At 44.5% G+C, this 71,009-nt stretch overlaps 2 protein-coding genes across 2 annotated transcripts; one reads left to right on the forward strand and one right to left on the reverse strand.

Annotated features, from left to right (window-relative positions):
* Nucleotides 1-1,127: 1,127 nt before the first annotated feature.
* Nucleotides 1,128-7,180, reverse strand: CLRN2 (clarin 2). Its single transcript, XM_032800825.2, has 3 exons — nt 6,928-7,180; nt 2,748-2,927; nt 1,128-2,268 (listed from the first exon to the last, which is right to left on the reverse strand). Exons 1-3 carry the CDS (start codon nt 7,178-7,180, stop codon nt 2,003-2,005), a joined length of 699 nt encoding a protein of 232 aa, XP_032656716.1. The 3' UTR covers nt 1,128-2,002.
* A 1,867-nt stretch (nt 7,181-9,047) lies between these two features.
* QDPR (quinoid dihydropteridine reductase) lies at nt 9,048-23,865 on the forward strand. Its single transcript, XM_032800827.2, has 7 exons — nt 9,048-9,316; nt 9,777-9,869; nt 12,317-12,413; nt 15,387-15,527; nt 18,382-18,490; nt 19,943-20,026; nt 22,968-23,865. Exons 1-7 carry the CDS (start codon nt 9,221-9,223, stop codon nt 23,071-23,073), a joined length of 726 nt encoding a protein of 241 aa, XP_032656718.1. The 5' UTR covers nt 9,048-9,220; the 3' UTR covers nt 23,074-23,865.
* Nucleotides 23,866-71,009: the final 47,144 nt, after the last annotated feature.

The raw sequence follows: 71,009 nt of genomic DNA on the forward strand, positions 1-71,009 counted from the left end.
TCTGCCAGGGCAATCCAGGGAAAAAGGGCGTGAAATGATTGTCTGCTGTTGCTTTCATGGAGGAAGGATTGAGTGACAACATTTACCCAGAATCACCCGCGACAGTGTTTTTGCACCATCATGCATTGGGATCTCAACCCAGAATTCCAATGGGCAGGGGAGAGTGCGGTAACTATGGGATAGCTACAGGATAACTACCCACAGTGCAACTCCCCGGAAATTGATGCTAGCCTCGGTACTTGGACGCACATCGCCGAATTAATGTGCTTACTGTGGCCATGTGCAGTTGACTTTATACAATCTGTTTTAAAAAACTGGTTTCTGTAAAATCGGAATAATCCCGTAGTGTAGACATACTCATAGGTTAGGAAACAGCTCCTTTATTGACTCTAGATTCTCACTCATGCAAAGCTGATGGTAATAGCGCTCCAAAAGCATTGAAAATTCCCGCGGCTTTCCTTACCCTGCTATTTTATAATGTTTATGGGTGAATTTTTTGAATGCTTATGGAATGAGTTTCCAGCTGCTCTGTCTGGAATCAGATACAGAATTTTACCTAAATGTAAGTACCCAAGTTTGAAAGGGTTGACCTTCGCTTTTAAAATTATTTTTTCAGTGTAGAGGGATTTTCATATAAAAACGAAGGATTTTCTTAAAATATCCTGCAGCAGTATAAGAACAATTCAGATCTTTCTTCTAAAAGATTTTCATACCTCTTTTGATAGGGGTTTTGACTAAAACAAAGATTTGTATTTGCAATTTACAAAATATAGCAGTTTTCCATTAATCAGATGACTACAAATAAATATGTTCTAAGAATTAATTTGGGGTGGTAGCTTTACCAAAAGAGTTTTTCATGAATTCAAATAAATTCTTTACATCCAATTTTATGTAACTGTCATCTATTAATAGCTTAGGAATCTATTTTGTTTCACTATGATAGTTAAACTCAAGAAGTCTCATGTTCACTTTAAGGCTTGATAATTTTCAGTTTATGACACATCAGTTGTGACTCAGTTGATTAAATGCTTCTGGTAGTGCTGGTATTTCACACAAACAAAATTTTCCACACATCTAACCATTTTAGTATAACATTTTTTTTCATGTTAATACTGTTTTATCAGACAACATTTTGTACTTAATTTCAGATAAAAACAAGAATTGGCAGAGGCCCGAGGACCATAAGTCTGTCAGAATCTGAATCTTCAGGTTATCATAACAATCCTAATATTATTTAGAGTCTGTGTACAAACATTTTGCCCATCATTGGCTAGAGAGCTCTTCACTTTCCAGCTCTTCACTTTTCTTAGATGCTATTATTCTTCCCTAAGAATATTCTTATTATAATATTCCATATTCTTCTTCTTTCCCCTCCTCTAGAGTCTAGCTTTTCATATTTGTTTCTAAGTTTCTAAATCTTTCCACGAGTTCTTGGTTCTTTCCCTTACATTTCAGTCTTCCAGGTAATGGAGTTTACTTTTCCAGTTCTGTACTACATCAATAAACAAGGTGTACTTGGCCTTCTCAGATTTTCTAGAGAATTCTGAGGAAATAGCTTGCAACTCTGGATAAAACCTTAAATTCTGTGTCTGTTCTTCCTGCTTTGAAATAAAAATACGTTATAGTAAATTAAAGGCCGAAGTATTGTGATTTATGTATTCTCTTCCTTACCTATAGTTCACTTTTTGGTTTTGGTGAAAACTTACTTTAACTCCGATATGTAAAATATTTAAGATGAAAAATATTCTAGAAAATAACTTTATTGTTGTCCATATTGGTTAGTTTTTCAATCATGAGGTTTCTATAGTTTGTCTTCCATGCAGTGAATATTAATTGCTGGTACTGACAACTGGCCTCAAAAATACTGTATATTTCTGCAAGTGGCAGTTTTACTGTTCATGATAGCAACAATCTCCATCCAGTTCAAAAGTTGCAGAAACAAGGAGCTGTTCTTATCATGAGAGTTCACTTTGTAGAACTAATTTTATGTAGGTGAAGGTTATCAGTACATGATATCTTCTGCTGTAACAGTCGCCTCTTCTGTTTTAGTCCTGAATTCAGGGAAACGAACCCCACTTACAGCTATTAGCAACAAATTTACTACATGAGATGTAGCACTAGCCACACAAAGCCAAACGGAGCTTTCATACTGTTCTTCCAAAATTACAAACTGAAAGACATTTTCCTGGAAATTGGCAATTCTTTCTGTGAGGCGATGAAGTTTAACAGCAGCTATAAAGCTAGTGACTGCCAGTGCTGTAAAGCTTCCTGCAACGGAATGAAAAAAATAATTAATCATTTTCAAAACAAGTCAGACATTTTGGCTGTGATTCACAAAAACATGATTTAAGCACATGCTTAAAGTTAAACACATAATTAAATGCTATCCAGATTAAGGATAGATTTAAGGATGTACCTAAGTGCTTTCCTGAACTGGGGCCTTTATTAGTTAGGTGACCAAGCATTGCACCAATGTTATGTTTCTATTAAAGTTCTCTTGTATGTGATATTGAGGCTATATATGTGAACTCTCTGTTCATACAAAACAATCTACAATATGCTGAAGGCTGAAATGCCTTCTAATAGTTTAATTCTAATACAGAGGAATTCAGTGCTAACTCTATTTTTGCACACAAGCATATTAAGCCAAGGAGAAATATAGATATGGCAAGGGGAAGAAGTTTTCATTTTTTACCATTTTATTCAAGTGTGGTTGGTAGTAAAAAATTATTTTAAAATTATATTACCTGCAAGTAAATTCCATAGGCAAATACCTGCTGGACCTTTAATAGCTCGGTATGGAACTTTTATTGCATTGAGAATGCAGAATCCAAAACTGACCAGAGCAAAGGAAATGGCCCCACAAAGGAAGATTAAAATCATCACATGAAGGCCTGCATTCAGCTTTTTCATCAGATGAGGGAAGACTGGCAAGAAACAAATATTCAGTTATTCAGTGCATAAATCTTCCTGTGAAAATTACAAGATACACATTACACTGATGCTATAAACTGCTTTTCACTCAAATTAACAAGGCATTATTTACAGGTGGAATCAATCTGGGTAGGTACAGGTGTGTTCCTTCATGAGGGATGAATTTATCTGCTCACTACATCAGAGGAGCAGACTTTCGACCTTGTACCCCCCTGAATTTTGAGGAAATTCAGATACAGAATATGTCTATGCTATGAGCTGGGAGTGTGATCTCCCAATTCGAGTAGACATATTCACACTAGCGGTCACAGCCCAGCTGTGGCATGGGCTGTGGCAAGCAGCAACATGGGGTAGCCGCCCGGATTATGCACCCTTGTGGCCCAGGTGTGTTTGTACACAAGGCAGCTAGCCTATGTGACTGCTCACTGATCCCCATGCTACTTCGGCTACATTATTATTTTTAGCATGGTAGCTTGATTGGAGCTAGGGCAACTATGCCTATGTGAGCTGGGAATCATACACCTAGTTTCAAATGTAGACAGAAACCTGGTGCCATGAGCTCATTTCTAATAGTTATGTATCTGTATTGAACTTATACAACAACTAAATGTGATTAGGTGCCTTGCTGAATCAGGCTGTAAGCCTAGGAGACTTCACTACAGGCCAGGCTGCCTTAATCAGGCTAGATATGATACTGCAGTCACAATAGATAGGTCTAATGAACAAGTTACTTCTGTCTTGATACCACTACTGCCACAAAAAAAAATTTTTTAAATTAAAAAAAAAAAGAGAAAAAAGAACATTATTAAGGTTGCAAAGTCCAGTATGCAAAAGTTAGGAAATGTCACAGTCCAGGTTGCCTGTTCCCCATGTCTGTATGCATTATAATACAGCCTTTAATTACAGAGTCACGTACTATTTTTTCCACAGGACCCTCGCCTCATTCCTTGCTCCCGTGGGTCCGGACTATTCTGCCCATTCTCCTCAAGCATAATCCCTTCTATCCTGTTCCCTCCAACCTGTCCCAGTCCAGTCCCTTCTTTCCCCTACCCGGCTCGTCATTTCAGTCTCATTCTCCTCAATTAGCCAGTCCCATTCATTATTTCTCAGGCTTCTCACCCAGTCTCCCTGCCCATCACCCCCCCACCTCCAAACTGCCTTTCTCAGCCCCCCCCCAACTCCTTGCCCAGCTAATCCCAGTTCCCTGCCACTCCCAGCTGCTCATGCGATCTATCATCCCCACCAGGCATGCAGTCACAGCCCCCCTCCCGCCACAGATCCTATCCCCACTTGTTTGTAGTCCAAATCTTTCTCCATCCAGTCTCTGTGTCCTTGTTCCAGTTCCTTTCCCTGATCAGTACCAGTTCTCCCCCTGCTCCCTGGTTACTCAGTGATAAATCTTTCCTCTTCCCCTTTTCCCTCCTTACCCATGCCCCACTGGTCCTCAGTCTCTTTGCCTAGCCAGTCCTAGTCTCCCTCGACAGTTTATCCAATCTCAGTCTTCCCCACGTCCACTTGTTCCCAGTCCCTCCTACAACCCCAATTCCTTTTCTGGCTCCTAGTCCCAGTCTTCTTGCCCTGCCAGTTTATGTCCGCAGGTCCAACCTATAAAAAGCTCTTAATAATCTAGGCCCACGGTTTCCTCTGTGTTCCCTCCAATGTATCTGCAGTGAGATGAGTTTTCTCAGTCTCCTTTTTCAGGTTGACTCTGAATAAGGCAAGGGAACCATCATTCTGTGTTTAGGGACCCCATCTACAGAATCAAGAAGCTGTTCAGCAGAATCCTTCTGACCGTTTTTCAGGCATGGTCTAAGGTCTTTTTATTTGGGTCACTATATCATGACCATTTTAGCCTCCCCTTTCACCTTCTTTTTCTTTTCGGTGTTTGGCTCAGTTGTAGCTTAGGTAACAGCTAGCTTTGCTGGGCCACTGGCCAAGTTTTATTTACATTTTGTATAAAGTTTGCAGAGCATCCCAGTCTGGGCTGGCCTTAGGTTTTATGTGGATCTATGTGAAGTAACACATGCAAGATCCCTTGCAACTCTTCCACTTCTCTGAGGTGTCCATGCCTCCATAGACCCAAGTTGATTGGATTACTCTGAAAAACTCAGTGCTCTTCACGCATATGTATTTTTAAAGTTTATGCTTCTATTATTTAATGTTTGGGTTGTTAATTGGGTTAAAAAAACTAAAAAAGTAATCACCACACTGACAGGCTTTGCTATAAATTGGAACCTGAGGAAGAACAGGACCAGCAGAGGGAAGGAGAGTGGGGGAGGTAGGAGGATACCTCAGCAGTGTGGAGACAAACTAGTATCCTGTGTTATTAGAGAATAATTATCATGGTAGGGCCTTCTGTGGCACACACTGTCGGTGTGATACTGGGAACACTAATATGAAGCAGTTTATTAGGGGAGGGGGCATAAGGACAAAACATACAGGGCAAAATTTGCCTAAGCCTGCAGATTTGTACGTGGAGGGGGGAAAGAGGATGACGAGCGCTCCTGTGCGTCCTCCTCAAGGGCTGGGGAAAGATAACCCATCACACAGTTCTCTGAGGTCACTGGGTTTGGGGGTCTGCTCAATAACTTGTTTCTAACAGGGCCAGCCAGAGGGTGGGGGCGCAAGTGGAACAATTTGCCCCAGGCCCCACAGGGGCCCCTACGAGAGTTTTTTGGGGCCCCTGGAGCGGGGTCCTTCACTCGCTCCACGGCCCCCAGAAAACTCTCACAGGGCCCGGGCCCCCGGAGCTTTTTCCACTCCAGGTCTTCGATGGCAATTCAGCAGCGGGGGTCCTTCCGCCCCAGGACCTGCCGCCGAGGTGCCAAGTCTTTGGTGGTAATTCAGCGGTGAGGGCCCCCCACCGCCGAAGACCCCAGGCCCCCTGAATCTTCTGGGCTGCCCTGGTTTCTAAAGCAATGGAAAGAAGGGTCCTTATTAAGTGTGGTCCTCTAGGGCCTCCTGAGGTGTTCTACCTGTGTATGCTACGCACTGGCAAAATGGATCTGGAGTGCCTGCCTGGTTGCCACGCCCAACATATGCAATCTCTCGAGGGGAGGCCAGGTGTTAGCCCACAGCATCTAACTAAAGATCTCATAATTCTACATATTTAAAAAAAGGAAATCTGATACCGTATTCATTTACAGAACTCTGCCATCTGGTTGCAGTCCTAGCAAGGAAGAGTCCCACTGATTTCAACTGGAGTTTGGTTTGCATAAGCACTGTAGGATCAGACCCTTTTGGCATAATATCCATGCATTCCAGTCGTCCCTGTGCAATTATAGCACTCCCCTTCTGATGAGAAAGTCTGTATTTATTAAGGATTGAATTAGCCCTACATGATTGAGCCGGAGACTAAGGGGATATAAAGCTGCCCCTTCCTCCATTCCCCTGAGCAGGATCTACCCAGATACTGAGCTCAGGCATTGGCAGGTAAGTGAGCAGGGGCTGTATGCCAATATTCCCGCCCACAGACAGCTGGGCATGGTGGAAAAAGAAAGAGTCAAGGTGCAGGCAGAGCCATGGCTCCTCCCTCTATGTTACAGTTTTTGGAGTCAGCTGGACACAAGGGAAAGATAGTTGACCAATACAACATACTTCCCCCTCCCCCCACCCGTAAAATAGGAGCTCTAAGAGAATCCTAACTCGGAGGGGTGTCTCTGAGTCACAGTTCCTTCCCAGAACTCCTCCTAGGGTGGCACAGAGATACACAGGCCCTAGCACAGAATTTAAAGGAAACTCTCAGTCTATCCCATAATAATTAAGGAATATTTTTCTTCTCTGCTTATGCAGTGATACAAGGTTGTACCAAAGAACATGACTAAATGTTTGTTTTTTAAAATTCCCACTCATATTTCAGAACCATAAAAGCCACAAGGAAAACAAGCCATAGATATGAGTTCAATAAGTATTCCTATTCTACACGTACTACAAACAAAAGGACTTACAACTCTCTTAGAATTTATTTATATAGTCAACCAAAACTTTACTTACTTGTGAATTTGGAACGCCGCCCACCCAAACCACACTGTCGTATTTTGCCCCCCCGAAAGAGTCCGTAGTAAATATCTCCAATGAACTTGACTAGCTCTGGATCTGTGGCGTTGACCAAATCAGCTCCTGTTTTACAAAGGATTTTGCCAGTCATCCACTTTTGGGTCCCCATAGCAATGACAATCAAGATAAAAGACACAAAACTCAATGCAGCAGCCAAGGCAAAAAAGGTCTTTTTAAAGCAGTTGGGCATCCTAGTAGTTTCAAGAAATCATCTCCAAGGCCTCTCTGCAGTAATTAGGTGAGTTTCACATTTTGCTGCTGCTCAGAAATCCACGGGCAGTAAGATGCCAGTTATTCCACACACACCTTTTAAATCTCATTGTATTTTAAAACCAGAGGCACGGTTAAAAAGCAAGACCAAAGTGTAGATTTGCTAGAACAATATCCTGAAATGGTTGCAAAGAACTTCATTACACTGTAGTGCAGTGGTGCTTGTTTCTGCAGAAAGTAATTCTATATCTATTGCACGACTAATGTTTCATCAGAAGGTTTAATTGTTCCTTGTTTTAAGTACTCAAATGACACCAATTTCTTGACAATGATCACATGGGAAAAAATTAGATGCACAATTCAGTTGTATGGATTATAAAGAAAAGTTAAACAACTTGTGTGGAAGGGACGTAGCGTGAAAAAAAAAATTGGAAACAGAATTCTGCTGACACCAAAGCTGTATCAAATGTCTTTCCCTTGGTGCTTGCTGCAGTCCCCCTTTTTCTAAATGTCACTACTGTCACAGCCACTAGAACTGTTTGTAAACAACAAAATGATGACCCTCCATTCGCCAAGCCTGTTAACTGAAGTGTATAAATGATGTTTCAGGATGCCAAGACTTATTAATCTTCTACATAAAATAGGATGCAAAGCAATTTGTTGTAGCTTAGAAAGACACAATATAAACGTGCAGAAAGTCACAGCTGAAGATGCCAGAAGTACTATGAGAGAGCACTGAAAAAATAAAAGTTTGCATGTCTATAAGCACTTTTACTTACAGAGCTCAAAGCTCTTTACAATCATAAATTAATCAATCAATCCTCCCAGCATCCCTGTAAAGTAGGTAACATAATACTCCTCTGACTAGTGCCTAAACAAGTTGTGGAGGGGTAATAGTGCTGTCAAAGGTGCTGCTGTCTTTTGGGTAAAATATAAAACCAAAGTCTTGATCATTTATTGTCAGTGAAGGTCCCACATAGCACCATTTGCAAAAGTAAGGAGGGTAACCCTGAAGTCCTGGATACATTCCAACTCAGTTGATTACAGTGGACCTAAATTTCACCTGCAGATTCAGTCGGTTATTCAATATTCTTTTATCTAATCTATATGTACATATTCTTACCCCGAGCCCAGCATCAGAGAATAAGATCACGGGACAAATTTATTAAAAGGAACAAACAGTTCTTGTCCTAAGTTATTATGTAGCGTTCTGCTTAATAGCTGCTGTCATCAGAGGTAGCTGCATTTTGTTGGTAAATTAACATATAGGAACATAGGTTCATCGAATATGCGCTAACCATGTAAGTAGGATGTAATGTTTTGAGTTGCAGTTTGACCAAGAGGCCTTTATGTTTACATGAAGTGCAATGGTGGGCCCCTAGTGACCATGAGGATTGCTCTCAAACATGCTGCATGGGCACTGGCTTAGTACTGAATGTCTCCTACTGAATTTCCAGCACCATTTGCACCCTGGCTCTTCCTTGGATTGGCAGTATTGGGGCATTAACGTGTTGCTTGCTAGACCTTTTTATTTTTAACTAAAATACAGACGTTTAAGAAATTTTCTGCCGCCACTAGTCTACAATGACTCCTAAACCGCGTGGGAAATCTGTATAGGAGCGCAAAGGCAATCCACCGAAGGACGGAAAACGATCGGAAATGCACATACCGCCTGTGTTACAAAAGGATTTTGTTGCCTAGCGCTGTTTCACTGGCACTTGATAGATACATCCATGGTGTGCAACCAAGCGTCCTTATTTAAACCTCGAACTTACACAGTAGGCGCGCCACAGGGGCGCGTGCACTGATCCTAGTCCCGGGGGAAGTGGTGCGGACCCACCCGCAGCTGCTCAGCCAGCCTAGATGGCGGTGGAGAGCGCGGAAGCGGAAAGCGAAGTGGTCCCTCTGCCGCTGGGCGGCTCTGCGGGGAGGCGGAGCTGCTGGGCGGGGCGGGCTCCGAAGCCCCCGGCAGCGGCAGGCTGAGAAGGCTAGAGGGAGCCGGGCAGGCAGCACAGGGAGCATGGCAGCGGCAGCAGAGGCGCGCAGGGTGCTGGTGTATGGAGGCAGAGGGGCGCTGGGAGCCAAATGCGTGCAGTATTTCAGAGCCAAGCACTGGGTAACCACCGACAGAGCGGGCTGGGCAGCTAGTGTCACTGCTGCATGGCTCGGGGGTCTGTTTGGGAGCAGCTGCCTGGGGAGGAGGGGAAGCGCCCTGCTTCGGCCCAGCGGCCAGGCTCTCCCCTGTGCAGTGACCTGGGAACTGCAGAGCTCTGAGAACCGACGAGCGAGAGTGTAAATCTCGCCAAGACACAGCGCGAACTCCTCTCTCCTGCCAGAGGAAGAAATCCTCCCTTGCAGCAGCTAATCCCCAAAGAGGAGGGAGGCTTCCTCCCGGCAAACGAGTAAAGCTCTGCAGCTGGCCAATTGCTGCCTTCCTTGCAAATCATCAAGTGCATTGGTTTTTCACCCCAGCTGTGAAGTGGGCAAAGTACAGACTGTATGGCTCCTTAAATAATTATTTACTGATAAATGATCCATTAAAGTAAAACTCTCTTTTTGTTCTTGTTTGTTATCAGTGGGTTGCCAGCATTGACCTAGCAGAAAATGAAGAAGCTAATGCCAGTGTTGTTGTGAAAATGACCGACTCTTTCACTGAGCAAGCTGATCAGGTGACTGATTCATTTTCCTTTAAATGTTATAATAAAGCTTGTGGCATCAATCGCTGGGCCAGTTGCTTTGTGTTAGGAAGGTGCCTGGGCAGTTCTTTCAAGTGTTGAGAAAAGCACCAGGTGTCTAAATATCTTAAGGACTGAAGTATATAATCCTGTCTAGAACACTTTATAGAATAGACTGCTTTGCTTGTTTCTTATAAACTGTTTCCCTGTGGCCATACAGTTAGGTCATCTTCAGCCTGATACTTGGCTTCCCCACAGTTAAGGCTGTCATCAGTGTATTCATACTAAAAGAAGATGAGTTCTCATTCAGTCTCCTTTGTTCTTTCTCTTTGGGATTACATGGAGCCTATGCATATGTTGTTGTTGCATTCAGAGAGCCTAGGGACACCCTCCTTTTATTAAAACCATATTCATCTTTAAAATCTGTGTCTGGGTAACAACAAACTGTAGACCAGTTGTTCTCAAACTTTAGTACTGGTGACCCCTTTCACATACAAGCCTCTGAATGTGACCCCCTCTTATAAATACAAATCACTTTTTTAATATATATTTAACACCATTATAAATGCCGGAGGCAAAGCAGAGTTTGGGGTGGAGGCTGACAGCTTGCGACCCCCCCCGTGTAATAACCTCACAACTCCTGAGGGGTCCTGACCCCCAGTTTGAGAACCTCTGCTGTAGACAGAATCTGAAAGAATTCTACAAATCTGTTTTTTTATTGGTCACATTTGTTTACTTTTTGCCCTTCCTGCAGTGAAACTAGACTTGCCAGTTTCTAGTCAATTTCCTTGTTTCCTCTCAGAATTCTGCAAAATTATGAAAAGAAATAAATAAAGAGAAATAGTTTCATCAACACTCAGTCATCAGTGCAGCCAGCTCCTCACATGGGCATGCCTGTACACTCTTGCAGAGTACCACTGAAGTCAGTGGGGCTAACACGGACATATGGGGCTAACTGTGAAGAACAACTCACAGGATTGGTGCCCAAAACACTTCCAGGAAACTCAAAAAAACAAAACCAACACCCTCCCCCGCCGCCACACACACAACACAAAAATCACCCAATTCTGGAGCCTAAATTACCGAACACTGTCATTTTAAACATTCAGATTTTAAATGTACTACAGTTTTGCATTGCCTGTATCTCCTAATCTGATTTCCTTTCTTGACTGACTTGTTCTCACCACATTTGTAGTCAAGATGAATTAGGGTTTCTCATTTTGTTAATGTCATGGTTATTTAGACGCCCTTCATTGTGAGCCTCAGAAGCAGGCACAGCACTTTTCAGGAAAAGCCAATAGAGTTGGGTAGGATAATTGAACACAACTTATCTGCATGAAAATGTTTCTTGGAGACTTAGCTGTGACAATTTATTTAAGAACTTGGTCTCCTAACCTTCCACTTCTTTCTTGGGTCTCAATCCTGAAATGTATTGTGTGCAGATAGATTGCTGTGCCTATACAGAGCCTCTGAGAGCTTGACGGAGCTCCAGGCAGATGCAACAGTCTACCCCCATGCAAAAGTTGCAGAATTGTGGCCTACGTGTGGTTCTTACATTATTATCAACAAGTGAAGCCTTGTTCTTCACATATAAGCATGTTCCTCTAACTGATAAACTGAATCGTTAGGCACAAACTTACTTTTATGCATGTATAATTCAGAAGGCTTTTAAATGTGGTTGTGAAGTATTTCACACCTCAGATTTGTAATATTTCTGCTTTTTTAATGTTGGTCTTTTCTTAAAAACATGAAATGATTTGGTTATACCCCTGGTTTTTCACTTGGAAACTGATCTGTCGCTGAATATCTGGCAAACAACAAAAGGTGTTCTTGGTACAAGTTCCACAGAGATAAAATTCAGTGCTAATATATATATGAAGCCCTACACTTGGGAGAGGAAACAAAAATAGGGTAGGTTAAAAGTATAAACTCTCAAGCTTTAAGCTTATAAGCGAGGGTATAAACTATATGCTCCCAAGCTATAGGATATAAGCTTTAGAGTTAGGCAGAAACTTTACCAACAGCGAGGTTATTCCATTATTAGATTTTTCTTACACCTTCATTCTGTGTTTCTGAACAGTACAATACAAAGGGAAGGACTGTTACCTGGAAAGCAGTGTCCGAAGAGAAACTCAAAGTGCTAGTAGATAGTAAACTAAGGGCCTGATCCCTGAAACTAACTGATCCTGCAAGCCTTACTCACTCATTAGTTCTATTGACATCACCTAGCATATGGTGGTTGTTTAATCTGTTTCCAGTATTCAGCATTGTTGTTTTACTTCCAGTGAGTAAATTCATAAACTCTAATTTTAAATAACTGCTGACATCACCATGTGTGCAACATAATTAAAAAAAATTACAATTTAAAGGTTGAGTATTTATATCTTTTTCAGTGCAGTATTTTCAGAATGACTTTATAATTTCTTTGTTGTATATTTAAGGTGACAGCAGATGTTGAAAAACTTCTGGGTGAACAGAAGGTGGATGCTATCCTGTGTGTAGCTGGAGGATGGGCAGGTGGCAGTGCAAAAGCTAAATGTAAGCCCTTTGTTAGTAGTATTCTGACAAACACATTAATGCAATGGGAAGAAAAAATCATGGTAAGAGGTAGATCTCTCAGACTAAAATCTCTCTTTTACTGTGATCACAGAGTATCCCAATCAATGGGAGCTGGATCACCTCTAAGTATCTTTCATAGCCTTTTCTATTTGATGGTTACATGTGATTAATAATAATACCTTGCTCTAATGTAGCATTTTTCATCAGTACATCGCGAAGTGCTTTACAGATGAGGTCAGTATCATTAGCCCCATTTTACAGATGGGGAAACTGAGGGACAGAGAGATTAAAATGACTTGCCCAAGGTCACTGGCTGAGCCTGGAATAAACCAAGTCTCCTGAGTCCCAGTCTAGTGTGCTATCCACTAGGCAACACTACCTTCCAGAGTCTTCACTGCAGGTGTATTGTGGCACTATACTGTCTCATACTGACAGGTTTTTATACAGTCCCTAAAATAGCTCTTTTAAATGGATGCAGGTCTTTAAGTTTAACATTAAAATGGCTTGTTATTGAGCTCCTAAGATTTCATAATAGCCAGAATGGAATTTTTCTAACTTAGGTTAGGGTACCCAAAATTATTAGCCTAATTTCCTATCTGGAGTATATAAAGCAGCTGATGGACCCTCCCTTTGTCACCACATACAAGGCAAAGGTGTTTCTTATTTTTAAAGACAACAGAGGAAGATGACATTCACTACTGTTTCATAAAAAAATAAATATTTGTGTGTATCTGTTACAATCCAACACAATGCAGTCAAACAGTTTAATTACTGTAAATTAGATAACACAGAGTACACCTCTACCCTGATATGACGCGAATTCGGATATAATGAAGTAAAGCAGTGCTCCGGGGGGGCAGGGCTGCGCACTCCGGTGGATCAAAGCAAGTTCAGTATAACACGGTTTCATCTATAACACGGTAAGATTTTTTGGCTCCTGAGGACAACATTATATCGGGGTAGAGGTGTACTATCAGTTTAAGTTATTGACAATCAGGATGGCAAATGGGAATGTCTAGAGATGGGTCGTCATCCTATCTACTTCAGGCCATTAATATATGTAAGTGTCTGTCTGTCTGTGTGTGTGTTTGAGTTTAATGTAGTGTGTTTATGGAAATAAACGTCTTAAATGCTAAAGATAGAAGTATTCAATATTTTTTGCTTAATCTTAATTTTTTTCTCCTGTCCCCCAGTAATATGTTAACACTCACAATTGCTGAATTATTTTAAAATTCTGTTTTCATTTGAATTGTCTAGCTGTAATACTACAATTCTCTCTCTTTCTTTTTAATAAATTGAAACTACGTGCAGGCCAGTCGTTTAGAAGTCTTGAGATTCTGAACATGTCTAGGCAGCAGTCGTACAGTCCAGACCCCCTGTAGGCAGATGGAGCCCCTGTTTGAACAATAGTCTGATGAACAAAAGATGTTTTTCCCACCAATTCCTTTATGCCTTGGGGTTTTCCATCCACTAGGTCCAGTCCTGCATAGCTTATGAGATCTAACAAGACCAAAGCCACTGAGAAAAAATGGTTGTGGTCCAGCAGTTAGTGTTGTTTTCCATGACATTCCAGGAAGTAAGCAAGCAGCAGTTGAAATTAAAAACTAGGTTTTATGTAATACTACAGAGCACCACCTAAAGGTCACCACTGCAGACATAAAATATTTCAGAGCAGTCTTTGCGATCACAGAAAAGAAAAAGCATATAGAGCATTTGGTTTGCTCAGGTGGTCACCTATCCAAGAACTAAACAGACTTAAACCTATAGCTTATGCAAAACAATGCAACTTTATTTTATACAGCTTCTCTCATACAAACTCTAACTGGACTATAAAGTTAAATAATACAGTTACAAAGTTGAAAGAATAAAGAGTGAGAACTTAAGAAGAATAGGCAAGGATAAGAGTTGTTTTCCCTGCAGATGAAAAGGTCTTTCTAGAAGGTAAGGGCTGCAGAAGAGGAGGGTCTAACTATCACAGGTGAGACTATCTAAAGGGACAGAGAGAGGAAGCTGGTGCAAGATGAGCACAGGAGAAGGGTGCAAAGAAAGCGACGGGGTCTTTGACACTGATGAAAGCAAATCCATGGGAGTTTTAGAAATGAGGGGAGTTTTGAACAGGGTATAGAAATTAAAGGTGAGCCAACAGAACTGGCTGAGGATAGGGGATGTGGTCACACTTGTTGTAATGAGAAGTCAGTATCAATATTGGGCATGTGCTGTTGAGGAGGAACTTGAGGAAGCCAAAAAGAATGGAGCTACAATGGGCAAGGCAAGAGGTGCGGAAGGCATTGATGAGGATTTCAGCAGAAGTGGGGTATACGAAGTGGCGTAAGGCAGATTTGCATACTGTTGTTTTAGTCTGTATGGTGGGGCACAAGCTAGAACTAGAAGACTTTTGCGTTCTAGATGATTGACTCAACTCATCTGGAGTACTGTGTCCAGTTTTGGGCCCCACACTACAGGAAGAATGGGGAGAAACTGGAAAGAGTCCAGCGGAGGGCAACAAAAATGATTGGGGGGCTGGAGCACATGACTTTTGAGGAGAGACTGAGGGAACTGGGATTGTTTAGTCTGCAGAAGAAAAGAATGAGGGGGGATTTGATAGCTGCTATCAACTACCTGAAAGGGGGTTCCAAAGAGGATGGATCTAGACTGTTTGCAGTGGTATCAGATGACAGAACAAGGAGTAATGGTCTCAAGTTGCAATGGGGGAGGTTTAGATTGGATATTAGGAAAAACTTTTTCATGAGGAGGGTGGTGAAGCACTGGAATGGGCTACCTAGGGAGGTGGTGGAATCTCCTTCCTTAGAGGTTTTTAAGGTCCGGCTTGACAAAGCCCTGGCTGGGATGATTTAGTTGGGGATTGGTCCTGCTTTGGAGCAGGGGTTGGACTAGATGACCTCCTGAGGTCCCTTCCAACCCTGATATTCTATGAACTATTTTGTTTTTCAGCTTTATACAAAAATTCTGACCTGATGTGGAAACAGAGTGTTTGGACGTCAACTATTTCCAGTCACTTAGCCACAAAACATCTGAAAGAAGGAGGCTTGTTGACTCTGACTGGAGCAAAAGCTGCTTTGGCTGGAACTCCAGGTAATAAGCAAAATGTGTTTGCTTTGACACAAACAATAATTGTTTTAATTATTCTTATTTGAGAAACAACAGTTTTACTCCCTTACATTTCTTCCCGTATACATATAATAAATAGCTGTTTGAATCCCTTGAGGAAAGTTGTAACTTTGCAGTTGGCAATCCAAAACCCATGGCAACTATAGTGCAAGAAAAGAAAGAAAGAAAATCTGTTGCTTAAATACTATTTGTCTGGCTTTGGTGAAATCTTTTTTAGTATATCAAGCAGTCAGAAATGCTTGGGAAATAGTTAATAACAACAACACGGTAAAAATTTTAGGTACAACATTGTAAACCCTTGGAGAAGGTTAAACTCCATATTTGCTTTTCTGGAAGGCAGGGTTCTTAGGTAACTAATTTTTTTTTAAAGTTAGTGATGACTCAGTTGTTTTTATTGAACATGGCCATCCTGCTTATGTTCTGAATCCAGTTCACCTTGCCTCAGACACAGATAAGCTTGATGACCTTCAGCCGCTGTCTCTATTAGTTGTTTAGTATAGACTTTGTGAAATATACCTTGTGGTCTTTGATCTCATTCCAGTTTTTCTTGCTCTTTGTAGAGAAGAAAGTCTGAAAACAATTTAAAAAATACAGGCACTAGGGGACTGTGGGTGTGAAGGGTGAAGACAGAGAAGTTAACATCCCTTAAAGTCTGCAAGATTTATCTGAGATGCAAATGAAGTAACTTCCATTTCCATGTCTCTTATATTAGTGTTACTTTTCTCTCGTAGATATCTGCAACAATATTCTGATGTGACATAAGAAACTTTGAAAGTTAAAATGATGGAATAGGTTGTAAAGATAAAGGGTGCTTCTTCAAAGCTAGGTCTGAAAACAGAGCTGAAGGAATTAACTGTTACCATTATGTTCTAGGAAAGTATACCGTGTTTTTTAGTTAATGATTTGGCCTCTATATTCCCATGTTTAAAACTGCATCTAACATAGTCTGAAGATAAAATTGTTGTTGAGTGAAAAGGTGGTTTGTTTCCTTTTTGCAACAGACTGACCATGTATTGTTAAAAATGCAAATAGGTGAACCCTTTGGAGTTATTCCATGACATTTTGTTAGGGTAGAGAATCAACTTAATTTGCTTTCATGTTTTGAGCAGGATGGTTTCAATCATTGTGGATTTTTAGGACAGGCAGTTCTGTGGGAAAACACATGAACCTTATTAAATGAGAGGAGGAATTGAGAAAGAATTGTTGCTCAACTAGTGCAAATGTGTCTTCTGACATTCAGGCTTGTAATTATTCGTAATTATGGAAGTCTAGCTATTCTTTCCCCCCATTCTTATGGTATGTCCTCTTGTTTTTCAGTAGGCTCTGGAAACAATTTTCCTATTTAAGTACAGTAACTTTAAATGAATCGCCCACAGCTAACTGGAAAAAATAAATAAAAGTAAAAGGGGCTCAGGGATGGATGGCAAAGATTGAAAGATTGGGATTATTTGGTTTATGAAGGAGACAAATAAGAGGGGATATAAGGGATACAAACAATAAATAGTAAAGAGAAGGTAAATTGTCCACTTCTATTTAGGCTCTCTCTTAATACCCAAAAAACAAACATTCAGTGAAACTGTAGGGCAGCACATTTAAAACTTATCAAAGGAAATACATCTTTGCACAATGCATGACTAGCCCATGGAACTCATTGTCACAAGATATCACTGAGTGCAAGAATTCAGTAAAATTCCAAATAAAGTAACAGGCATTTGTATGGATGGTGAAAACATCCACAGTTACATTAGATTATATAAGACAGTTGTTTTTGGAGAGAGAAACTCGTGCCACAGAACCTAATTCAACTAGTAACTGATAAGGGTTAGGAAGAAACCTGCCCATAAGGGAAGTTATTTAACAACTTTCCACTGTGGGGTTTCTTGCAACTTCTGCCAAAGCGTCTGGTAAAGGTCTGTGTCAGACATGCCAGGACACAAGACTAGATGGACCACTGGGCTCATCTAATATGGCTGTATGTATTTATCCCTGATTCTGCAAACATCACTTGTTTAGTGAAACTATTCACATACTTAACAGTAAAGTCAGTGGGCTACTTGTCCTTAAAATAAAGTACATGCTTAAATGTTTCCAAGATTATGGCCATAGATAGTAGATATATCTAGAGTGGGGTAAAAGAAAATTTGGTGAAAAGGGCAGATATGATGATTTCTAAAATTTGTGTAGATTTCACTCGTGTTCATTTAGAAACAGAAAAAAAAAATTGAAAAAATTGAAACATTTCATTACAACATTTCCTAAACAGAATATCGATTTTTGGGGGGGTGAAGGGGGTGTTGAAAAGCTTTTTTCAAAATTCTCTTTCATTTTACGTTTTAAATATTCAAAAAGTTTTAAATGGTCAAAATTGAAACAAAATGTTTTGTTGAACTGGAGACAATTTTTTTCAACTTTTTAAAATTGCCAATGAACTGAAAAATCTGTTGTTCTCTCAGCTCAAGAGATATCTTCTCTGGGTGTCTTTTTTTAAAGACAAGTGCTTTAACACTCTGTTCAGATCTCATGGCACACAACTGGTGAGACCAACTAAGCGAATCATAATTTTTAAAAATATTTTTTAAAATTCTGTGTTGCTAGATAAATTGAGCTCTGTAATAGCATCACAACTCTTTTGTCATGGGTAAGTTGTTTTAAAAATGTGTATACGTTTTTGCAATGTGCTATAAGACTGATTCTGTTCCTAGATTGCTGCAGGTGAATATAAACCTTCCTTTCACCAAATAACATGGAAACTTTCACTGTCTCTTTATACAGCTCTTGTCAATGAGAACTTTTTTTAATCTGTTCTATTTCTAATTAGGGATGGTTGGATATGGCATGGCAAAAGGAGCAGTACATCAGCTTTGTCAGAGTCTAGCTGGTGCAAACAGTGGCTTGCCATCTGGGTCTGCTGCTCTTGCTATTCTGCCGTAAGTGGTTGCCTAGCTACCTGTACTATTGCATTGTTTAATTTTGAAGTGTGACTGTAACTGAGTGACACATGGATGTACTTCTTTTCTAAGGCCCCATCTATGCTACAGAAATAACAATTTAAACATGGTTGTGGTTTCTCAAAACAGGGACCATCGCTTGTCGGTAGTCTAGAACATGCCTAGCATGGTATAGGCCTTACCATAAACAATGAATAACATATTTTTTTCTTTCCTGTGCAGACAGAAGAAATCATTGTTATGATGTTAGAAAACCATGATTTAACCTTGACAGATGGTTAAACCATGTTTAAATGTGGTTACTTTGTAGTGTAAATAGGAGTCTAAAAGTGACAAATTAGACGTATGAAACTGTTTAAAACGTGCTTATAGTTCATGTGGAAAAAGAAAATACTGGAATGTTTTATTTAACCGAAAATGCTTTTGAATGTTTCCATTCACTGTTCCTTAATTTTGGTTGGGCAAAGTTAGCTGATGTCTATCAAACTTTACTTCTGAATGCGAAGTGGTGTTTTAGATGAGGAAAATATCCCTTGCCAAACTTTTTACCTTTTTGAGATTTTTTCCATAGAAATGTAGCTTCTGCTGTAGTACACAATATTATATATCCTCTTGGTAGAGTGACTGGGGCAGCTAAAGTAATTGTCCATTGAAGACTTGACTACAGAAGGTTTAGTTCCTCTTTTCCCTGCTACAAGCCTGCTAACACTATTATAAATTGGCTGCCTGCATTGGCAGAGGGGTGGATGAACTGGCTGGCCTAACAGACATGGTAAAGATCTAACTTCTGTGATTTCTTTTGATAACCTGGTTAAGGATTTGAGTATTTCTTTTCCAGGCCCGTGTGAAACACAGTCTTTGAAGATTGTCAGTGCTCAGAAGTACTGTAGAGGGGCTTAAAAATGCTGTCTGAACTCATTTAATTACATCTTCCCCTCTTCTTTACAAGCTTCTCCAACTGCATTTCTTTTGGGACAGGGAATGACAACATACAGGATATTTGAATAATTAACACCTGCCCCTGTGGAGTACCACCAACAATCAGATACCAATTCACACTGGTCTCTTGGCTACTGGCCATTCCAAACTTGCATAGATGCCTTGAAAGGTTTTGTTATTGTTTAAAGTTCGAAGAGAGTAACAGTTAAGGGTGGGGGTGAGGGGGATTTTCAGCAACATATGTGACTTAGGCATTTTTGAAGATCCTGCCTTACAAATATCATATTTAATTATATAGATTTAAAAACTTAAAACTGATGATTACATGCTGTTAGAGACATACAGCTTTCAAGAGAAATCCATCTAACATTGTTTGGATTTCAGTGCCCTGTTCTGAAAATTTAGCATATACTAGAGCAAAGAACGGAAGAGCAGACAGCTCTTATCAGAAGCATGATATACAAATGAAAGGCTTATCTCTCTCAATTGCAGGGTTACTTTGGATACACCAATGAACAGGAAATCAATGTCTGATGCAGATTTCAGCTCCTGGACACCCCTAGAATTCCTTGCTGAGTGAGTACATGCACAATGACTAAACAATTCCTAGCTCTCCTTTTTAAAACAGCTATTTTTTTGCATCTTCTCTTCTAAAAATAGGCAGTCTTGTTACCTGAATTTGGATGTTTCTGTGCACACCCTATTTTCTGTGCGTTGAAGTTAGCGTAAGCTTATATGGCCGAATCTTAGCTGGTGAAAATTGGCATAACTTCATTGACTTCAGTGGCCCTTCATTAATTTACACTAGCTGAGGCTCTAGCCCTGAGTGTTTTAAAGTCAGCAAGCCTGATAAAGCATGCGGCAAGATGAGCTGCAGATCTCTTTGCTCCACACTGAGGGGTAGAGGCTCAGCGTCCCCTCCTTCACTCAGCTGAGGGTAGGGAGCCCTGCAGCACATTGGTGCTGGCTTTGTGGCATTACCTTGCCGAAGATGGCATGGCATAGAGAAGGAAGTGAAGGCATGATGTAGGATTTTGTTTCTTTTTAAACAGCAATATTTTTTTTGTGGGGGAGGGGAAGGAAGAGTGGAAACAGATCCAACTTCATACATCATGAAGGGCACTGAAAAAAACCTCTCGGGTTCCCTAGTTCTGCCTTCAAGCCTGTGGAAGCCAGGGCTGCTGAGAGTGGGTTCGGGCCCTGGTGAAAAAAAATTTGCCCCCCCCCCGGCAAGGGCAGACTGGCTAAACAGGGCCAGGGAAGCTGGGCCCCGGGCCTCCTTCTGGACCCCAGTAATTTGTACCGGCTTCCCCCACCTTTAGTCGGCCCTGGTGGAAACCAGGGCACTTGGAAACGAGGCTGAAGCTGTGTACTTCCCACCGTTGTTCTTACAGCGTGTCTGTTTTGACTCTTGATTTCCTTGCCGTTCGGAGTGCTTTAGTTAGATCTTCCATTCAGGGATGGTTTTAGCCAGAGAAGGCCTAGACAGCTGTTTGAGTTGCCTTATTTAAAAGGTCACTGCCAATTTGACATCTAGTTAGTTTAAGGGGAAAAAAAAAAGTAAGTACTTTCAGTTATTTACCTGCACTCCTGAGACCATTTGGCCAGATGCTGTGGTTTTACAAACATGTTCCTAATTTTAAGGGTTGTTTTTAAACTGTTTTTCTCTTGTGAGAGGTGCTCACAAACATGGGAACTGATTCTATGTGTGAGACTGACTGACTGCATGGAGTGCTGCATAAAGTAAATAAACTGGAAGAAAAAAAAAAGACTAAACCATAATCTGTTCCACTAGAGTAATTTTAGCCACAGTGGGTAAAACAATCCCCTGCCCTCCCCCACCCACACTTTTTTAAGAGTTAAATCAGCACCATCAACCTAAAATCTCTATCTCTGAAATTGTTTTATGCTTCAATTATTATCACAGTCTGTAAGAAGCTCCGTCACACTTCCTTGTAAAACCAAAGACTATTTCCCTGTATTGTAAAGCCCAGGTATTCAAAAATCACGAGCCAGGCCCCCCAAAATCATAACATTATCTTGAAAATTGTGCTTCCTTTAGTTTGCCTCCTGGTTGCTGAGCATGTAGTTGTTAAAGATTTACTTCCTTAATGAAGCTTCTCACATAATAACATGCCTTCAGGAGCTGGGGCTTTAAGAAAAACACCAAGTATTGTGAGAGCTGGTGACAGTGTCTTCCTCTTGAGAATCCTCACAGGAATTCTCATGCCATCTGGTAACGACATTCTGGGGTTTAGTATGCCCCAGAATGCATTGTGTCAGATTGCATGACCATTCAAAATGGCTACTGAGTTGTGCAGAGCATGAGGATAGAGTATGGGCCCTGAAGAATGCTTTGCATTCTCTGGATGAAATTGCACTTCTCCCTTCCACCTTAGGCAGCTATTACAAGGCCTCTGCACCTCTTCCAATCTTCAAAATAGTGTTTAAATTTAGCATAGGCAATGTGGTGGCCCTCTGCTGAGGGGTGAATTCCTCCCTGTGAGACTTTGAAGTCCCACTGCTCCCCTCACAGCCCTGAAGAACCATTTCCACAATAGTGCAGTTCAGTGGAGTGATGGGAGAGAGCGTTTAAAGGAATAAGATGCCTAGGGAATGTAAAAAATGGGGGGGGGGGGGGAGAAAGAGCACTAGACAAGGGAAAGAGCATGAGACCAAGAAGAATAGGGATGGGATAGAAAGGAGGACATTGGAGGTGAAGGAAAGAGAGGAGGGAATTGGGAGACTCTCAGAGGATGGTAATAGGGAAAAAATAATGGACAGAGAAGGGAGAAGAGCGAGAAAAGAATAAGTGGAAAATGAGAGAGGAGGACAAAGCTGTGACTTTGCTTTCTCTTTCCCTTTCTCATATATTTGAAGTATATTAACTTTATTTTAGCCATAATCTTCAGTGAAAGGGTGACTCTGAGGAAAAGAACAGTTCTCTGCTCGGAGTCCCAACAAAATTTTTTGTTTTAGACCCCAATGCGCCTAGTTACCTCGATGACATCAGTTGCAGTATATTTCTGTAGGATTTACTTTTTATCTTTAAAATGTTATTTTCCTCAGAAATTGAAATATTTTGCAAACTTTAGGAGCAGAATTGGGGTACAGTTACCTTCCACCCAAAGTTAACGTTTATTATTTATTATGTATCTAAGACTGAATTTTCAGAGGTGCTGCACACTCTCTGAAAATCATGGTGATAGAGATCAACAGGACAATAGGTGCTTTGTAGACAGATGAGAGACAGTTCTTTGCCCTGAAGAACTTACATTCTAGGCCCCAGTCATGCCGTCAGATCTCCGTGGGTGGATGCCTGTGCAGAACATTATTGATTTTGTGGGGCTCCATGTGAGTGTAAGGGCCTCTCCTCGTGGAGACAATTATAAAGGATCCACAATAAAAAGACAGCATACAGAGAAAAAAGTGGATATGGCAGGCTGTCTTTTTTTTATTTTTTTTTTAAACACCCTTTGCCTATTCACACTTATTATTTTCTCACATTTTTTAACAGAACCTTTTATGATTGGATCACAGGGAAGAACAGACCAAGCTCAGGCAGCCTAATCCAGGTGGTAACCACAGGAGGGAAGACAGAACTAGCTGCTGCACATCTTTGAGACTGGTCCTTGTGATTGTGAAAACAAGGCAATTGAGAAGGTTGTAACATTCTAGTCAAGTTTGGGTGGTCTTCAGTATCCAGTGATTCTGTTATCTTGTTTGTGAAACAAGATGTTGACTAATGTTTCTCTGTTCTTAGATGCAAAAGCTACATTCCTTTACCAAAAGGTATCCGTTGTCTTCGATATATATATCAAGGCTATAGATTTTAAAATCTGCAAATGTCCTAATCTTGAGCATTCTCTATGGGGCTACCTCTGTTCTTTAAAATAAGGCAAACAGTGGTGGCTGTGTATCAGAAATTGTGCTTAATGATGTAATGTACCTACATATATAACTGTCGAGTTCTGTCCCAGTTGTCTTTTGGGCAACTGTTTTTTTTTTTGTCCATTTCAGCAATATCGTTGTCTTCTAATATCCTAATTCTAGGTTTTTTTGTTGGACATAGATATAAAATAAAACCACTGCAGCCCAATCCTGCTAGCCCTTTTCCGGTTAGTATGCTATACCGATTCATTGGAGCCAGTGGGACTGAATAAAGATTACTTGCATAAAATGGAGTTGCGAGATTAGAGCCCTTAAATTGCCTTAAAGCTTTCAAAGGGACTGTCAGCCCAACAATTGTTGTGTGTTTTCTGTCACAAATAACTGATTTATTATATTATAAATGTGTCTTGTGTAACTCCTGATGGCTCTTTACTATCTGAAGGAGAAAAAGTGCCCTAGGAAATAGAAATAGAACACCCAGGCTAATGTTAGAGGATTTTGTGTTAAATAAATATATATTGTTTATTGGCTTGGTTACTTTTATAATACAAATATGTGGTATAACATCTACACAGATTTCTACAGTGCTTCCAAAACAATTCTTAGCTCCCCACTTGAAATTATTGTGTACAGACAATAGGAATACTTTAAGGTCTCATGTTTTCTTTCTTATGGTGAGTTATAGAAATGTTATAAATAGTTTCTTACTACAGAGAAGTAAGGAGAACCCCTAGCATTTCTCTAGCTTGGACTTGCCTTATCTCCTTTGTATCTGTTGTCCACTATCCAAAAACACTCAGTTGGAAATGAGACTTGAGTCAATTAGAGGTCTCTGTGTTCATGTTCAGCACCCCCTGTCTGATACGGGACTGGGGCCGGACTTACCACACCACTCAAATTCATAGGTATGGGCTAAGGCATACTGACTGGGGTTCTCAAGAGTGAGAAGATTGCTGATATACTTTGGGACATTTTGCTTAGTACACACATTAAAGAAGGCAGTATTTCTCCTAGTAGTGGCACCATGACCTCCTCATTGTTCCATGGCATGAACCAAACCTCATGAGTTTGCTAGAGTTCTTACGAGAAAACACCTTTCTGTGGGGGTTTTATGGTATTTCTGGTCCTCCTGCTATTTAGAATCTGGACTGGAACAAATGTAAAATGACGAGGACAGAGAAGATGGGGGTCCAAACTGAACTCCTGATATGAACATCCCTGAACTTTTTGAAGTTCAGATGAGGGTCTGAACTTCAGAGCTAGCTTTACCTCTAAAATGAGCTAATCCAAAACTAGATCAGAATATCCCTCTGCTTCTACCACATGCAGATTTGGATCTGAAGAGCATGGTTGGGCCTAATTCTTCATATTTAAAACTAATTCAATTAAATTAGGCCAGAAAAAAGTTTCCAAAAAATGTCATATGAGGACAGATCACAAAGCGAAGTAGCAACAAAAATAACTGCAAAGGATTATGTTAGCTCCCCAGTTTATATTCTCTACATGAGGTGATGTACTGTACAGCCTGTAATATTTCCCTTGACTACCATGTAGAAAGCATTGTGCACAAAAAAAGGAAAATTGAAAAGGAAGCAACAGAACAGGGTTGATAAGAATATGAAGAGCTCTTAATATTGGAAGATAAGTAAGACTAAGAAAATCGTGGGCTGCGATTTTGTTGTGGAAATTTCAACTTTCAGCATTCACTGCAACATTTCCACAAATTTGGGTGAATTAACCAATGAAAAGTATCCATTTTTTAAAAAGTATGATATTTTGCACCTATAGAAAACTGATGCACTTAGTCATGGTAAATTTGATTTGAAGATAATTTTATATAATGGAATCACTGTCAAATATGATTATATCAATTTCTGAATCGTTTGTGAATTACAACTATTAGTCAAGCCAAAATTATGCAGTGAGATTTTTGTGGAAATAATCAAGTTGTGTTTAATAGGCTCAAGAAGTTATCGCAGAATAACAGGTGAAGGGAATATCCGTTATTACTCCCACCTCTTTCTCTTCTTGCCTGTGTCAGCTAGCCAGAATGCTGCAGGTAGAGACTGTCTGTGTGGGAGGGAGGTGTTTCATTCTAATCCTTGTGGTGTTTGACTGCTATCTGAAAACTGTTGCAGAAGTCAATAGAAATTTCACTCATGACTTGAATGCCTGTCAGACACACTCATTCCTAGAATTTGACACCTTATCCTAAGGATTTGCTCTGTAAACAGTTATTCAACAGGGCCAGTCTTTGAACACTGATGCGGTTTTTTGTCAGAGAATTACAGAATCTTACAGCAGAATTGTGAGCAATCTTCAAGAATGCCAGCAGAGGGCAGAAACTTGCAGTGCATGAGAAAGACCTCAGTTTTTACTCCCCTGGATATATGGGTGTCTTTGAAATGCTCTTTTTGGCATTGAGGAACCCTCAGCTATTTCAGCAAAGACTGTGGCATGCTTTCTTTTTTTTTTTTTTCTTCTCTTCTCCCCTCCTCTGCTTTGTTGTCCCTAGTTCAAGTTTTCTGGCCTTTCAGAGCCCTGTGCAAGACCAAGCTCCCACCACTTACCATTCTCGCAATGAGGCTCCTGCTACTGTTCTCTGTGAGGCTCCAAGACCCATCCCCCTTCAAGAGTTTCCCACTATTCTCACCCCTTCAATCTTCCTCTTGAAAACAAAACAAAGCAAAAAAAAAGATTGCTGCTACTCCCAGCCCCGGGGGGTCATGGCTGTGGAGGGGGCACTGCAGCGGTATGTGCCATTACAACAATGAGTTGTTGACAAGTTATCAACAGTTGCATTTTCAATGCACATTCAGTCATGCAGCTTCGTTCAAGACCCTAGATGTGTCTGGGATGGGAAGGGGAGCATTTAACTTTGACGTTGCTTGTAAGGAAGGCAAGAAGCTGCAGTGTGCCTGTGTCCAAGTCAGGGGAAACGGCTTATTTTCAGAAATCAAGAATTAACAAGAATGCAGAATTTGGGTAGAAGGCAGGTTTAGTGATGATATTTAAATTTGGAGGAACTGAAATCTGGTTTAATTCTTAAACAAGTGGCCCTAGGCAGTAGATAATACCACAACAATGTTACTTAGGGGTGGGAACACAAAGCAGCCAGCCACACAATTGCTAGTGATATAATTTGAAAATTGTTCTGAAAATATAAGCTACCCTAGGCAATGGTGGTTCTTTTCTTTGCATATTTCTTTTTAGACACCATTACCATTTTGTTTACGTTATTCATTGTTCAAGAACAACAGCATAATCAAATACATCTGTGCAGCCTATGCCCATAACTACTGTGTGGCCTAGTGGCTAGAGCACTGGACTAGGACTCAGGAGAACAAGGTTCTGTTGCTGATTCTTCCAGTGAGCTGCTGAGTGATTGTAGACAAGTAATTTCTTCTTTCTATACCTCAAGTTTTCCCCTCTGTAAAATGGGGTTAATGATTCCTCTTCTGTACAGCACATTGAGATCTACTGCTGGAAAGCTCTATATACAAACTAGGTATTATTTTTCCACAGATTCAGTGTGTATATAAAAAAATTCCCCTCTCACCCCTATGGGTGGTATGTGTCTTCCTCAACCTCGGGTCCTCTACCAGAGGCCTGGGAGTTTGAGGGTTCTGCGCAGTATCTTAGCTGTTCCTAGCACTGCACTCTTCTGGACAGAGAGCTCTGATGTTGTTCCTGGGATCTGTTGGAGCCACTCACCCAGCTTAGGAGTCACAGCCCCGAGGGCTCCTACCACCACTGGGACCACTTTGGCCTTCACTTTCCACATCCTCTCTAGTTCCTCTTTCAGGCCCTGGTACTTCTCCAGCTTCTCATATTCCTTCTTCCTGATGTTGCTGTCACTTGGCACTGCTATATCTATCACCACCGCTGTCTTCTGGTCCTTGTCTATTACCACGATGTCTGGTTGATTGGCCAGTACCTGCCTGTCCGTCTGGATCTGGAAGTCCCACAGAATCTTAGCCCTGCTATTCTCCACAACCTTCTGTGGAATCTCCCATCTGGTCTTGGGAGGGTCTAGCCCATACGCTGTGCAGATGTTCCTGTACACAATGCCAGCCACTTGGTTGTGCCGTTCAGTGTATGCTGTTCCTGCCTGCATCTTACATCCTGCCACTATGTGTTGGACTGTCTCTGAGGCCTCTCTGCACAGTCTGCACCTTGGGTCCTCTCTAGTGTGGTAGACCCCTGCTTCAATGGATCTGGTGCTCAGTGCCTGTTCCTGTGCTGCTATGATCAGTGCCTCAGTGCTGTCTTTTAGTCCAGCCCTTTCCAGCCACTGGTAGGATTTCCCAGTGTCAGCCACCTCAGCTATCTGTCGATGGTACATCCCATGCAGGGTCTTGTCTTGCCATGGCACTTCTTCTGCTTGGTCTTCCTCCCATGTCTGCTGCTGCCTCAGGCATTCTCTCAGCAGCTCATCTTTGGGGGCCATCTTACTGATGTACTCCTGGATGTTCCGGGTTTCATCCAGGACAGTGGCTTTGACGCTCACCAAGCCCCGCCCGCCTTCTTTCCGGCTGGTATACAGTCTCTGGGTGTTGGACTTGGGGTGGAAACCTCCGTGCATTGTGAGGAGCTTCCGGGTCTTCACATCGGCAGCCTCCATGTCCTCCTTTGGCCAGCTCACTATACCGGCAGGGTATCTGATGACCGGCAGGGCGTATCTGTTGATGGCGTGGATCTTGTTCTTCCCACTGAGCTGGCTCTTCAGGACCTGTCTTATCCTTTGGTGATACTTGGATGTTGCTGTCTTCCTTGCCTCCTCATCGTGGTTTCCATGTGACTGTGGGACGCCAAGGTACTTGTAGCTGGTCTGTATGTCTGCTATGTGGCCCGCTGGTAGTTCCACCCCATCAGTCTTGACTACCTTCCCTCTCTTCACTACCATCCGGCCACACTTCTCCAGTCCGAATGACATCCCGATATCCTCACTGTAGATCCGCGTCAGGTGGATTAGCGAGTCGATGTCTCGTTCATTCTTAGCATACAGCTTGATGTCATCCATGTAGAGGAGGTGGCTGATGGTAGTTCCACTCCTGAACCTGTACCCGTATCCAGTCCTTGTGATTATCTGGCTGAGGGGGTTTAAGCCTATGCAGAACAGCAGCGGGGACAGTGCATCACCTTGGTATATGCCGCACTTGATGGCCACTTGTGCAAGCTGCCTTGAGTTGACTTCCAGTGTTGTCTTCCATAGTCCCATTGAGTTCTTGAGGAAGGTCCTTAGTGTCCTGTTGACTTTGTATAGCGCCAGACATTCACAGATCCACGTGTGCGGCATTGAGTCATAGGCTTTCCTGTAGTCAATCCAGGCTGTGCTCAGATTGGTCTGTCTAGACCTTGAGTCTTGGGCGACTGCTCTATCTATGAGCAACTGGTGTTTTGAGCCTCTGGTGTTGTTCCCAATGCCCTATATATACACACACACACACAAACTTTTTAGTGAACCAGTTTCTTTCTGGGAAGGGAAATTAAAGGTGTGATTGATGGCCCCAAATTATATCACTTCAAGCATTTTTTCACTGACAGGTATGTACAGTAGTTGCAAATCGATGGTAATGATTTACCAACAGTTGCCACACAATGGTAATTGAGATACTACCATTATCTTGGGGCTTGTCTACATAGCCCCATAGTGTAGTATCTCAGTATTGTATAGTAAGTGTTAACCCTTTTTTCTTGTTACCACTAAAGTTTGTATCTAAACACTTTGTGGTTTTGGAAGGAATCATTACTCTCTCTACTGAGAAAGTGAGTCCCATCCCCATACCTTGCAGTGACAAAGCTATATTAGCAGCACATGTGGTCCATATTAGACCCCTGTGATTCAAATGAGCTAATACAAAAGTTGCCTCTTTCATGTGAGACCAGACACCTGCAACATATTAAAAATATGCTCTCACATTTAAAAGCCACACATCTTTATGACTGGGCTAGTCTTAAGAACATATTAAAGATACTTGATAGCCATGCAGAATGCAAATGTCCTTGAATTTCTGTCATTTCAAGATTCTTAAAATGCCAGGGACTTAGCTGTCCAAAATAATAAATGCTGTCCTAGCCAGCAGGGAGTAGTTATGTACAATTAAAATAAGTGCCTGTTTGTAGCCAGGTAGAGAAATGTCACATTTATAGTATCACTGGGTACTCTATGCACATGTCTGTTGCAACTATTCAAAGGGAGCAGTCCTCAATCCAGAAACTATCAATGACTCATTTTTCCATAATAGATGATAAATATCTTTAATGTGAGTAATTTAAGTAAATAGCAAGTTTTGTTTTTTTACAGCAATAAAATAAATGCTAATGATTTGCAAATTTAGGTCCAAATCCTGCTAACCTTTTTTCACCTAAGCAGTTGATATTCAGGTAAGTAATGCCATTAACCAAATGAGGCTACCTACCAGAGTAAGGATTACATATGTAATGCTAGGAGCCTTGGAACAAACAAGAAGAATTGAAATTGCCTATTTATGATTTTTATTTAGTTGATATTACTGAAACTTGGTGTGATGATTCTCATAATGTTAAAATCAATGGTTATAACTACGGCTGTCGATTAATCTCAGTTAATTCATGCGATTAACTCAAAAAATTAATTGTGATTAATCACAGTTTTAATCTTACTGTTAAACAATAGAATACCAACTGAAATTTATTAATTATTTTTGGATGATTTTCTACATTTTCAAATATATTGATTTAAATTACAACACAAAATACAAAGTATACAGTGCTCACTTTATATTATTTTTATTACAAATATTTGCACAGTAAAAATGATAAAATAAATAGTATTTTTCAATTCAATTCATACAAGTACCATCATGCAATCTCTTTATCATGAAAGTGCAACTTCACAAATGTAGATTTTTTTTTGTTTTCACATAACTGCTCTTGAAAATAAAACAGTATAGAACTTAGAGTCTGCAAGTCCACTCAGTCCTAGTTCTTGTTCAGCCAATTGGTAAGAGAAACAAGTTTGTTTACATTTATGGGAGATAATGCTGCCAGCTTCTTATTTACAATGTCTCCTCAAAGTGAGAACTGGTGTTCGGATGGCACTTCTGTTGCCGGCATTGCAAGATATTTACATGCCAGATATGCTAAACATTCATATACCCCTTCATATTGCTGTCATCATTCCAGAGGACATGCTTTCATGCTGATGACACTCATTAAAAAAATAATGCATTAATTAAATTTGTGACTTAACTCTCTGGGGGGAAATTGTATGTCCCCTGCTCTGTTTTACCTGCATTCTGCCATGTATTTGATATTATAGCAGTCGTGGATGATGACCCAACACATTGTTCATTTTAAGAACACTTTCGATGCAAATTAGACAAAACACAAAGAAGGTACCAATGTGAGATTTCTAAAGATAGCTACAACACTCAACTCAAGTTTTAAGAATCTGAAGTGTCTTCCAAAAGCTGAGAGAGACAATATGTGGCATATGCTTCCGATGCGGAAATTACAGAACCCGAACCATCAAAAAAGAAAATCAGCTTTCTGTTGGTGGCATCTGACTCAGATGATGAAAGTAAACCTGTGTCAGTCTGCACTGCTTTGGAGCATTATCAAGCAGAATCCGTCATTGCAAAAGGGCACATTTCACAAAGCTGAAAAGAATTCTGAACCAAATCAGCTGTGAGGAAGAATTTAATCAGAAAAATATGAATGATAATTGGGAATGTTACAAAACACTTTACGAGATGTTTATGACACACAGGTCCATTGGTGGTTCACTACTCTGTGTCAGCAATTCGTGCAAGGCCTGACATACTCACTACATCTAACATACTGTTGTCATAACATATACCCAGAAGGGGACATGTAATATATCACTGAAAAACTAATAACTCACTGGTCATTAATATTTTAGTGTGATAGAGGCATGGGTGTGTACATAGAGTTATGGATATGTGCTTGAATTATGTTCTTAAATGTGTTTGGCAAGCAATGCATAAGCCCACTCTCCCCTAGACAAGGGAATGGATATTTGCTTGTTGGACTGGTCTGGTTGTCAGGCAGAAACAATGAAGGTACATTTACATACAGGGTAAACAAAATCAAGCTAACGAGGGGAGGAGGTAATGACAACTATCACCAGCAAGGGACGAATCATCACAAAGTCTTCACCAGACCATATGATGTCTGTTACCAGCAGGAGAAAAATAACTTTATCTGAGAATACATTTCAAAGGTTTACTGCTCTATAAATGTAGGGGGTCTAAACTCAAAGAATAAGCTACTGAATCAACTGATTGTACAGAATATTAATGTACTATAAAAGTGTATCAAGTCTTTTATGAAAGCCCATGATACACTGATGATTACTATCATTGTGAAATGTATTAACACTATACAAGGATTTATGAATACTTACTATAATATTATGTTTTAAAGTCTGTGCCAAACAAAGGGAGAAACAAATTTTCTCTCACACAGGTGGAAGTGAGCATAGTGGAATCAAAACATTGGAAGCCCCATTTATATATGAATCAGCAGGGGCATGGGACTTCCTTAGGAAGGGAAGAACAACATGAAGTCATCCTGCCTCTTGAAGCAGGGTCAATGAACTCAGAGATATCAGGGGAAACAGCCATTTTGGCATCTTTCACCTACAAAGACAAAGGAAACCAACACCTGGTACTTTGGTGGAAGGCCCTGACTGAGGGGAAGTCAGCCATGGCTGGAAAGAAAAAAGAATGGTAAGAAATCTACCTTGAACCAAGACTGTAGCTTGTTGAGTTAAGTCTTAGCCACTGGAAAGTATATTTTACTTTTATTTGCTTTTAACCATTTAACCTGTGTCACGTTGTCTGGAGTGGCTCACAAGCGTGAGTGCCAGCCTTAGGGCAGACTGTCAAAAAGCAGAGCAGAAACCCCAAACTGATTGTATGTCCCATAATTAGATTTTGCCAACTCAGTAACAAGTGTGAACTCCTAAAGCACTATGACAGTCTTACCATGGAGTTACAGATAAACCCAGTATGGCCAGCCTAGTCTATCTTTCCAGACAGGACTATATGATAGATCAGGGGTAGGCAACCTATGGCACGTGTGCCGAAGGCAGCACATGAGCTGATTTTCAGTGGCATTCACACTGCCCGGGTCCTGGCCACCGGTCTAGGGGGCTCTGCATTTTAATTTAATTTTAAATGAAGCTTCTTAAACATTTTAAAAACCTTATTTACTTTACATACAACAATAGTTTAGTTATGTATGACAGACTTAGAGAGAGAGACCTTCTAAAAATGTTAAAATGTATTACTGGCACGTGAAATCTTAAATTAGAGTGAATAAATGAAGACTTGGCACACCTCTTCTGAAAGGTTGCTGACCCCTGTGATAGATGGTCCCTTTGCACCAAAAATCACAACAATATTCAGGTTACTCCCAGTCCCAAAGGACCAGTCACTTACCCTAGGTTAATTGCACCTCAGATCTCACACCAAAGACAACACTTGTAGCCAGTCCTACAATAAATTGACTAAAGATTTATTAACTAAGAAAAAGAAATGAGAATGATTTACAAGGTTAAAACAGGAAGCATACATAAACAAATGAAGTACAGTCTTAGAATTAAAAAGGTAATATAAGCTTATGTAATAAGCAGCTCTGTATGTCCTGTAGGGCTGACCCAGGCCAAGCAGCAGGGGATCTCTTGCTTTTGTTTAGGAATCTTTGCTCCTCAGATTCCAGAGAGCACAAAGATCCCGGTTTCTCCTTGTAAGGGTTTTTTATCATCTTCACCCCATTTCGGATATGTTCATGCATAGGCCTCCCCTTCTTGGAGAGAGTTACACATGCAAGCAATGAAGTCTCTGTCTAGTGTGGACTGGATTCTTAAATGAACTCCTAATTCCTAACCCTGACCGTCAAATCATTACTGTAGAATTTCAGACATGGAGCACTAAAGACTGAGTGATCCTACTCTTATTTTTCTGTCTACTAGGTAAGGGGATGGAAAATAGTTACAGTCAGTGCTGTCTTTTCTTCAGTCAAGGCTACTGTGCATATTGCTTCTGCCAGCGCCATTTCTCAGGACTCTAAAACATCACTAAATGTCGGCTCTCCAACTGGCAGACCTACAAAATGGTCTAGCCAATGGTCATCTGAAAATAAAATATTTGTAAAAGCTGGAAAAAATGAGTAGTACATTCCCATTGTATGATGCAGCCATTGCACTTAATAATCCTCAGGAAGGGGGCCAAACCTGAACAATTGCTGTAGATCCTGATGCATTGTGTAGCTTTCATGCGGAGGCTCTGAATGCAGCTAAACATATCATGATTAGAAAAATACTTAATGCTTCGGGTTCTCTCAATAAAAAGGCTACGAAAGGCTGTCGTTACGTGGTAATTTCATAGTTTGAAGCACAACAGACAAAAATGGGTATTGATCTCAAATAGTTCTGTTCCATTTGCTCAGTATTAGTTATTCCCCTCTCTGCCATTAAAATGTTTTTTTCCATTTGTTCAATGGAAATTATTTAAAACATTTATTTGAGGTTAAATGAGCCATGATTGTATTCTATGAGCCAGCTATTACTATTACAGGTTGTTGTTTTGTATTTTTTTTAAACTGGAGTACAATTGATAATGAGGAGAGAGGCGCTCTAGTGTATGGGAGCTCACACTAGAGGCTAATGAATATACTGGTATATTGTATCAGGGACTGCATGAAAGCGGCACTACAAACTGAGAGAGAACATTGATCGGACTGTGAAAGCAGCTGAGTAAAGCATGGTGTGAAGTAGAAAGGGCACCTAGGGATATAACTAAAAGGAATTTATCATGAAAATCTGAAGTTGAAAATATTGAATTTTGCTTAGAAAGCTAGTTTTCACTTTATTTTAAAGCACTAATTGAACTTTCCTAAGCAAATAGGGCTATAAAATTCCACCAGCCTTTGCAACCCAACCCCAGAATTATAAAGTAAGAGCTAGAACTTCACCTCTGGCTGCAACCTCTTATACTGAGCAGGGCAGAGCCAGTTTTTGGATGGAGGCCTCCAACTGCAAAACCCCATTGCTTCAGGATGTGTTTTTGGTGATATATACGGTGCCACCATTCCCTGAGTTTGTAAAAAATAAATGCTACAGCACTGTGCTAGCAGCAGGACCGGCGCTAGGGTTTTGAGCGCCCTAGGCAGACGGCAATTTCACCGCCCCAAGCGCTGGTCCCGCGGCTCTGGTGGAGCTGCCGCAGTGGTGCCTGCGGAGGATCCGGTGTGCCTGCGGACGGTCCACCGGAGCCGCGCGAGCAGCCGACCGTCCGCAGGCACAACTGCAGCAGCTCCATCCGAGCCACGGACCAGCGGACCGCCCGCAGGCACCACTGCGGCAGCTCCATGGGAGCTGCCTGCTGCCCCCTCCGGCGGCGCCCTGACCCAGGGTCAGAGCGCCTCCACGGCAGCCGGCAGCCTGGGGTTTCCCTGGGCCAGGGGACCCCTTGGGCTGCCGGCTGCCGCAGTGGCACCCTGACCCAGGGGACACCCTGGGCTGCTGGCTCCCGGCGGCAGCTCAGACTCCCTCTCTGTCCTAGCAGCAGGGCTGCTCAACCATTTAAAAAAAATTGGGAGGGGCACTTTTTGGTGCCCCCAAATCTCGGCACCCTAGGCAACTGCCTAGTTCACCTAAATGGTTGCACTGGCCCTGGCTAGCAGGCACTGTGTAGCTGCATATACTGCCATTTGGATAAAGTGTACAGCTCATGGCCTAAAACACTTTTGGTCACTAAGAGTGGGATCCCCAAAGGAACTTATATACAAAATCCACATTTGTGTTAGGTAGGGGGAGTCCCAGGTCCCAGCCACATATCTCTGCACAAGCGCCAGCCCTGTCTCCTAGGGGGCCAGAGTTAACTCCTGGAACAAGCACCACACACTACAAGAGAACCACACTCCTATCTAACCCAGGCAAAGCCAAGAGTAGCCCCAGGTCAGGATCTCTGGCAGGAGTTACCTACACAGTTTCCCCTGTCCCTGATACAGCACATAGTTCCCGCCCCTTCCTCTTCCATGCCTGGCTAGACACACAGACTCTTTGCCCCATGCCAACACAAACCCCTGCCTGGGTCAGTCCAACCTGTCCTTGTGCTCTGATGCTGGCAAGTGTTGTGTGCTCAAACTGGTGGGTGTTGCTGTGTGGTCTTATCTGTCCTGTCGGCTTCAGGTTGTATATCCATAAGAGACCCCTTTTACAAACACTAATGCAGTGGCTGGCTCTCCTCCAAGTAGCTTGTAGTTCAGGCTCTGCACCCCTGAACTCTTTATATCTCTCTGCCCCAGCTCAGCCCTGCTTCTTCTTCTCCAGTCCTCTTTCTTTGTTCTCTCTCCAAATCATCCTGCGGTTGTTTTCCATTCTTCACCCACATTGTCTCATTGGCTCAAACTCTCCCAGGTAGTCTGTAATTAATTGTGTGTCCGTGTTTTGGAACAGCACTCCCAACTCCCAGGCTAATCAGGTTTGCAAGGATGGGAGTGGGAGTGGCTTTATCCAGTCCCACACCTCGGCACAGTTTTAGCCTCCATTGCAAATCACAAAACTCCCGCTGAACCCTGAAGGCATCGAAACTTATTCGACGCTAACATTTTCAGGGTAAAATTCCCTAGCTGCCTAAGTTTCTGCCTCTGAGCATGTGCACTGCTGCCTCCCTCTAAGAATTTGGACAGTTATTTCCCACCACAGGTCAGAGCAATCCACATGCTAGTGGAAGATCGGTGGACAAATCAGTTGAGTATAAGCCAGCCTTTTAGCACAGTTTCACAGCTGCTATTATTTCACATTTCGCCTCTGGCTCTAACTGTTAGCCCCGGGGAAAGAGGTGTGTGTGTGTTCTCCACAATTTGCCCATCTTCCTTTTTAAGGGGTACAAGGAATAAAGTTCCCTCTCCCCACACTGCTCCCACCAGGACAGACCCTGTAAGGGAACTCAGTAGCTTGTTATCAACAGTGTAAAGTGTCACTTGTGGAGCTGTCCAAAATGCTTCAATTTTTAATCTGTGGTGAAACTGGTGCCTCTTGTGTATACCCCTGTGATAGACCCAGGCCAGTTGGGAACAGCAGAGTAGTCCTATTGGTATTGGGTGGGCAAAGTCCGCCCACTTCTAAAGGACGTCCCCCCAGCCTAAGGGGAGGATCCACAGGTCCGTGACACCAAGTAAGTACGGGGGACAACTAATGAAAACACAGGATCGGGAGTGAGGTCATAGGGCTAAACAAAGGGAAACTGATGGGGACACCGAGCAGAGAACCCCAGACAATGCCTACTGCTCCTCAAAAGCGTCAAGGGAGCCAGTGGATGCCACCCAGAGGAACTCCGCGTGGACGTGTGAACAGACGGAGGAGAAGAAATAGGCCTCACAGTCACAGGAAATCCCATCGGCCAATCTCCTCTCCCTGGTTTTGTAGATGGCTAGTTTGTCCAGGGCCAAGAGGAAGTTGACAAGGAGATCTCGCGTGTTTGTGGGGCTACAGATGGGGAGTGCATAGATAAACAGGTGAGGGGAAAAGTGCAACCCAAACGCAATACAAGGTTCAAGAGGAGCCGGAACAGGGGCTGCAATCTGGTGTACTCTAAATAAATGTGCGCCAGGGTCTCTTTCATGCCACAAAAAGGGCAGGTGTTGGGGACAGGGGTAAACCACGCCAAGTACACACCTGTGCTCACGGCCCTGTGAAGGAGCCGCCAACTGACATCCCCTGCACGCCTCGGGACCAGGGCAGAGTATAAGCTGGCCCACCAGGGCCTCTCACCCTCGGGAGGAGGCAGGAAGTCCCGCCATTTGGTATCAGGGCGGGATGTGAGGGTGAGGTAGTGGAGAGTGTAGAGCACAAGCGTGTACAGGTGTTTCTGTGGCGCGGCCTGGAACAGAACCGGTTGCAGATCGTGCAGCCGGCTGGCAGTGAAAGGGTGAGGGGGCTGATTGGGTCCACGGGGCAGGGGCCCGATAAAAATGTCCACGGGGCCTGGGGTGGAGGGTGGGCAGGGCATGCCCTCTTGCAGGACCCAGTCGAGGTAAGCCTGAGTAGCAAGCCAAGTAGATGGCCTTGCAAGCCTCCACCCGCACCAGGTCACCTGGGTCCTGGACCATGAGGAGCACATCGTCGGCGTATGCTGACGGGACCAGCTGCAGCTCCAGCTCTCGAAGCACCAACCCCATCAGCCTCCGAGGGAGGAGACAGAGGAAGGAAGGGCTTGATCGCCAGAGCGTACAGCTTACCCGAGAGGGGACACCTCTGCCACACTCCTCGCCCGAAGCTGACCGGCTTGGTCAGGGTCCGGTTGAACCTGACCAGACACTCCGCAGAAGCGTACAGCACCTGGACAAAACCCACAAACCGGGGTCTGAAGCCAAACGCTTGCAGAGTGCTCAGGAGATACCCTTGGTCCACCCTGTTGAACGCCTTCTCCTGATCCAGGGACGAGAAGGCGAACGACAGACCATCCCTACACCCTAATTCCAGAAGGTCCGAGACCAGATACAGGTTATCGAAGATCCTGCGGCCTGGGACGGTGTAGGTCTGGTCTGGGTGGATCATGTCCACCAGCAAGGACCCTAGCCACATCGAGATGGCCTTCGCAACAATTTTGTAGTCCGTGCTGAGGAGCGAGACAGGACACTAATTCTGTAAGTCGCGGAGGTCCCCCCTCTTCGGCAATAAGGCGAGCATGGCTCGCCTGCATGAGACAGGGAGGACCCCACCCTGCAAAGACTCTGCCCAGATGGTGACCAGTTCTGGGCCGAGGACGTCCCAGAACAAGCGGTAGTACTCCACGGTCAGCCCATCCATGCCTGGAGATTTATTGGTGGGCATGTGACGGAGGGCTTCCGAGAAGTCGGCCAGAGTGAGAGGCAGCTCTAGCTGGTCCCGGTCGCCCGTGCTGACCATCGGGAGACCGTCCCAGAGCACTCTGCAAGCATTAGGATCGGTCGGATCTGGGGAGAAAAGAGTCACGTAGAAAATGTCTGTTAGGGCCTGGTACACTGCTTTAGCTGTGGTGTTACCTAGAGCCATTGCTTTTGGCCATCGGGTAGCCAAGTCCACGAAAATCAGTACGTACTGCTTTTCCCCGGGTGTCTTTCTCGGAAAAGGACCCAGAATATCCCAAGCTAATTGCTGAAATGGGACCTCAATTATGGGGAGTGGCTGGAGAGGGGCCTTGACCAGATCTTGAGGCTTTCCCACTCTTTGGCACACCTCACAAGACTGGACATACTGGGCAGCTTCCTTGCCCATCCCCTCCCAGTAGAAGGATCTCCCCAACCTGTCTTTGGTTCTGTTCACCCCAGCATGCCACTGGGATGATCATGGGCTAAGCTCAAGAGCTTCCCCTGTATTTAGTTGGAACCACCAACCGTTTGTGCGGCTGCCCCCTTTCCTGGCGTCCACCAGAAAGAATTTCCCTGTATAAAAGTCCTTGGTCTATAACAAACCGGGATCGGTCAGAAGAGCTGAGAGGCGGTGGGTTGCTCCGTGCCGCCCACCCAAGCTTCCTGAAGGCTGTCATCTGCTTCCTGCTCAGTCTGGAACTGTTCCCTTGAAGCTGGGGACACCAGTTCTTCCTCAGACTGGGGACTTGGGCTTGGTCCCTCTGGAAGTGATGTAGATGAGGGGGTTGATGCTGGTTACCGCTGTCCGCTGGTGCACCTGGTGATTTCAGGCTCTGGCTGAGCCTCTTTGGTATGGTTGGTTGTTGCTTCTGCCAGTTCAGGCTCGTTGGTCCCTTCTGGCGTTGGGGTTGAAGAGGTGGTTGCACTTGCTTGTGCTGGTGCTGGTTGCTGTTCCAGTTCCGGGTCTGGGACTGGAGGTGTTGTGGCTGGTTCAGCCGTTGACATGGGATCCGGGTCCACTACCTCAGTCTGGGTCTCTGGTAACACAGACAGGTTCTTTGTGGACGGCTCAGGAATAGGAATGGGTCTGGAAGCTTGCCTGGTTTGGCTGCGTGTAACCATTCCCTCTCTCTTGGACTGCTTCACTTGGTTGGCCAAGTCTTCCCCAGTAGCATGGGGATGGAATAATTGTCATAGACTGCAAAAGTCCACATTCCTGACCAGCCTTTGTACTGGACAGGCAGTTCAGCTGTAGGCAAGTCCACAGCTTGTGACATGAAGGGGTAAATGGTCACTTTGGCCCTGGGTTGATGAGTTTGGGATCGACGAAGGATTGGTGGATAGCTGACACTTGTGCTCCCGTGTCTCTCCACGCGGTAACCTTTTTCCGCCCACTCTCAAATTTTCCCTTCGCTCCAAGGGGATTTGAGAGGTATCTGGGCCTGGGGTCTTAGGTCTGCTGGGGGTGCAATGACTTGCACCCGGGTGGGGTTATTCGGGCAGTTGGCCTTTGGGCAGTTGGCCTTGATATGTCCCGTTTCATTACAGTTATAGCATTTTCCAGATAACGGGTTACTGGATTGAAGGAAGTTACTGGAGACTGGTGAGGTGGGAAGGATAGGGTGTCTGTGGCTTTTCTTGGTTTGTAGGTGGGGTTTTGGGTTGCCCTCGGTTGTAGGGTTTATTTCGGTGTGGCTCCTGGGGTTTTCACTCCCCTTTACCGTAGCTTTCTTGCTCTCTGCCACTGCCATCCATTTATGGCCCATTGGATGGATCATGGGCTAGCATTAAGAGCTTCCCCCGTGTACTAGGTTGGAATCACCAAAACGTTATGCGCGCGCTGCCAGTTCTTTCCGGGCGGTCACCAGAATAATTTTCTTGTATCAAAGTCTTGTCTAACAAACCGGGATTCGTCAGAAAGAGCTGAGAGGCGGTGGTTGCTCCCGTGCCACCACCAAGCTCTGTAAGGCTGACATCTGCTTCCTCTCAGTCGAATGTTCCTTGAGGCTGGACACCAGGTTTTCTCCGACTGGGGACTTGGGCTGGTCTCTCGAAGTGAGTAATGATGGTGTTGTTTCTGTCGCTGTGCACGCTCTTGCTGTGACCTGTTGGTATTTCAGGCCTCTCCGAGCCTCTTCGGTATGTGTTGTCGTTGTTCTACCCATTCAGGTCGTTCGGTCCTTTCTGGCTGTTGGGATTGAAGGAGGCTTGCACTTTGCTGCTCGGTCTGGTTGCTGTGCCCAGTCGGGTTCCTGGACTGGAGGTGTTGTTGCTGGTTCAGCCTGTGAATGGGACCGGGTCCCAACCTTAGTCTGTGTGTCTGTAGCCAGAACGAGTTTCTTGTCTCTCACCGCTTTGTAGTTGGGGAAATTTTCTGATGAGATTTTGAACCACCAACTTGGTGTAGGAGGGTTAGTATTGCGGTCTGAATGCTTAGCCTCGTTTAATTTCCAGCGCTGGGTGGCCTCTCTCTGTAGTTCCATCTCTCGAGTTTGAAGGCTGGCCTCTTATTGGCGCTCCGTCTTGTTGTCACCTTCCATCTCCAGTTTGTGTTTTTGTATCCCCGTGGAAAGGCTGCTTTTTGGCTTCTTGTTCTCTTTACGGGTTGCTCCGGGCTTCTTGTCAGCTTTATTCGGTCATCTGTTTTGATTTCCTTTATCGTTGTCGTATACGCTTGTGTTGCAGCGCTATCCTTTCAGCGCATCTTGGCACTCATGTTTTCTGGTTCTTTTTTGGAGTGCCCTCTGGTGGTTTGTTGAATTTGCTGGTTCTGTGTTTGAGATTTGCCTAGCAACTGCTATGTGACTGTCTAGCTCTGTTTTGATAGGCATTGAAACAAAGTACATGTATTTTACCCGTGTGTGTTTGCCCCTGGCTGGGTACGTAAGTTGCTCAATTGTTTAAACAAAGATTGTAATGTTTTCTAATGACTTTGCTACAAAGCAGCTGCTAGAAGTACAGAAAAAATAATTTTCTCTCCTAGGCACTGTGAACACGAACTCCTTTTTCATCCCTCAACTGCTAATCCCTAGCAAAGAGAAAAAAATAATAAGGTAGCTACTGGTTTTTTGGATTTTTATAATCCACCTGCCTGCTCACATGGTGGTAATGCCTCCTTCTTCAGATCTGGATTTAGCGTCAAGACTGGGTGCTTACCTGAAAACTCCCCCACTAATACCACTTGGATATTCATCGCTGCCACAGATCAGTGAATTGATGGGTACTGATCCCCCTTTCCTCTCTTCTGGTGTCCCAACCCTCCCTTGTTGGGACACCCAGATTCCAAATCCCTTGGATGCTAAAAGCAGGGGAGAAAATCCCTTCCCCTCCTTTCCCAGGCTTGCCTCTTGGGTCTAGCTTGCGAGTATCAGAAACCGGTTTCTCTGCTTCCCAAGAGATAAGCGGTCTCTACCCTCAGACAATTGAGATGCAAAATGCCAACCAGCTTGGCTTTGCCTTTCCGTGCCTGCCTTCCCGTGGGGAGACAGGTACCTGATACAGGTGATTCTTTTTTCTCTTTCCCCGTTTAGCTGCTCTTTCCCTGAAAGCAATAGGATCAATAGCCCACAGACCTGGCTTTTCCTTTCCCCTTTGCCTCCTAGGAAAAGAAACTTCCACAAGTTTTAAAAGAAAAGTTTATATAAAAAAAAGGAAATTATAAAACAATATCTTGCATTAAGATACTCAATACGGCTCTTGCTTATAAAGGAAATATGAAGAAATAGTCTGATTTTTAAGATGTAGCCCGATTAAACCAGTCAACCAATTCCACTTACATTGTATACAACCCAAAGACTTCCTCATTAGCCGAATTGCTTTGGTGGTTTCCTTTTGTACTCACTAGATGTGTAGGAGAAAATTGGAGATAAGATGCAGTTAGGAGAAGCTTGTAACTCCCGCCGAGAAACAACAAAGACACACATCACATCTTTCGTACAACACAAAGCTCCTCTATCCGAATTGCTTTGTGGTTCCTTTTGTCTCACAGGACTTTTGGTATTAATATTTGAATAAAAGGAGTTATTAGGGGAAAAACCTGTTTACTAAGCGAGGAAACAAACAAAAGACCGAGTATACAAAAATTTTCCCGCCCTTACTTTTAAACAATCCAGTTCTCTGATTGGTCCTCTGGTCAGTTGTTTATTTTGGTTACACCTTTCAGTAAAGAAACTTTTAACCTTACCTCTACCTATCTTATTTTGACAAAGGCCTCTCACACATCTCCGCCGGATCCTGTTGAGGGGGGTGCCGTCCATCACAGAGGCAGGTTTGATGTGCTTTCATGGGCCCCTCCTTTTCTCCAGGGCATAGAAGTATGCAGGAGCTGCGATCCTCTCTCGAAGGAGGGGACGGTTTGGGATCGAACAAAGGCCCTCCGGGCTCGATGGTCTTCGGAGGCCGCGAGCTCCTCCTGCTTCTTCCCTGGCACTCTTTGCAGAGGGATGGATCCTCGGGGATGGCAGGCCAGACGCCTCTCCAGTCCAAGATCTCCCACTCAGCTGCTCTATCGCCGCATCCTTCCACCGGCTTGGGCCCCAGTGTAGTCACGGCAGAAGCGCCTGGCACGCACCTTCCCCAGATCCCACCACTGCGCGCGCGAGGAAGACGCACCTTTATCCTCGGGCAGGCCAGCCAGAAACTTCCCGGAAGGATGCCACGAAGTCCGCATCCTCCAGCAAACTATTATTAAAAGTGCCAATTAGGCCGGCCCCGGCCTCTTCGCGCACAGGAGCCATCACTTGGCAAGATGGTTTTATCGAAAGGTGGCCGCCGACTGTCTGGAGTGTGGCCTGTTGAAGGTGGAAATGTGGTAAATGCAGCAGGTATGCGTCAGCCGAGAGTGGCGCGACCGTGGGGCCTCCACCGGATTGAACGAAGGTGAACGTCAAGACATATCTCTCTCTTTTAAGGTTTTGGGGGGACCAGAGTGTACCAGGCACTGGAATTCCTGGTTGGTGGCAGCGCTACAGGTTCTAAGCTGGTAATTGAGCTTAGAGGAATTCATGCTGGTACCCCATCTTTTGAACGCTAAGGTTCAGAGTGGGGAATTGTACCATGACAGACCTGCTGGTAGGCCGCGGCGGCCTGCTTCCCGGTCCTCTTACCCTCCCCCATGAGGGCCCCCGTGGCCTGGAGGATCTGATGGAAATCCCCCCACTGCTGATGAAAAGTTGGACTTTGTTACGGGAGCCACGGACGTCCTCAAGGGACTCCTATAGCTTCTCCTTCAGCGCATGGGGGGGATGGGGTCACTGATCTACGACCGTCCCCCAGGGGGACCCCCGTCACACCCCCGTGGCCCACCGAGACGGGCAGGCAGGGGGCAGACCCCCGACTTGGCTTCCGATGGACTGACACCACGTGACCTGCCCCGCTCCCGGGTTCAACAGGGGATGGCGGAAGGAAAACAGCAGCCCCTGATGGGTCGGAACAGGGAAAAACGTCTAAAGCTGCTCCCTGGGGGGTATCCCCAGGGGCGGCAATGGCATCACGGGAGGTGGAGGGGACAAGGATGGGGCTGGCATCAGGGATAGGGCAGGGGACAGGAGTAGGGTGGGGATCAGGAAGAGAACCGGTGAGGGAGGCAGAAGTAGGATCCAGAGCCTCAATAGTCAGGCCGCTGGAAGGTGGCCCCTCCTGGTTAGGCTCAGGGATCTGGGGAGTGGGAAGGAGACCCCTAACGATGCTGGGCTCAGTCACCATAGCTCATGCGGCAGCCCCGGCATCCGGAGATAGATGGTCGTCAATGGGGTCCCTGCCTAGGAAGGAGGGCGGGTGCTCCATACTCAAGAAGGACACCCCCTGGGAACCAGGTCCCAGCAGCGGGGCACCGGCCGTTGCCACAATGGGCTCGGCGGCCATCAACAGGGTGCCACCTGCAGTCGGGCTAATGGAAGATTCCAGGGGACCTCAGAGGCGAGAGCAGAAGCAGTGGTTAGGGGAAGGGAACTCGGAGACAAGGGGACCAGAGTGAGGTCACCCAGATTGAGGCCCGCTGGCAGAGGGTTGTCCTCCCCCTGCGTGACCGGGGTCAGACCCAGGGCCTCAATCTCCTCGTAGATCACCGTCCACCACCCTAGGGCCCTCACTGCCAGCACCCAAGGCGATGCCTACCTCGGCACTTGCAGGGGCATCGGATGGGAAGGGGGCGAGAGAGGCTCCCTCGGGGGCTTCCACGGGAAGGGACCCTGGAGAAGGGGTGGTGTCACCTTCCGGTGCTGCCACGGTGTCCCCAGCTGGCACCACAGAACGGGAGTCATCAGGGGGCAAGGCAAAAAGCTCATCATTGGTGCCCCCCTTCCTGCTCTTCTGGGGGGATCTCCGAAGCTAAAGGATGTAACGGGGCCTGAGCCTTCCGCTTGCCCCGCTTCCCCTGCACTAAGGACCAATCCCCCATGGCATCATCTGGGGCTGGCTAACAGGGGTCGGGTCGGGGGGCAAGGGCAATGGCTCAGGGACTCGGGGAGGTAATGGTGGGGTAGCAGGAATGAGGGAGGATTCATCCTGGGGTGAGCCCTCTCCCATGCCTGGTGGTATCTCTGCCGCACCCTCCTCCACAGTGGTGGACTGAGAAGATGGAGGGGCAGCTTCGGGTGCCGGGCAGCCAGGGGTATCGGCGGTGACAGGGCCGGTGCCTTGCCAGGGCTCAGGGGTCCTGGACACTCCTCTGTGCCGGGCCAAGGGGCAGTCCCTCTGGACGTGCCCCATCGCCCGGCAGAGGTAGCACTGGGCCTCCCCTGTCAAATAATGCACCCGCTAGTGGGCTCCCTGGTAGAGGACCAGAAAGGACCCCTCGAGCGCCTCTCCTCCACGTGCTGCTGGAGGCAGTTGAAGCTGCACTTGCCAGCAGAATGAGAAGACGTGACGGAGGGCGGGGTCCTTGCAGCCCAACGAGAGAGGGCTGATGATGCAAATGGGGTGCCCCAGGGCAGAAAAGGCGGGCAGCAGGGAGGCACTGAGCAGGAAGGGAGGGACGGAGATCAGGATTAAGTGGACCCCCAGGTCTTCCAACGGCTCCAGGGGGATGAACACCCTCCCCACCGCCAGGCCCGTCTCTACCACCTCCTGGGCGGCAGCCTCCGATGCCAGGAAGAAGACCACCCTCTCATACATTTTGGAGGCCACCACGATGGTCGTGGGCCTCACCACCCTCGCTAACACCCACACGTAGGTCTCCACGTGGGGCGAGGTGGGCACGAGTAGGCAATGGATGCCGTGCTTCCTGGTCAAGGTGGGGAAGGGGCCCCGGCCACTATAGATGGGAGCAGAAGCGGTGGTCGGAGGAGCAGCGGCAGGCGGGGGGGGCCGCTGCCACCTGGGCGTACACCTTGGGGGCCGGGGGAGGGACACCCACAGAGCTGGTGGAGAGAGCAGTCGGGAGGGACACTGCGGCCGGTAGCAGGGCTGCGGCAGCGGGGGCAGTCTCTGCCATGGAAGGCTTGGCCTTTTTAGTGGGGCCCTTACCCTTCTTCCCACCCCGACCTTTCCCACCCTCTGGGTGGGCTCCCCCCAAATCGGAAGGGGCGAGGGACTTGGCAGCAGTGGAGGTCTCCCTGATACTCGCCGCCACCGGTGCCTCAGCAGGGACGGTGGCAGGTGGACCGGCTGAGGCGGTTGAGGTAGAGGCCTGGGGAATGGACACGGGGGCAGGTGAAGGAGGGGCAGTGGGAGCATCGCAGGGGTCTCCCCCGCTGCATCCCCCGCCATAATGAGAGCAGGGAGGGGAACAAACAGTGAGGGGAGGGAAGGGAGAGGAGGCGACCACCCCTTTCCGCTAGGCTGCAGGCAGGGGAGGAGGGTGCAAAAAAGGGAAGGTTAAACGGGTGTGGGGAGCAACCAAGGACCTAGGGGCGGGAGGGTGTCAGGTCATCGATTCAGAGTGGATTCCGGCTCCTCCAGTTGCACTAGGGGATATGGAGGGCCAATGGCATAGGGGAGTACAGTGAACAAGGGCAAACTCAAATGGGGGAAGGGCACAAGCACATGGGAGGGGGCATGGGTGCATGAAGGAAGGGCCCAATCAGGGCTGGGGGATCACAGGGTGGGGGGGGAAGGGCGAGCTGGGAATGGGATGGAGGGACCACGGGGCTAGCTGCAGGGCTGGCGCAGGACTATCAGGGCAGCAGAGGGAAACAGGTGGGGCGGACAAATGTGGCAAAGGAAAGGGGGGTGAGTCCAGGGGGCAGGGGGAGGTGGTGCGCCCACGAGCACTTGTGCAAAAGTCAGTGCTTGGCTGCTGCTGCTACAGGCCCAAATGATGGAAGCAGGCGTGGTGAGCCAGGCGAGCAGCTCAATCCCAGAGGCAGGAGTCCGAAGCAGAAGGAAAACAGTCAGTGGGGATGGTGGAGGGGGCAACAATGGTGGTGGGGCAAAGGATAACACGGATGGACCGGAGGCAAGCTCCACACCACACCCCCGATATCCCAACAGACACAGTCCAAACCCCCACCACAAGAGCACAGTTCGAAAAAGACTCAGTCCAGTAAAGCCCCCTCCACAGTGATGCTCACGTGGTCTTCCAGCAGTGAGTGGTCCTCTTCTCCTCCTCCTTCTCCTCCTTCTCCTCAGGGCTCCAACAGCTCCCCAGCAACAGCCACAGTAGTCCCAGCAGCTCCAGGTGTTGGTGGTCTGGTGTCCAGGCAGGAGGGACCCCGCTCAGATGGTGACCTCAGCAACAAGAGCTAGGGCCCCTCACTTCCCTTCTCTGGGAAGCAGGCCAACAGCCTTTCTGCCCCCCAGGGCTGTAGGTGGAGCAACAGCAGCAGTTGAGGGTGAGGGGTGGGGTGAGGGGATCAGCAGCCAGCCAACTAGAGGGTAGCAGAGAATGGGGGAGACAGGGATGGAAGTGGTGGTGTCTGGCCCAGCCAAGGGAGCAGCAGGAAGAACAGCAGCAGCAGCAGCAGCGAGGGCCCAGTGCTCAGTAGGAGCAGCAGCAGCAGCAGCAGCAGCCCTCTCCCTCCTTCCCTCTACAGCAGAGGAATCGAAGGGAGATCTACTGGCCACTGAAGAAGCAGGTTTCTGTTCCCTGAGTGACCAGAGCAAGGGCTGCTCCAGGCTAATGAGAACACCTGACTCCAATTAACCTGCTAAGTGTCAGGTGAGGCAGTTAAGCACCTGACTCTAATTAAGGCCCCTCTGATGCTATAAAAGGGCTCACTCCAGTCAGTCCAGAGGGAGTCAGAGGAGAGGAAGTGTGTGTGTGGAACGGGGAGCAAGAGGTGTGCAAGAAGCTGAGAGTGAGTAGGCATACTGCTGGAGGACTGAGAAGTACAAGCATTATCAGACATCAGGAGGAAGGTCTTGTGGTGAGGATAAAGAAGGTGTTGGGAGGAGGCCATGGGGAAGTAGCCCAGGGAATTGTAGCTGTCGTACAACTGTACCAGGAGGCACTCTAGACAGCTGCAGTCCACAGGCCCTGGGCTGGAACCCGGAGTAGAGGGTGGGCCTGCGTTCCCCCTAAACCTCACAACTCCTGATCAAACACAGCTGGAATTGATGTGGACTGTGGCTTCTACCAGAGGGGAAGGTCTCTGGGCTGTTTCCCGACCCACAGGGTGAATCTGTGAGGCGATCAAATCTGCCGATAAGCACAGGACCCACCAGGGTAGAGGAGGAACTTTGTCACACCCCACACTTGGAAACTGGAAGATAAAAAGCACGTTCCACTGCAAACAGACCCTGATGTGTATTTAAAAATGAAACTTTGAAATTTCTAAGCCTGCTGCTGACAACCGTTGTGCTACAAGTGAAATTAGTGACACTGGGAGCCCTGTTATGTGAGTGTTTTGAAACTCGATGTAATGACAACGTGGAGTCCTTGTGGCACCTTAGAGACTAATAAATTTATTTGGGCACAAACTTTCATGCGCTAAAACCCACTTCATCAATTTTCCTTCCCTTGATATTCACCCCTTCTTGTCAACGGTGGCAAACAGGCCACTTCCACCTTTATTGAATTGGTCTTGTTAGCACTGACCCCCCACTTGGTAAGGCAACTCCCATCTTTTCATGTGCTATAATACATATTCTGCTTACAGTATTTTTCACTCCATGCATCTGATGAGGAGGTTTTAGCCCACAAAAGCTTATGCCCAAATAAATTTGTTAGTCTCTAAGGTGCCACAAGGACTCCTTGTTGTTTTTGCTGATACAGACTAACATGGCTACCACTCTGAAACCTGTCACAATGTAATGAGGAAATTCTCTCAGTCATAAAAAGAACTTCAGTGTTTAAAAATGAAACACTTTTCTTGGACAATAACTAGAGCTGCTCTTGCAATTGTCAGATGACCTAACCAAGGATGGAGGAAACTGTTTTTCAGGCTCTGACAATGGGTTTCAGTAGTGTCACTGTCACATCTTTTTGTATCTCTTTAGCTATTCGGACTAGCTCAGATAAAAACCTTTTAAAAACATACTTCGGAGTATTCAGTGAGAGGTGCTTCTTAGCTGCTGGCCTAAAGCCAGGCACTGGTCTCCCCGTGACAGACAGTAGGAGAGTTCAAACATCCCAAGGCAGTTGCAACCTCCTTTCCATCGAGTGTTGGTCAAAAGCCAAAGCTGGCCAGGGAGGGAATGTGGCCAAAGGAAGCTGGGGTATGAGTGCTGACTCAATGACATCTATTGCATCTACTGCTGGCAGGGGTTGCTCAAAAGGGAATGGGGAGAGAAATACCACTTGCCTTCCCCAGGCTACAGCAGCCCTTCTTGTGCAAGAGGTGAGACTTGAGTCTCCGGCAACAGCGACTGTACCCAGGGCCGGCGCTAGGATTTCTGACGCCCTAGGCGCCGGGACATTTCACCGCCCCCTGCGCGGGTCTTGTGGCTCCGGCGGAGCTGCCGCAGGCATGTCTGCGGCAGGTCCACCGGAGCCGCGGCTCCCTGACCCCGGGGGGGGGCGCCCTGGGCTGCCGGACCGCCGCGGCGGCTCCCTGACCTGGGGGGCGCCCTGGGATGCCGGGCTGCTGCGGTGGCTCCTTGACCAGGGGCGCCCTGGGCTGCTGCGGCTGCGCGCTGACCCCGGGGGCACCCTAAGCTGCCGGGCTGCCGCGGCTGCGCACTGACCCCGGGGGCACCCTAAGATGCCGGGCTGCAGGCAGCTGCTGCCGCCGGCAGCTCAGACTATGCAGCGGCTGCTGCAACCATTTAAAAAATTTGGGGGGGGCACCGTTTTTTGGCGCCCCCAAATCTTGGCGCCCTAGGCAACCGCCTAGTTCACCTAAATGGTTGCACCGGCCCTGACTGTACCTCTGGTCCATATGTCTAACTGCCCACTCAGTGCCAGAAACTCTAATGGGCTCATTTTCAGAGCTATTGAGCACGCAGAAATTGAATTTATATCCATGGGAGCGGCAGGCACTCAGCACCTCTGAACATCAGGACCCAACAGCTTAAGAACAAGGATCAGACCAAGGCTGGCAGTTGAGATGGCAGCAATCTGCCCACTCACCCCAGGATAAACAAGCCAAACTCATTTGATGGAAGATGTCAAGAGTAATGTGAATTGCAGATTAAGACTCGTATGTAGAAAGCTGGATTTACATCTTTCTGATTTCCTTCCAAAACAATGTCACATTTACAAACCATCATCTAAATGCAGCACAGGAGCGAAGGATACAAGCAGAGCTCTGCATTAACAGTGACCTACATCCTGGGGCAAACCAGAGCCACAACAATGTCAGACAGGATCTTCGTATTGGCAATTTAACTGTCAGCCACATGATTTGTAGTTGGATGGAGTGAAGACTAAAAAGCCAATATTTCTGTTAAAATGAGCCTAATTTATTGCATATTATGAGGAGCAATAGAAGTTTGGCAGGATTGAAAGAGGCTTTATTCATGTTATTCACTTGAAAGACAGGGGTTTGGACAGACCAGGCTAACTTCTCAAAACTTGGTACAATTTTTGTGATAAACAAATCCCCTCATCTCTCCTCCCTCCTCCAAATAAAACCAAACCACCAGAAAATGCACACACATGCATGTGACTGGTAAGGGACAAGAATACATCCTTTGGCTGTAGACTAATCTTAGGTGGAGCAGACACTGTGTCTTGGCTGCAGTGGGAGAGGCAGTAGACTTGATCTAATCTCCTTTGAGCTTTGAAGATCAAGACTAGGCTTTAAACTAGATCTGCTATTTGAAGCACTTCTGCATCCCACCACTTAACTCAGCCTCCCTCCCCAGTTCTGCTCCAGTCTCTTCTTCAAATGACTTCTCATCTGGCCTTGTCTTCCTAGTTCTGCTCTATATCTGTCTGGACAAAAGCCTTGATTTAGGGTTGAGCTCACTGCAGACATAGAAGCTTGTAATCATGGCTGCTGGCTCCCTGTGTTGAGGGAGGGAAGTCTGCCCACTGTTCTGCTTCCACCTTGTCCTCACTGGAAAGTGGAAGAGACATGGGATCAGGCTGAGTCTTAGTCCCAGACTTTCTTTTCCAAATAAGGAGCTGAGGACTAGCTAGCTTCATGTGCTGAGGGAAGACAGGAGTGGCTGTATTTCACTGGGGAAATGGCTTACTTCAGCCATGGGAGCAAGAGAAGCTGTGGTGCTGCAGATCACCAGGGAAGTGCTCAAATCTCTAGAACCACTGAACCACTCAATTTGTGCGTAACAGTGACCCACTTGATTCAACGGATGGGAGAACTTGATGGGGCCGACAGTGAAAAGGGACAAGCCCAGTGGTAAAGGAGGGAGACACTGGCTGAAAGAGAACCAGGTAGTTCCTCCCCACTTTGGGAAGCTCTGGCACCCACGGGCTCACTTGAGAGAAGGCATGTTGATTCACCAGCATGCCCAGCTCCCAGGATTTAACTTGGAACAAGGACAGAGGCCACATGGAGCCTCTTTTGGCAGGAAGGGGGGCTTAGGTAGTGTCAAAGGAATGTGCAGATGAACTCTTGTGCCCTGTAAAAGCTTTACTAAAAATCTGGGCCCAACAGCCAAGTCCACTGTTCATACACAATGATGGCAGCTTTCTCCAATTTGCCACAGTACTGAGAAAAACCTTGCGCTGCTGTGGTCCCGACCCACTTAAACTTAGTATTTGTTCTTTCAGGACATGAGTGGCTGCAGGAGGTTTTGGCCTGTAGCCAGTGCAGGTGATAAGGCTCAGGAAATCAAGATGTTACAGGACTTACACTCGCACCAGGGGAAAAATGGCAGGGAATAGGAAGTGTAACAAGCCAGTGCACTTGACTGCATCAGAGGCTACCCAGAGCATACTTGGTATTTGGATTTGCAGGCACTCTATAGTGCATTGGGCCCACAAGAGGGCAGCCAGGACAACAGGCAGAGCTAAGTTGGGCTTCAGGGCCGAAGCTGTTTGCACCCAGTGGTTTGGCAGAAGAGGTAGGCAGTGGGATCAACTCATGCTGCTTCTGAACTCACTGACAAGCAATGCTGACTCACCTCATGTCCTGCTCACCTTGGAGAAAGCACTCTCAGAGGCTGTACAGGTGTCAACTTCAGGGACAGAATCAAGAGGCGTGTTAGCATGATCAAGCAGTTATGGCTGGAGGTGAGGTTAGTATTGCCAGAAATGCTCACAAGGTGGGTTCGGCGAGGAACCACACACAGCCCACACGGACAAGGCTAGGAAGAAAGTGAGTAGGGAGGTCACCAGGATATTCCTGGAGCCAACGGGTTCAGTGTTACAGCACAGGCACATCTGTTAGTCTTGACTTGAATTTCCTAGGGACGATGGCATGGCTATGGAATGTGAGGGAATGGACTGGCCAGGAGTTTGATTCCAGGCCTCATGGCTGGGTGGGTGCGACCAAGCTGGCACTCCTTTGTGACTAGTTTCCACAATGGTTAAAAGGATAAAATGAATGGTTCCTAGAGGCAAAAGACCTAGGATTTTGGTGACAGGCCTTGGGCTCATGGGATAGGGTCAACCCTCATGGGCTGAGGTCCCCACCCTTTTGTCCCCCTCACGGGATGAGTATGCTAAGACTCAGAAAGAACTGAGTGCTGGGGGGGGTAAACTGAGGAGAGCTCACTCTGAGTTACAGGTTATATGGTAGGACCTCTGTACCCCTACCCTGGAGCAATTAAATGCCTGGAATAGGCGAGTATAGGTGAAGAGGGGGGAGTGTCCCTCCTCTGTTTTGAAATTTAATAAAAGTTGCAGCCTGTTGCTTAAATCCATCCATGTGTCTGTCCTCATTTTGCCAGTGTCCGTATCAAAAGATGTGCATGAGTTGTTGCCACTGCATTGGTCATGCAGTATTAGACTGCAGTGCCGTGCCAAGTGAGGCCGCAGAGTAAGCAGTTACATCATATTTTTGTAGCATGGCTTGTGTTCTGTACTCTTGATTGTATTATATATTGGGGTTTTTAATTGCAGATAAAAGCGCAGCAACTATTTAAATACCCTAGTTTAACCAGATTTCACCCAGACACCCCTTTCCACATAATACATTAACTACAGCATGTCAGTCTACAGCTGACAGTTTAAAGTCATAAAACGACTATATTAGCATCAGATATTGAAATCTCAGCCAAGTATCAGAACCTTCCTTGTACCATAAACAGCCAGATTTTGTCCCTAGTGAGCCTCCTGTGCACAGTCCAGGAGCAGGATTTAACCTAGTTTAACCCTGTTTAACTTCTGTTGTCGAGCTCTTCAGCAGCCTGAGAGAGCAGCAACATTCCTCTGCCCTACTGCACACAGCCTTGTCAGCCCCAGCTAAATGGAAATTATAGGTTGTTCTAGAAGGTGGAAATGTTCTTCTCATGCAGCCCTCCAGCCTTCACTCCCCCCAGTAGAGATTCCTAAAGTATACGAATGGAAAATGTAGCCAAATAACTAAATGGCAGAAGTGACACAATCACCCTTTCCAAGTGGTATGGGAGCCTCTCTGTGCATTTACTTTCACAGTCTGCAATCCTGCCCTGCTTCACTGCAGGTAAATACAACAGAATGGCTGGCTCCGCCGAATGGGGTGGACAGGCAGGATGACTTTGGAGAGGCTGCGAAGAAGAAGCGTGGAGGTGGTGTGACCAGCTGTCTGTAACTTCGTGTATCCACTAGCCCAAACCTCTCCATACTGCAGCGAATGATAGTTAATGCTTGGCTGTTACACAGAGCTATTCATCTGTACATCTCCAAGTTCTTTACAAAGGTGGTAAGCATCATTATTGCCACTTGGAAAATGGGGAAAACAGACACAGGTAAATTGTGAGCTTTGCTGGCTGCTGCACTTGTACTCTGACTTTGGGGAGGACTCCATTTCCATTATGCCCCAGAAAGATCCTCTGTGCAAGGTCCATTTGCTCAGGCATCTGAAATTTGGCAAACTGTGAGCAGTCCCTCTTGCATGGAAAAGCTTTGTGCTGCTTTTATTTACCTTGTGCATCTTTCATACTTGTGTCACTTGACTAGAAATATGATGATGCTAACTTGATTTCACATCCATGTCTATATTTCCCTCCTTAAAGCTTGTTGCACACGCCTGTGCATTTTGCAGAGTTGGAGAGGGTAAAGAGGAGGTGGTGGCCTGTATTTTGCTGTTAAAGAGAGCAGCAAAAAGAAGAACACTGGGAAAATTGGGTGCATGTAATAAAGCTGCATATTAAAGGCAACTTTAACATCTGTGACCATTTCTTATGCATCAGATTATCACATAGGACTCTGGTATTTTAACATGGGTAAACTGATCTTAAACAATTTCTCTTGTACATAAAGCAACATCAGGGATGCAGATTCTCTTTCCACCTAGCTTATCTTCATGAAATTTATGATGGACAATATAAAAATATCCTTCTTTTATGGTTTGAGTTCCTACATCCCCCTCTTACAATCCCAGGGCAAAGTGGCACACTCCTGATGGTGGGTTTTGGGTCTGCAGAGAGAGGGGGAGGTGTTGCTTGATCCTTTCCAAAAAGGTGGATTGGCAAAGGGATGAGAGTGGGGATCTAGAGAAGGTTAAGCCTTCATCTTAGTGTAGGGCCTGCATAGATTCCCCAGTGCTCCCTTGTCCCATCTCTCATGTATTAGGAGAGTATAGGAGGCAATCTTCTCCATCAGTGGGGTGGTAGTATTTGCACCCAGTTTGGGTATATTACATTGATTGTATATCCTCCTAACTTCTTTGAGTCACACTAAATACAGTCCTGTTCACTGCCCACTTCTGGAGACTACCTCTGTGGAAGACTCAGTCGTCATATCCCTTCACCTTGTGTCATCATTCCACCTGTGCAAAGTGTGCATAAAACACTTCCATTCTGACTGGGTAGCATTGGCAATAGCAAATCAGGCCTGAAGTGTACATTGTGAACCCACTGCTAGTACTCTATTATTAGAGAATTTTCAAAATATAAAAGCTCAGCTATTAGAAGATTTCGATTAATGGTCATATCCATCTAACAAGTAATAAGTACCTGACCATGAGGTAACTTTTGAACATGATGATGATCATTGCTGTACAAGACAAAGTCAATGCACCCATCATGCACTCATGTAGCACTAAAAATATACAGGAATGGGAGACATATGCATGTTAGACTAGAGGATGTGTGGAAATTTAACTTTTATAGCCTCAGGGGAACACAATATTGTGTGTCTAAACAATAAGTCATGAAGGAGTGTACTTTGAGCAGTCTATACACTCAAACCTTGGATGAGCTAAGGCAAGCAGCCCAACTCCTAGTGTGTTATCCAAGTCCTAGCCTGAGAGATCAATGCTAGAATGTTTTTGACTACTGCTACCACTGGATTTTTTAGCAGTGAGCTGTGCTGCAGCAATGAAGATAGAACTACCTGGCATTATTTAAGATAAGTATTTGTCAGCTGGAACACTGCTGCTTGAAACAGCTTCGATGTGTTTTATAACAAATCCTTGGTTGCTACCACTGCAGAGCCACATGAATAAGGCCCTACCAAAGTCACAGCCATGAAAAACGCATCACAGACAGTGAAATCTCTGGTCTTCCCTTGTGAAATGTGGTCTTTTATGTGCTTTTACCCTATACTATGCAGATTTCACAGGAGAAACCAGTATTTCTCAATTTGTGGGTCTTGACCCAAAAGGGAGTTGTGGGGAGGGGGCTATCACAAGGTTATTTTAGTGGGGTCACAGTAATGCCATCCTTACTTCTATGTTGCCTTCAGAGCTGAGCAGCCAGCGAGCGGTGGCTGTTGGCCAGGCACCCAGTTCTGAAGGCAGCGCACCACCAGCAGCAGTGCAGAAGCAAGGGTGACAGTACCATACCATACCACCCTTCTGCGCTGCTGCTGGCTGTAGCTCTGCCTTCAGAGCTGGGCTCTTGGCCTGCAGACTCTGCTCTCCAGCTGCCCAGCTCTGAAGGCAGCGCCGCTGCCAGCAGCAGCGCAGAAGTAAGTGTAGCTGTATTGCACCCCCCCCATAATAACCTTGTGATCCCCTCACAACTAATTTTTGGGTCAGGATTTTTACAATGACAACACCATGACATTTCAGATTTAAATATCATAAATTTCGTGATTTTGGCTTTTTAAAATCCTCTGACTGTGAAATTGACCAAAATGGGCTGTGAATATGGTGGGGCCCTACACATGAATATCCAGGGGCGGCTCTATGTTTTTTGCCGCCCCAAGCATGGCAGGCAAGCATCTTTCAGCGGTGTGCCTGCGGGCGGTCTGCTGCTAACGCGGATTCGGTGGCACGCCTGTGGGAGGTCTGCCGGTGCCATGCCATCGGCGTCCCCACTGCCAAATTGCCACTGAAGCTGCAGGACCGTCGGACCTCCTGTAGGCGCACCACTGAAAGCCGCCCTTACAGCGACTGGCAGGCCGCCCCCCGTGGTTTGCCGCCCCAGGCACGCGCTTGCTGTGGTGGTGCCTGGAGCCGCCCCTGTGAATATCAGAAGACTCTGAACAGTAGAATTATGTCCATAGTGCAGTAACACCTGTGACTGGCCTGTATTTGTGGCTGGGCTGTGCGGCTATAAAAGTGCAGTGTAGATGCTTGGGCTTGGGCTGGAGGCTCCAGCCCAAACATCCACACTGTAGCTTTATAGCCACTGGGCCAGGTGTAGGTGTTTTACTGCAGCATAAGCATACCCTAGTTGTCCCCTCAGAGATGCATTGGTGCTTTAATTTCAGGCTTTACTTTGAGAACTTGTCTACTTAACCTGTAGGTGCAGGTGCATGAAGGAGCAGCAGTAGAAGTCTGCTTTGAACACAGCTCCTAGTTAATTATAAGCAAGTAACTGACAAGATTTACCACGCCAACCTCTCCTTTCCAAGGAATTACAGCATCAGCAATTTGAAAGAGAGGGAAGAAAAGGGGTGTGAGAGCTGAACTGAGTGAACCTGTGTGATGCTGGAATACCAGCTCTTGCCAAGGCCTTAGGTGTCAGCTGAGCACTGACAGATTCATAGTTGGAAACCAGACCTGCTCATTTGTTTGTTAGTATTGTTCAAGAGAGGAGTTAGATGTGTAAGGATGTGTTCAGTGTTTAGACTCTCTAAAATGTTTGTAAGCTGCTGCATGCATTAATCTTATTTGTAATGTTTGCAGCTGATGCTAAAAGATACTAGGTACGTTTTGCTTTAGAACTGTAAAAAAAAGCCTGCTCTGAACTTTTAGTAGTTCCCCTGCCCATCAAGAAGGACTGTCAGAACTACATGGGTCACTGTGGAACATCAAAATACAAAGACTGGATTAATGGCCTCCTCTCACCATTGAACTTTCCCTGTGCAAGAAAGCTCATCCACTCAGCTTGAATCCTGGGAGAAGGAAATAAAGATACCTGACATGAAATTTTTTCATCTCCTTGCTGTGTGGACTCACAGCGCTGGCGCTAGGAAATAAAAGCAATGATCCCCAAGTTCATTCTGGATTAGCCCTAGAATATATACAGTGCTGACAGATTACTACAACTGTCACTTAATGGAACTATAGACTAAACTCATTTGTGTATATATGTTGCCTGTTTTCACTGTGTAATAATCCATTCCTTTTTCCTAGTTAATAAATCCTGAATTTACTATAGGATTGGCTACACGCATTGTCTTTGTGAGATCTGAGGTACAAATTGACTGGGGTAAGCGACTAATCTCTTGGGACTGGGAGCAACTTAAGTATTTTGTGATTTTAGGTGTAAGTGACCATTAATCACTAAGTCCATCTTGGCTGGGTGGCAAGATAGACTGAGGTGCCCAAGGGGACTCTGACTCCATGGTAAGACCCTTAGGGCTTGGCTACACTTGCAAGTTAGAGAGCATTAAAGCAGCCCTGGGTGCCATAACTCCTGACCCGTCCACACTGGCAGGGCATGTAGAGCGCTCTGACTCCTCAGCTAGAGTGCTTCTGGTACTCCACCTCAATGAGTGGAATAATGTTTGCTGTGCCTTGGCCACAATGCCCGGGCGTCAGTGTGAATGAGGTGTTGCATCACTGTGCTCTGATCGGCCTCTGGAAAGGTCCCATAATCCCCTTAAGTCAAGTGGCCACTCTTGTCATTGTTTTTGAACCGCTGCAGGCATGCGGATATGCCCTTTCAAAGCTCTGTTTCTGACAGTCAGCATACTTATCTGCTCCAGGACAAAGCAACCATTACTGTAGAATGCTGAGTGTGAGAGAGAGAGGCAGGAGGGAGAAAGGGGGTCTGCTGCTGTCTTAACTTATAAGACAGCATGCTGACACGCTCTCAGCGCCTCAAAAATCCATTCTCTCCCCCCTTATATTCACTCAACACACTCCCTGTCTCACCCCCACACCCCCAATTTGAAAAGCACATTGCAGTCACTTGCATGCTGGGATAGCTGCCCATAATGCACCACTCCCAATGCCGCTGCAAGTGCTGCAAATGTGGTTATGCCAGTGCGCATGTGGTTGATAGTGTGGACAGACTGTGGCGCTTTCCCTACTGTGCTCTCTGAAGGCTGGTTTAACTCAAAGCACTCTACATCTGCAAATGTAGCCATGCCCTTATAGTGCTTAGGAGGAGTGCAGGAGTTCACATTTGTTAGTGAGGTGGTGAAATCCAATTTAGAACATGCCATCAATTTGGGGTGTCTGCCCTGAGGTTAGCACTCATATTTATGAGCCACTCTAGACAGCATGACAACCTGTAAGAAGAGTCTTGTTTAACGTAAACCATTTAGTACTTGTACTGGTCTCTGACTGGGATGATTCAAGGCTCATTCAGAAGGCCTTCTATCTCAGGTATTTTTGTACCATACTGTATAAACATTTTCAAGTCTCTTAAAAGGTAGGAACTAGACTATACTATTTTTTGCATCCTAACATGATCAGAGCTAGCATGGGTATGTCTCCTTTGAGCTAGGAGTGTAATTCCCCGTTCAAAGCTGGTGACACACTGTTCATTAATGTCATTGTGAAGTGTATGTATTGACACTATATAAGGAGTTGTGTCTATATACACAGTGAAATTATGTTTTAAAGTCTGTAAACTTTAGAGGCAAAGACAGATGAGTCCCAGATGGGGGCCAAAGACCTAGCATAGTAACCACTGAACTTCAGGTTTTCTGTTTGTACTTTTTTGTTCTCCTGGAGGGGGACTACACTGACAGGTGATGTGGACTGAGGAGCAGGGCACTGAAGAAGGAGACTGCTAAACATGCCACAGGTGCCAGAGCAGAAAATTCTCTGCAATGTGTCATTCTGGCCCATTTTACCAATTGGCATTGAGATGGTCTTAGGGTCACAGTGGCCTTGTGTATCATTTGCTGCACGTCATCCAAAGCATGTGTTGATTGCAGAATTATTAATGTCATCATGGGCTCTCCTCTGGTGCATTGCTACCTGCACATCCTATAATAAAATATAATAGTGTCATCTCATTTTGGCACCATGCATGAGGGCTGTATTTGGGAAAGATTCTCCTACTCTCACCCTTTCCTCTCCCAAATCAAGAAGGAGCCAGCCCAAGTAATCTAGCAAAGCTCACAGAACATCTGAGGGGGAAACCAAGCCCAAGTGTCCAGCAGATCCTGTGGGCATACTCAGATCTCAGTGAGGAGACAATTGCAAGGATCCCAGAGAGCATGCAAGATCATATTTGAACATATGAGTAGTGTCTTATTTTGGTGATTCACCTGGGTGAGCTTACTGCTCCCTCCCACACACCACCGTCGCTACCGCTGTGATCCTCCAATTCACCTCCTGGTATATTATTATTTACATAACACTTTCTAGTTGTCTTGGACATATCTAGTTATTGTACCACAACTGTAGTACCTATCTTGCATGACAAATTTTTCCTCTGACTGGCCTTATAGTCAAACAGTTTTTACAAAGCTGCATAATGGGCAATGCACAGACCTTTTAGCGTCATTGCAAGTGGACTGCAATTTATATCAAAATAATTTATACATATTTATCTTGTCATCCCAAAGGATATTGCACAGCACTTAATTACATACAAATCCAATACACAAAATTGGTGTCTTGGAATGCTACAAATTTTAATGCCGGGGTGAAAGTCTCTAATTTGAAAAAGTGTTTTCCTTGAAGCCATTAAGTAATATTGAACAATATTGATGAATAATAAAGGAAATATGGAAGGACACACAAAGGGCAGGAACACAGAGGATCATAATAAATATAAGTAAATATGTAATTTAAGTAATAGATTTTTTTCTCCAAACTTTTAATCAAATGATGATCTGTTTGTCTGAGTAACCTTTACTCAGTGGATAAAAAGTTGCCAGACACTTGTAGGTGGTAATAATAATAGCTCGCTCTTATATCATACTGTTCATCAGTAGATCTCCAAAGTACTTCATAATTCTTAATGTGTTTGCTCTTAGAACGCCTCTTTGAGGTAGGGAAGTATTAACCCTAATTTACAGATGGGGGTGGGGGTGGTGTCACTGTGCCTCAGTGGGTAACAACTGAGAATACCAATTTCAGGACAAACTGCTGAGAAATACGGCAGACACACTCTAAAACTGGTGGTTATTCTCCTACAAGATATACCAAACCAGCAACAAAAATAAACTTCTGTTTCATCACACTGGCTAACAAGAAGTCAGAAAAACAGTTTCATTAGACATTCCTGTCCTCGAATCACCACCAAAAACACTAGACTTAAAAATGAGTGGTTCTTTAAAACCAATTTAATCAAACAAAAGGTTCTTCTGATCCCAAAGGACCAGTCATACCCAGGTCAATATACAGCTTATATCTTACCCAATAATCATGCCAATCCTTTAGTATCTAAAATCAAAAGGTTTATTTATAAAAAGAAAGGAAGAAAGGTGAGAGTTAAAATTGGGTAAAAGAATCAAATACATACAGTAATTGCAAAGTTCTTGGTTCAGGCTTGTACCAGTGATGGAATAAACTACTGACTTCAATTAAGTTTCTGGCTGCTTCCAAATCATTGGAAGGATCTCAGTCCCTTGGTTAGAATGCTCCCATTAATAGAAGGCCACAGTCCAGAGACTTGAACAGGAAAGAGGCAAAATGGAGATATTTCCAGCACCTTTTATAGGTTCTGCCCTGTGGAGGGGAATGCATTGTTTCAAACAAAGCCTTCAGCACAGCTAGTGGAAAATTACAGGTAAAAGATGGAATTTGGAGTCACGTGGGCAAGTCACATGTCCATGCATCATTCTGCTTAGTTACAGCAGAGGCAATTACCTATACTTGAGATGGAACATTCACAGGAAAGTCCATTCAGTGTGGATGGGCATCTTCCATTGTGAGTTAAGTGTTCTTTTGACGGTTCACTTAATTTGAATAGTCCCTTCGAGATATTCAGGCTAAATACCTTGTGGGTGTTACCACAGGAACAAACATATCTGAAATACAGCTATAAAGCCAATGCTCATAACTTCAAATACAAAAATGATATTTGCATACAAATAGCATTATTATGTTCAGCAAATCATAACCTTACTTGACAACCTTTGTACAAGTTTTATTGCAATTATATAACAGTGGTAGCAACAATGATCTATATGGTCATATTTTATTAGATAACGACATAGGGGAAAAGTAAAGTACTGAGAGACTAAGTGACTTGCCCAAGGTCACCCAGACAGTCTGTGGTAGAACATAGAATTGAACCAAGGGACCCTACATCTTAAACTAGCACCCAACCCACTAGACTGGCCTTGGTGGCCAGCAGCCAGCATACCTCACCAAACCTGTGAGTCAGCACTAACAGTGCAGGTTGGATCTAGTACCTAGACAGAAGGGACAGTGCCAGACTTTGTTGTTTTCCAATTTTATCTCTTAGCCATTGAAGGGTATCTCTAAACTATGGTGACTTTTGTAAAAGGCTAGGACATCTAGGTACCAGCCAGCCATCAATAGGAATGGTCCATTGTCTCAGTAAAACAAACCTGGAATCCCTCTGGCTCCATCAGCCTTTGAGGGCAGGCCATAAGAATCATATTAGCCTGACTTCAAATCCTCGGTCATGCTGAAGTCCATGGCAAAATTCTACTTAAAGGCAATGGAGCCAGGATTTCACCCTCTGTCTCTGGCTCTCTTCTAAAGTTATGATCCAAAGCATGCTTATCTGTAGGAGCAGAAATTAAAACCACTTGGTATAATTCCGGAGACACCATAAGATTCTGAGCCAACAGATCATTGCCACCATAGTACTCAGACTCCTTAGTATTTAATATCTTCTGCACTGGTGATGTTAGATCCTGGGCTTTCAAAAGTGGTTGAAAAAATCTGGTAAGCTTACCTATGGCATTTCCATAATGTAATATTATATACTGTGTACCAAACGTTAATTACTCTAACACTCTAACTGAAGATTCCTGGGTTTTAAAAATTCCTTTGATCAGATGCCTCTTATAATGTGCCATAAGCCTTTTTCCCTTCAGATGCCTATAAGCTCTTTTTCTTATAGTACCGCAAATCTTAATTTTTTCTTACACAAACACTAATGAAAAATCTCTCAATGAAATAGTAAAACTAGTTCAACCAAGAATTCCTGCTGTGTCTAAACTGCTTGGACTGTGCTCTTGTGATCTGACATCAACAGAAATTCAAGAATGAATTGTTGTCTTACCATCACTGGGGGCCCATATTGTATCTATAACAATTTGAATGAAGGCAGAATTACCCTTATTTAAGCCCACCTCTGCTTTCTATTTTACATATGGCTGGCAATTCACCAGGCAGAAAAATTGCAGTAAAAAAGCTTGGCAGTTAGTGTTGCAAAAAGAAGGAAGGGAATAAGCATACACAAACTTTAATTATTGCAGTCTGAAGAATCAAAATTTACTTGACATTTCTAAAACCCAAAGAAATGTCTGGCAAAAGTTACTTCTGGAATATTGTGGCAATGAGTTTTGGAAAAGGAATCAATGAACAGAGGCTTAATATAGTGGATTTATGTATTCTGTCAGTTTATAGGCAATATAACTATTGTCAGATTTTTGTCTCTAGCTACTTTTTCTAGCTTCTGGGAACAACTACAGAATGTGTTCAGTTATGTGACGTGCTTTTTTTTTCTTTGCAAAACTAACCACTGGTGGATTTTATAGTTTAAAGCACTCAAACACTCTTGCCTGAGATTTTTTTAAAAATATCACATGACAAAGATTCATTTTGCAATATTGCAGCTGAAATGGTTTTCCATATCACGTAGACAGCTGAGAAATCAATGTCAGGCTTACATCCAGGCAAGCACATAGGCTTAAATAAACTGGAAGTCAAAAGATGCAATACCTCAGCTTTATAAAAATCTGCAAAGTGACCACATGATAGATGGTTTTGATTCATGAATGCACTGTGCTGGCTAAGCAATCCCCTCAGAGAATTATTTACAGGAGGTTAACGTCTTTCTCCCTCTTTTTCCCCCCCATCTTTATTCTTCTTTCTTTTCAGCTGCCAGTTTATTGTCCTCTCTTGTCACTACTACTCCAATATAATGCCAGATCCTGCAGCTTGAATGGCTACCTGACACTGCATGTCCTTATGTCAAATTCTGGGAGCTGGTATGGTCAGTGCATGGTAACCTCCGTCAGTTAATAGTTGTTCAATGTTTAACCCCTTGGAAGATGGACTTTCTGAACTACAGTCCTGGCCTTCATCATGAAGATTCAGCTACTGACTCTAATTTTAAAAAAACACTACCTAGGTATAACTGTTTTATGGTCCTTTCATGTTAAGGATAAGTGGGGATTGGTATTTCTTTGTGATCTTGAGTTGCTATTAGAAGTGTAAGCAGAGTCAGGATGAGCTCTACCCTGACATCTGGTGGTGAATTGTGGCAAGTTGTGGAAAAGAATTTCAGAGGCTGGTCTTGTTTGCTAGGCACACCCACCCCACCTAGCATGAGCCCACAGCTGCCCAAATGGTCACTTTGGCTGCTGTGGGATCCCCAGTTTCTCTGTTATTGGGGCAGGAAGAATAAAGTGTTGTTACCCTGATTATGTGAATCAAGGCCAGAGGAACTGTTTTATGACAGAGGGACTCACCATCAACTAAGTAGCACTCGCTAGACAAGAGACATGGGTTCCAAAACCCAGTGATTAGAGAGAGATGCTGGGGACAGGTATGTGTACCTGATAGTATGGGCCCCCTTTGAGGGCCTGAAACACCAATTGCACTGCTTCCTCTCTCCACTGTTGAATAGCAGAGCTAATTTTGATTCCATTAAGAGTCTAATTACAACCTCTGTGTTGAATTCACTTTGGGCCAATGGTGTACCAACACTGTGGCTCCCCTACTTCAAGATGAAATCACTAAAGAGCTGAAATTACTAAGAGCTGAGATCACTGAGTGCTGTGTTAACGAGTGGGTGAGCCTGAAGTTGTGTTGCTAAGCAGCTGGCAAAGTTTTACCCCCCCATTTCCACCCAGGTTTTGAGGGGGGGTAAAACTCTGCAGATAAATTTTTGAACTCTGGGGCTGCACTGACCAGGGACAGAGATTTTGGGGTGTTGGACTTTTGAGACTTTGGGGTGATCTTTTGGGTTGTTGGACTTAAGATCCTGAGGGGAAAAGGACACTGCCAAACTTACTTGGGGGTGGGTCTTTTGCTCATGGTTTGTGTTATGAATTCTGTTTGTGGTGTTTCCCCAACATAATGCTGCATTGTTTCCTTCCTTTATTAAAAGGATTTTGCTACACTCAGACTTCGTGCTTGCGAGAGGGGAAGTATTGCCTCTTAGAGGTGCCCGGGGGTGGTATGTAATTGTCCCAGGTCACTGGGTGGGGGCTTGAGCCAGTTTTGCACTGTGTTATTGAAACAGAACCCCTAGATACTGAACTTGGCCCTTGTTGCTCTCAACTCAGATGGGCAGAAGGGTTACATAAGCAATCTGTTTTAGTCCACAGAATAGTAGCTAAATACATTAAAGGAAGTATGTTAAAGTCTTAAACCTAAATGTATAAATAACTTTAATTGTTGTTATTATACATTATAACTATAGTTATATTTTCCTTTATACTACTTTTATATGGACATGAACTTTGGAACAAAAATACCCCAATGGAAATAGTGTTTGTAACTGATAGCTTTTGTAAGATTTGGGAATAATAGTCCGGTGCTACTGCTTTGTTAATTTCTATGAGGAAGGGAAAGCTCTATTCTTTTGCAATACAGAGATCAATGATCAGGAAGGGATGAGAAAGATCTATAATATCTGAGATGATATATACTAATTTTCTTTAGCTGCTGGCTATAGAATTAATGATCTGCCTTGTTGATAGGTGAAAGAGCCAGTAGGAAAAACCACTCCTGTGGAATACAGCAAGAAAAAATAAAATATTTGACAATAAAAGTTTTCATTGACAGATTTTCCTATTGATTTGCATACATGTTTCTTGACATACAAGAGCATGATTAGACCTCCTTCTTCTCCTTTAGAGTAGGAGCACTGCTTTCATTTTTAAGTAAATAATGTTTATAAACTAGGCTATGTGATTAATCATAGAATCATAGGATTGGAAGAGACCTCGAGAGGTTATCTAGTTCAGTATCCTGCACTCATGGCAGGTCTAAGTATTATCTAGACTATTCCTGACAGGTGTTTATCTAACTTGATCTTAAAAATCTCCAATGATGGAGATTCCACAACCTTCCTAGGCAATTTATTCCAGTGCTTAACCATCTTGATAGGAAGTTTTCCCTAAGGTCCAACCTAAACCTCCCTTGCTACAATTTAAGCCCATTGCTTCTTGTCCTATCCTCAGAGGTTAACAAGAACAATTTTTCTCCCTTCTCCTTGCACAACCTTTTATGTATTTGAAAATGGTTATCACGTCCGCAGAGTAGAGTGGAAGAATTACTTCTTGTGTCTTGCTTACAATACTCCTGCTAATACAACCCAGAATGATATTCACTTTTTTTGTGGTGATATTACATTATTTGACTCATTTAGTTTGTGATTCACTATAACCCCAAGATCCTTTTCTGCAATACTTCCTCCTAGACAGCCATTTTCCATTTTGTATTTGTGCAACTGATTGTTCCTTCCTAAGTGGAGTACTTTGCATTTGTTCTTATGGGATTTCATCCTATTTACTTTAGACCATTTCTCCAATTTGGTCCCAATCATTTTGAATTTTAATCCCATCCTCCAAAGCATTTGCAACCCCTCCCAAATTGGTATCATCTGCAAACCTTATAAGTGTACTGTCTATACCATTATCTAAATCATTGATGAAGATATTGAACAGAAACCGTCCCATAACTGATCCCTGCGGGACCTGTGAATTACTGATAACTACTCTCTGGGAATGGTTTTCCAACCAGTTTTGCACTCACCTTATAGTAGATCCATGTAGGTTGGATTTCCCTAGTTTGTTTATGAGAAGGTTATGCGAGACAGTATCAAAAGCTTTACTAAAGTCAAGATATACCACGTCTACCACTTCCCCCCCCCCTTCCATAAGGCTTGTTATCTTGTTAAAGAAAGCTATCAGGCTGACACAATTTGTTCTTGACAAATCCATGCTGACTGTTAGTTATCACCTTATTATCTTCTAGATGTTTGCAAACTGATTGCTTAATTATTTGCTCCATTATCTTTCTGGGTACAGAAATTAAGCTCACTGTTCTGTAATTTCCCGGGCTATCCCTATTTCTCTTTTTATAAATTAGCACTATATTTCCCTTTTCCAGTCTTCTGGAATCTCTCCAATCTTCCATGATTTTTCAAAGATAATCGCTAATGGCTCAAATATCTCCTCGAACAGCTCTTTGAGTATTCTAGGATGCATTTCATCAGGTCCTGATCTCTTGAAGACATCTGACTTGTCTAAGTAATTTTTAACTTGGTCTTTTCCTATTTTAGCCTCTGATCGTATTTCATTTTCACTGACATTTACTATGTTTAGAAGTCCAGTTGCCACCAACCTTCTTGGTGAAAACCGAAACAAATAAGTCATTAAGCATCTCTGCTATTTCCCCTTTTTCTATTATTCTTTTTTTCCCCCTCATTGAGTAATGGGCCTACCCTGTTCTTGGTCTTCCTCTTGCTTCTAATATATTTGTAGAATGTTTGATTTTTACCCTTTATGTCTCTAGGTAGTTTGATCTCATTTTGTGCCTTGACTATTCTAATTTTGTCTCTACATACTTGTGTTATTTGTTATATGCATCCTTTGTATTGCCCTAGTTTCCACTTTTTGTAGGACTCTTTTTTGATTTTTAGATCATTGAAGATCTCCTGGTTAAGCCATATGGTCTCTTGCCATACTTCCTATCTTTCCTACAGAGTGAGATAGTTTGCTATTGTGCCCTTAATAATGTCTCTTTGAAAAACTGCAAACTGTCTTCAGTTGTTTTTCCCCTTAGACTTGTTTCCCATGAGATCTTACCTACCAACTCCCTGAGTTTGCTAAAGTCTGCCTTCTTGAAATCTATTGTCTTTATTGTGCTGTTCTCCCTCCTACCTTCCTTTGAATCATGAACTCTACCATTTCATGATAACTTTCATCCAAGTTGCCTTCCACTTTAAAATTCTCAACCAGTTCCTCTGTATTTGTCAAAATCAAAGCCTCTCCGCTATTCACTTTCTTCACCTTCTGAAAATAAAAAATTGTCTCCAATATATTCCTAGAACTTGTTGGATAATCTGTGCCCTGCTGCGTTATTTTCTCAACAGAGGTCTGAGTAGTTGAAGTCCCCCATCACCACCAAATCCTGTGCTTTGGATGATTTTGTTAGTTGTTTAAAAAAAGCCTCATCCACCTCTTCTTCCTGGTTAGGTGGTCAGTTGTAGCCCCCTACCATGACATCATCATTATTTTTTACCCCTTTTATCCTTACCCAGAGACTTTCAAAAGTCTGTTTCCTATTTTCATCTTAACCTCAGTCCAAGTGTGTACATTTTTAATATATAAGGCAACACCTCATCCCCTTTTTCCTTACCTGTCCTTCCTGAGTAAGCTGTACCCTTTTATACCAATATTCCAGTCTTGCGTATTAACCCACTATACTTCTCACATTAGTGTGCAGACATCTAAAATACTGATTTGATTCCACCCCACAGTTCTGTCTTGTCTCTCCTTCACCCCTGCTATAACAGCCCATGCTTTCCCCAAATTCCGAACCTTCTCCCAGGTCTCCATGTTTTTGTCTTACCTGTGGGTTTTGGTCACCTGCCCCCTTTCAACCTACTTTAAAGCCTTCCTCATGAGGTTAGCCAGTCTGTATCCAAATATGCTCTTCCCCTTCCTCGATAGGTGGACCCCATCTCTTCTTAGCCATCCTTCTTCTTGGAACAGCATCCCATGGTCAAGGAAGCCAAAGCCCACCAGGAGACACCAACTTTGCAGCCAGGCATTCACCTCCAGGGTGCATCTGTCTCTGCCTGGGCCCTACTCTTGAACGGAAGGATTGAAGAGAGCACACCTACACCCCCAACTCCTTCATCCTTACTCCCAGAGCCCTGTAGTCACTTCTGATCTGCTGAGGATCATACCTCGCAGTATCATTAGTGCTCAAATGGATGAGTAGCATGGGGTAGTAGTCAGAGAGCTGGATGATCCTTGACAATCCCTCTGTAACATCTCAGATATGGGCCCCTGGCAGGCAGCATACCTCCTGGGATGCCATGTCAGGGTGACAGATGGGTGCCTCCGTCTGCCTCAGAGGAGAGTCACCAACCACCACTACCCAGCGTTTCCTCCTGGGAGTGGTGGCTGCGATCCTCCCAGCCTTGGTGGTACATGGCTTCTCCTACTCCACCTTTGAGGGTGATTCCTCACTGCTTGTTGCCAGGGCAGCATCCATCACCATGGTGGGTGGGTTGGGAGTAGGGGTGGAGCAATGCCTGCTGCCAGAAGTAACCAGCAGCCAGTGTCCTTCCTGTGTCAGAGCCATATCCACCTCCCCCGGTGGTTTTACAGCACTCCTCTGTAGCTGGATACCTTCCTCAGCCTTAGATGTCTCCATATGAATACTCTTGAGGAATTCCTCTTGGGCACAGATGCTCCTCAGCCACCTCCTCCTGTAGCTCTGCCACCTGCTTCCTGAGAGATTCCACCAGCAGGCACCTTTCACACTGGATAGTCCCCCCAGCTTGGCTTTCTGTGAGTGGGGAATGCAGGCCACAGTCTCTGCAAGTCCACACCAGGATCTGGATACAGGTAGAGGAAACAGGAGCAGCGTTGGCACTGGTGATGCGGACCTTCCTAACCATAGCAACTATATTATGACTCCGTTTCACAAACTCCCTCTCAAATTCCCTTGTTTGTGGTCCCCTGTTCGCTAGCTCCCCTTGGTCACTTAGCCTCTGGCTTTTAAGCCTTCTCCCCTAGGTCAGCCCTACCCGCTCATTAATCACACAGGGGGAGAGTGATCGCAAGGCTGATCAAAGATGATCAAGGATGATTCAGGGAACAAAGGCTCAGACAGTCCCCAGACACACAATCCCAGCTGACCCAGTAACTGAAATAACTGAAAATAGTTGAAATAACATGAAAGAGACATTCACTTGGGGGGGGGGGGATGGGCTGGGGAAATATAGCACTTTCACAGAGAGGCAAAAACGATGTAAAATTAAGCATTTATAAACACAACTTTTACAATATGTTATAACAACATAATTTCTCTAACTTCTTAATGTACAAAATTCAAGCCAAATACCCTGAAGAATGAATCATTTGGAGAAATTTTTATTGTACTTGTTCTGAATGTATGTAAATCATATCATTTTACATTTATATAGCATCTTTCATGCCAAAAGATCTCAAAGTGACTTAGAAACTAGTGGCCAAGGGAATCGTTTCCCATATGGTATCACTGGAATGCAGTCATATCTGGGCTGAAAAATGGCAACTCTTCCTCAATGCCTATATTATGATTAAGATAGGAAGTGTAAAATTATTGGTTAGAATATTTAGCAATGGCACTTGGTGGCAGAGTCGATCAATGCATCAGAGGCTAGGTCCCAATTCAACAGGCCGTTCCTTTTCAGGAAAGCCCCTAAGGACATGCTTAAATACTTTGCTGATATCAGGTCTTAATTCTGGCTTAATTCATAGGTGAAAATTAAGTGGTATTTGACTGTAGGCAACACCTATATATCTCTCACAAAGCCATCAAATAAATTGATATGATTGCCATTCCCTGCTAGAAAAGGGGTGTGAAATGCACTAAGGATTGAAATGCACTAAGCAGAGCTATTATGAGACACATGAACAGTGTCTGCTAGACTTATACATGGAATAATAGTATTAATAATAAAAGGATAAAGTTCTAATTTTTCCAAATTCACAAGGTGAAACTTTGTGTCAGAAGTGTTCGTGAGAACTAGGGAATCTTCCTAAGGACTGTAAAACATCACAAAGAGGTTCTGGTGTTTATTGGTTACCCGTTACAGTAGCAAGGTTTGAAATGTTTATCATGGCAGATACCCAGAGTGTACAGCTTTTTTTTTACTTTCCCTGGGTTGCCTGAATTTGAAGAACACTGTTAAGAAAAAGGGAAGAAATGTTTTTCTATCCTACATATTTAGTTTTTGTAATATTCAGTTCTGTAGAGACATGAGAAATCCAGAAAAATAGTATTTTTGTACATATTTTTACATCTTACTCTGATATTGTGAACCCTTTCCTAACTGCACCTTGAATACTCTGTTTAGTCTCTCTGCTGCTCTCTAAGCCCTGAATTCAGGAAAGCACTGAAAAGGACAAAGGATTTGTCTACACAGTGGGGGTAATTCACGTTTGGGGTAGGGATGGGGTGTAACTTCTAAAGGGTATGAAAAGGTTGTGCATTCATTGGTCCACATAGACCCTGCTGATGCACTTTAAGATAGTGCTGTTTGAAGGGTACCGTGAAACCTTTAGTGTGCACCAGCAAGATGCATATGGACCAACTAATCTGCAACATGTTAATACGCACTGTAAAAATCAGCCCCCTTGAATGCATTACCCCACGGTGTAGACATGGCTTTGAACACATGCTGGCCTGGATAGAGATGCTTTTCTAAATTGAGGTTTAATTTAGCTTGATTTCTGCACAGCTCTGACATAGATTTTCCCGCCTCCCTAATCCCCAGCCTGTCTTGTAACAGGACACTCTTTTCACGATATGCCAGTTTCTTTGAAACGCTTGCACTAGTTTCTTTGGCTCTAGTCTGATTTACTTCTTTAAGCAGGACAAGATGAAGATGTCATGAAAAAGTGCAAGGGCCAGTAAACATGAAATAAACTGACCTGTCATCAAAAAAAGCCTAGTCAATACCTCTTCCTTCCTCTGACCTCTCCCCAAATAAATTAATGAAACTATTAAGGGTACGTCTACACTGCACGATTATTTCGAAGTATTTTAAACCGATATTACAAAACCGATGTTATAAAATCGGTTTTGCGCGTCCACAGTGCGATCAAAAAATCGATTGCTTGTGTCCATGGTCCAAGGCT

This window comes from Chelonoidis abingdonii, chromosome 5 (assembly GCF_003597395.2).
Source record: "Chelonoidis abingdonii isolate Lonesome George chromosome 5, CheloAbing_2.0, whole genome shotgun sequence".
NCBI classification, from domain to species: domain Eukaryota; kingdom Metazoa; phylum Chordata; order Testudines; family Testudinidae; genus Chelonoidis; species Chelonoidis abingdonii.

Bases quoted from the DNA above. Each gene is read 5' to 3' on its own strand.
- CLRN2 (XM_032800825.2), bottom strand. From the start codon at position 7,180: ATGCCCAACTGCTTTAAAAAGACCTTTTTTGCCTTGGCTGCTGCATTG. The intron at 2,928-6,927 runs GTAAGTAAAGTT...GTTTCTTGCCAG, and splicing joins GCGGCGTTCCAAATTCACAA to TCTTCCCTCATCTGATGAAA. The intron at 2,269-2,747 runs GTAATATAATTT...ATTCCGTTGCAG, and splicing joins CCTATGGAATTTACTTGCAG to GAAGCTTTACAGCACTGGCA.
- QDPR (XM_032800827.2), top strand. From the start codon at position 9,221: ATGGCAGCGGCAGCAGAGGCGCGCAGGGTGCTGGTGTATGGAGGCAGA. The intron at 9,317-9,776 runs GTAACCACCGAC...GTTTGTTATCAG, and splicing joins ATTTCAGAGCCAAGCACTGG to TGGGTTGCCAGCATTGACCT. The intron at 9,870-12,316 runs GTGACTGATTCA...TGTATATTTAAG, and splicing joins TCACTGAGCAAGCTGATCAG to GTGACAGCAGATGTTGAAAA.